This window comes from Lycorma delicatula, chromosome 3 (genome assembly GCF_047948215.1).
Source record: "Lycorma delicatula isolate Av1 chromosome 3, ASM4794821v1, whole genome shotgun sequence".
NCBI classification, from domain to species: Eukaryota; Metazoa; Arthropoda; class Insecta; order Hemiptera; family Fulgoridae; genus Lycorma; species Lycorma delicatula.
Genome location: NC_134457.1, coordinates 170,248,018 through 170,309,723, shown reverse-complemented (window position 1 = coordinate 170,309,723; position 61,706 = coordinate 170,248,018). Strand labels below are relative to the sequence as shown.

At 30.0% G+C, this 61,706-nt stretch overlaps 2 protein-coding genes across 4 annotated transcripts; one reads left to right on the top strand and one right to left on the bottom strand.

Annotated features, from left to right (window-relative positions):
• Positions 1–9,397: 9,397 nt before the first annotated feature.
• RpS11 (ribosomal protein S11) lies at positions 9,398–27,045 on the bottom strand. Of its 2 annotated transcripts, none has more exons than XM_075360999.1 (4): positions 26,909–27,045; positions 19,346–19,462; positions 12,618–12,823; positions 9,398–9,562 (listed from the first exon to the last, which is right to left on the bottom strand). In XM_075360999.1, the coding sequence occupies exons 1-4, from the start codon at positions 26,918–26,920 to the stop codon at positions 9,439–9,441; spliced, it is 459 nt and encodes a 152-aa protein (XP_075217114.1). In that variant the 5' UTR covers positions 26,921–27,045; the 3' UTR covers positions 9,398–9,438. The 2 variants fall into 2 exon arrangements, with proteins under 2 accessions (XP_075217114.1, XP_075217113.1); XM_075360998.1 differs by lacking the exon at positions 19,346–19,462 and adding an exon at positions 19,541–19,666 and having other exon boundaries at positions 26,909–27,022.
• Positions 27,046–32,452: 5,407 nt separating this feature from the next.
• On the top strand, positions 32,453–60,047 carry LOC142322199 (coiled-coil domain-containing protein 124-like). Of its 2 annotated transcripts, XM_075360997.1 has the most exons (6): positions 32,453–32,592; positions 37,021–37,100; positions 40,032–40,194; positions 46,396–46,530; positions 51,929–52,074; positions 59,304–60,047. In XM_075360997.1, the coding sequence occupies exons 3-6, from the start codon at positions 40,036–40,038 to the stop codon at positions 59,488–59,490; spliced, it is 627 nt and encodes a 208-aa protein (XP_075217112.1). In that variant the 5' UTR covers positions 32,453–32,592; positions 37,021–37,100; positions 40,032–40,035; the 3' UTR covers positions 59,491–60,047. The 2 variants fall into 2 exon arrangements, with proteins under 2 accessions (XP_075217112.1, XP_075217110.1); XM_075360995.1 differs by lacking the exon at positions 37,021–37,100.
• The last annotated feature ends 1,659 nt before the right edge of the window (positions 60,048–61,706 follow it).

Here is a 61,706-nt window from a genome sequence, read left to right as displayed (position 1 = left end):
AAATTTATTTTTCTATTGTTTTTCATAATAAATCAGTATTTTTTTTCTTGAACTGCAACTCATTCTATACATACACCTGAGTCATAATTAAATTACATGTATATTTGATTTATATTTTTACAATTGATTTTATTCAATGGGTACAATCAAGTTGAAATAATAATATTAGTACATAGTGTATTATTATATTAATAGAGTATATTAGTATACTATTAGTACATAGTATATTATTTTAGTAATAGTATTAGTAAATAATAATATTAGTACATTTGATGATTTTGTTGCATGCATGCATAAAAGTCATGAATATCTTCATGCACTTATTTAATTTTAAAATTATTAGATAACAAGATTTATCTGATTCACAATTCAATATTTTCTAGTTACCTTCAATTTATGTTTATTTTTTTGAAAATATTTGTTTTAACTGCTGTACATTAGTTCTAAACAAAGTAAAAGTTATTATTAATGAGATATATGCACTTCTGGCTAAAAAAATATAGAGTATATAAACATCCAAAGTACAGGTGAGTTATGCAAGTTTACATTGCTACACATTTACAATATGTAACTCACATGTGTGTAAACAAGTAAAAATCTCCTACACTGATTGGGTAAGAATTTTTGTGTACCATACTATTTCTCCATCTCTGTTCACAATGTAAAATGTGTCAATAATCTATCTACAAAGTAGATAGATTATTTATGTACAAAGTAGATAGATTATTGTTATTATATATATTTGTACAAATATAGATAAATAGATGGATAAAATGTAGTACCTTTCTACTGCTTCATTTCTCTCAACACCTGTAAAATGTTTTCAAGTTATCAAAATTAAAATAAAAACCAGTCCTCCAGTGTTAGAGATATCTATTGCAAGTGAACAGGTATTACACACAGAGGAAAATAATTTTTTTTTTTTTCTTAGAGAAATTGTTCTACTTATGATCATAAATTTGACTACACTTCCATAATAATTCTGTAAAAATAAATCAAACTACAATAATTTTAATTTACTATATGAAATACACTGGGTAAAAATTTTATCAAAGCCTTTAATGAACTAAATGAAATCATTTGATATATTTAAGAAAGCAGTTTTTTACACCCAAAGAGAACATAATGTGCCAAAGCACAAAGCCCAGGCAGGAAATCAGGACTGAAGGAATGGGCATTGATATTCACCTTTATAACTGATAATTTTTTTTTAACTATCATTACATTTAATTACTAGCTGGTTGGGGTTCTGCCCCTGGGACCAGGTCATCTCAGGAGTCATGGGGCTGAACCCAGGGCCGCAGAGTTCACTTAACTTACCATTCTTGTTACCTTCGTGGTTGTGAGAATAATTCTGGTAAATAACAGTTAAGATAATCACGCTTTATAGAACCTGAAAAAGAAACTAAATTACAAAAAACAGAACATCTTGCTTTCATGCAACCACAATAACACAACTCAGTAGTGTTAAATATCATACATGTGCAAATTATACACAGGTATATAGAGACATATTTTATGTCAAGTTCTATGGAAAATGTGAGCTCAAGTTGAAGTCCGTGAAGTTCAATTACTTGTTTTAAAACTAACATTTGTCTCAAATTGCAGAATATCATTTTGAGATTTCAATATTATTCCTGATAAGCTGGTTGTAATGGCAAGGAAAGGGCCAAATTACAACATTTTAATTCATATTAAAAAATACATAAATTAATAACTAAATGAGACAAAAATTAGTCAAGCAATTACTTAAAATTACATTCTAAATGTAGATATGCTTTTCTTGTAAATGAATATTCCAAATTATATACTAGGGGTATTGTAAGCCCATGCAAGTTATGAGATGACACTCGTTAATTGTTTAATGAATAAGTTTCCCACATCTCCACTAACAGCATACACCAAATTTCAGTGAGATGTATTCATGATTCTGTCGTTATTATGATTTGGAGAAAAGATGATTTTGGGTGATCTAACATTACTTTTTGAAATGCAAAATCACACAGTAAACAAGCTAGATAATTATGGTGAAGCAACTACATCAATTACAACATTGTAAGTTGTTTGGTTATTTTCAGACAATCACATGGGCAAAAATGTTGCTAAACATTCTAGTTATAATTGTAGAGAATACTGAAAAAATTCCATGACATGTGATGGAGGATGGAATATTGAAAGTGTAAGATTCCTAAGACAATAAATAAGCATCTCAAATGCTTATTTTACATAGTTATATTAGAAAAAACTTTCTCCAAGATGTACGCTGCATTTTCTCGCGATTGATCAAATCAATTTTGATGAACTAGTAAAAATATCTTGGTACAGCCTAGGGCTTTTTCAGTGTAATCAAGATAAATTTTTTGTATCATTTCATAGAAGTTAATGAAACTTTGATACATCACTGCTTACCTTAAATCAAGTGAGTCAAACCAATGGGTTTTGGGGAACTTGCTCCAAAGAAGATAAAACGAAAACTGTTCCATCAGCAGAGACAGTATGGCCACTGTCTTTTGGGATGCTTGATCACAAGCATCCCAAAATCAATGAAGATTATATCAATAATCTTCATTGATTTTGTAATTTTATTATTGATAACCTTTTCACCAATTTTAACATTTTTTACAAATGTATAATACTACATATGTGCTTACAACTTTATGCAATGATTTTAATTTTTGTTTAAGTTCAGGCAAATTTTTTATACAATGTTGATTATTAGTCAATTATTTTGTGCTTAGAGGTAAGATTTGTTTCTAATATGAATAGGCTCACTTATTTATAATGAGCATATATTGCCAGTCCCATAAATCTGGTTATAACAGACTTTCACTGTATATTTTGGATGAATGTGAAATTAATGATCAACAATAATCAGTATTATAAGCGATGTCATATAGCACCACCTAATTTCATTTTAATGTTAAAAGAAAGTTCTTTTTAATGAGTCTAAGGAAAAAGGAAGATTGTTAGGGATAAATTGGATGTTTGAAATTCAGTTCTTGGTTAACGTCTATTAGTTCCAATTAATTTACTTACAGTCAATTTTAGTTACAGCTTTACTTCTAAAATAAAGAGAAATTAATTAGAAGGGTTCATTACATCTTTCTACTTTTTGAATCAGAAAAATATTTAAATGTTATAGTAAAATATTCATAATTCCTAGTAAGTTTTATTATTGTTTTTATGAATATTGTACTAGCGTTTTGAACAAAATATGTTTTGTTAAAAATGTTTGTTTTTTATATATAGAATTAACTTTACTCACTAGCAGTATATAAACTCAGAATACATTAGCAGCTATTTTTTTTGTCATTGTTTTACTAACTGATGTATATAAATGGATTGCACACTGTAATGTTGAAGTGTGCAAGTTTGTATGCATGTGAGAAATTTGTTTTCTCCTTGGTTGTGTATTCATTGTATATTTTTTTTGTCTATCCAAAGAGATACAAATATTTAATAAGTTTTAAGTATTTGATTACCAAACCCTTATACTTTAAATGGACGTATTTTAATTGTTCTCAAAGTTTTTTACAAAAATTGTTTTCGTCTATACGTAATATTGTTAATGCACTAGTTTTTCCAAATTGTGTTACTGACAGGAAATTTCATATGTGTTACGGGTTATTTCTTTATGATTAAAATAACTGCAATAACCTTAACACCGAAAATTGATATGAGAATCAAGTTCAAAATTTAATTTTTGATAGAGCTATTTCAAACATGTGCAATGGAAAATTTTGGATCCATGTTTCCAGACAAACCATTCATCAAATGAATATAATAAAAAATGTTGTATTACATTAGACCCTCCTTACATGTAAAAATTAAAACTGCAATGCTCTGCCAGGTATGAAGGTTATTAAATCAAGAATGGCATTATTTATTTTAAATGTATAGAAACACTTATCAATTTCAAAAGGACAAAGGCTACAACTAGCTAATAAGTTATCTGACAAGTACATATTCAATTAGAATATATATTAATTTTTTTTTAATTTAAAAGGAAATGTAGCTGCACAGACATTAACATCCTTGGCTATTTAAATAATAATCCCCAAAGGCTACTACATTTTAATTTTTTAGTTTATTTTAGTATTATGATTTAACACCTGCAATAAATATATTTTAAGAAGAAAGATAAGATGGTTGAAATTATAGGTGAAAAAGTATCTACCTACTTGACAAGTTTACACACCTAATTCTTGATAGTGCGAATGAATTCATCCTTTTAACATCTGGAAAGCCAAGGCAGCTGGCTGCTCCTTCTCCGATGAAGACTGCAGGCGTGCACTAAGGGTTTGACGCAGGCTTTACATAATATCAATCAAAGACCTACAATTGAATTACTCTGCGCATTCCGCAATGCGACGGCTGTTTGCCATCAATCATTGTGATTGGTCGCTGTGTTTTGCCGTGGCTAATTGCCTTGTCTTGATTGGCTTTTGCTTTATGTGTGCTCTGATTGGATGTTTGTTTATTGGTATGGACAACTACTATGCTATTCACTTGTTTTTTATTGTTTATATTTTCTTTATTAGGTGATTTGCGAGTATTATTTAAGGAAAGGAGAAGCAGGGTAGGCACAGGCGGGGTAAACAACCCACTCCTGTTGGTGATATATTGAATGAGGTTCAAATTAATGATTCATCTGCCTCTTCAGGAGAGGAGAAACTGAGGGCTGGTGAGTTGGGTGTTTCTACCCCAGGCAAAAGGGATGAACCTATTTGTGAGTTTAGGCAAACCTAAACTCGGGATGAAACTATTTGCTGTAAGGTTCTTGAATGTGCAGAAAGTTCAGCTCCACTTTTGCCGACAGTTCACTATCACAAACCTTCTTCCTGAAACTAGTTTTACACCCTCCTGTGAAAACTCGACTGTGGTATTGAATGTACATTGACATCACTCAATAATGTTGATGTGCCTGCTGAAATCATTTAAAAGTGAAAAGTGTGTTGTTTTGGTTCTGGAAGCTTCAACATCTTCAAGTTCCAGTTAACTACAAGTTTATAATATTGGTGTTGAAAAGACTTATCTAATGAACAAAAACTGGATGTCTTGGACAATATCTGTTGACCAAATCCAGGGTTTGTTTTTCCGACAAAAGGAAAGAGAAATCTTCGACTTCAGTTTAAATGGCTTTATTGCTGGAAGTGCCATGCATATTCCGAATTTAAGGAAGAGAGTTTTTGTAAATTTTGTGCACTTTTTGCTCCAAGTAATGGTGTTGAATTTGGCAAGCAACCCTTAGGTCAACTTTGTAGTCAGAAATTTACAACTGGAAAGATGCCGTTGAGCAATTTTCATATGAAAAAATGAATGGAGGTCGAGGTCGACTAAGAAGCAGAAGAAAATGATGGCACTTCTTCACTTTCGAAGTAAGGCTGATACTGTATTAAAAAAATGTTGACATGTAGTGTTGGAAATGTGCAGTACACCAGTCCTAGAATAAAGAATGAAATAATTGAAGTGTGCAACGACCCGATTGTTCGAAATCTCATGAGAAAATGTAAGCCTCCAGTTGCTTCTCTATTCATGCCAATGAGACGTCAGACATATCAGGCTTAGAACAATTATCATTGTGTGTTCCATTATGACAGAAAAAACTTCACTGTGAAGGAAAACTTTCTACAATTAGTACCATTATATGATATGACTGGAAAAGGAATCGCAACGGCGATATTGGACAAGTTGCATTCATTAAATGTAAACATAAATAAGATTCATGGTCAAAGGTATGACAGCGCTATGTCCATATCAGGAGAAGTAAATGGGGTCCAGGCACACGTAAAGGAAATAATTCCATCAGTTTTATATGTCCACTGGTCAGCACACAACCTCAACTTAGCTGTATCCAGTGCTTGTGAAGTAACTCCCATTAGAAACTGTATGGATACAATATTGAGTCAGTACGAATTTCTTAATACCCACCAAAGCCGTGTAGAAATCATAAGTGAAATGAAAACAACTACACGCTGTGAAAAACTTGTAACTTTGTGCAACACAGTTGAAAAGGTATAATTCTGTGGCAACAGTGGGTGGAACTGTATGACACCTATTATTGCAACCCTTCAAAGCATATCAGAATGGAATGACAAAGACTCGTCCTCACAAGCCAATTCATTTTTATGTCCTTTGACTGACTGTCAATTTATGATATCATTATTTTGTATTCGGAGACTGCTTTCTTTAAGTCTCACATTGTGTAAATTCCTGCGGAATTCAACTATTGATCTCATGGAAGCAGTAAACCTTGCTGAAGATGTTAACAGTGAAATAAAATGTATATGCATAAATGTTGAAGAAAATTTTCTTGTTTCCTGAAATTTTCATTTGTGCTTCTAAATTCTTGAACAGATTGAGATCCTCCATTCAAATCCCTCAAATGGCAGCGCGAGCTGCCATGTAAACTTGGACTTATCATCCGTGATGCCAGAACTTTACTTTCATATCTCCACTTTAATTCCATTTCTGGATACCTTCATGTCCCAACTAGTTTCGCGTTTCTTGAAACACAAGGAAATATTGAAAGGCTTTCAGTCCCTTTAACCTACAAACCCAGACCTTCTGCCCCTGCTGTCTCAAGTTTCTGCTTTCACTTCGCTCACTGCGAAGTGAAAACAAATCTTATTTGTTTACATTTAATGAATGCAACTTGTCCAATATCACTGTTGCATTTCCTTTTCTGGTCAGATCATACAATGGTACGAATTGTAGAAAGTTTTCTTTTACAGTGAAATTTTCTCTATCAACATAACGAACACACAATGATAGTTGTTCTAAGCCTGATATGTCTGACATCTCAACAGCGAGAATAGAGAAGCAAATGGATGCTTAAGTTCTTTCATCTTATTGTAGCATTAAGAGTAACTACTAAGATGTCCAAACCCCTTATTACAGAATGTGATCAGTGTTTTAATAAGCATAAAAGAAGCAAAAAACTGAAAAAATTCAGCATTCTGATACAACATCAAGGGCAAATTGATGACATGGTGAATGTTTGTGATCAGATCAGCAAGTGAATTTCTTAGTATTCAATCTCTCTTTTTCTGTTTAGCCTCTGGAACCATCATAAGGTGTTACATCAGAGGATTATATGTATGAATGTAAATGAAGTATAGAAAGTGAGATGTGCAACCTATTCAGGTATGAAGAAAAGTGAGGTGTATGACCTTTTGTTAGAGCAATGGTAGGTCCGTTGGAGTGAAGAGTCCACCGGTGTGTGGACTACACTTGATAAATGAGGTTAAGCCATGGGTCCTAAGGGGATTTGGTGAGTTTGGTTACAAGCTCATACAGTTCCTGATGGGCCACAGCTGTTTTCACCAATATCTCCACAGGTTCAAGAAAGTGGAGATATTGCACACGTTCATATTGCGGAGACCTGGATGATGTGGGACACATTGTATCCACTGTTTATATATTGGCAACCCTTGAGGCATAATTACAGACATCTGGGTCCTCTCAAACCAGAGAATATAAGAGAAAAGATGCTTTACAATAAGAAAAGATGGGATTCCATCTCTTGTATTATTAGGAGTAAGGAGTCAGATGCGAGGACAGAATAGACTGAGAAAGTCCTAAATATTCCAGCTGCTAGGTGAAGAATTGGACTGGTCAGTAAGGAGGGATGGACAGCCTCCTGCAGAGCCGTAGTTTGTTCGCACTTGCGCAGATGGGCTATGGTGAATATGCACAAGAATTCTCAAACCCCTGAGCCTGAAGGCACCTCCCGGCGGCTGAGAGTGCTTCATTGTAGTCCAACCCTGATGGGGAGAACTGGTGAGAGGAGTTTTAGTCAGTCGGGTGCAGGTATACATACACACTTTAACAACATTTAGCAGAACCTGTGCAAGCACAGCACAGCCCCATTTAAGAGGTGTGCATAGATGGCATTTCTCAGACTCGTCAACAAAACAAAAAAAAAAGCCAACACCCCCACTCATTTCAACATTAAAGATTATCCCAACCCTGTAGGGGAAGACAACTGCCTAGTTACATTCCGGTCGCCACACCAACCCCCCTAACCGCCTGTTACATAAAAGACCAGTATCCATGACCTAGTATTCAAATCCATATAAAAGACTTTACTAGGAATTGAACCTTGGAACTCTCAACTTCAAAATCAGACAATTTGCAATGACAAGTTAACAAGAAGTGGTTATTCAATCTGATGAATCAACAGATGTGGCAAATATTTCTCAGTTCTCTGTTTTGTGAGATATGAATGCAACAGTGACAGATCAGTCAAAGAAAATATGTTGTTTTGCAAATCATACGTGGTCATGCAACAGGACGTCTTTTTAATGGTTTTTATAAAGCTACTAAAAACCTTAACACAGACTGGACAAATTTATTTGCAGAATGTAGTGATTGTGCAAAGGCAGCAACAAGAACAGTGAACTTCTGAAAAAATTAATGATCATCTTACACCAAGGGCGGAATGGACACACTGCTTCCTTCACAGACATACTATTGCTACAAAAATATATTTATTATATTGATATATATATTAATAAATATATTTCAAAGATGTGATAAAAACATTTTATTCATAACAAAGTTCATGTTTTCAATAAGAAGCTTGATATCTAGATCTATCTATCTATTAGCCTTCAAAGCAAAAATTTTGATGCTTCCACTCACTTCCGATAACATTGAAAAAAATTTGAATCTAGACACTATTATTCACCACAGTTTGGATAACATGAAGAAGCATTTGCATCAACTAAAACTTCAGTTGGCAGAATATTTCCCAGAAGATAAAAATTGATTCTCAAAGAGATGGGTACTGAATCCATTTAATAAAAACGTTGCAGCTGCTACGTTACCAGTTGAGATTCATAACCAGCTCATCAAAATGTCTCCCATTAAAACATTACAACCACAATTCACATCTGATGATTTAGATACGTTTTGGCTGGCTCATCAAAGTGAATATGGAAATTTAGTCACAGAAGCAATGAAAATATAAATTCCTTTTGCCATCTTGTACCTCTGTGAAAAGGTTTTTTGTCTGATTGCACTAAAAACCAAACATAGAAATCGTCTTTTATCACTTGAAAACAATTTGCTTTTGTGTGTTTATAACATAGATCCATGTATGGGAAACCTTTAAATGAAAAACTAGGGCAAGCATCTCCATTAATTTATTTTCTTTACATGCATACTTAATAAAAATGTAAGTAAAATGTTTATAATAAATGATTTTTTTCTCAGTAAACTATTTCATTATTGTTTACATGTAAATTTTTAGGCTAATTTCACAAATCCCCTTTCACATCATCGCAACTATCACGTTACAAAAGGCTGCTTTATAGGTTTACAAATCAAATTTGTCTAGATATATAGCAAGATATTAAAAACAAGCTATGTACAAAAAATAAATTAAATTACAAACAGTTTTCAAACATTTATTAAATTTTATGAAAAATACAATCAAAACTTCTTAAAACTTTTTTTTGAGCCTTGACCCTTTGTTACTTTAAGAACATTGAATCTAACTGTCTTACTCAAAGGTCTGCATTCACCAACTGTGACCACATCTCCTATCTCCACATCCCTAAAACAAAATGAAAGTCTTAACAAAAAAAAAAAACATTTTCAGTTCAACTTAGCAACTGTATATTTCTTCATAATATTTGAAGTATATGTAATGTTTATCAGACAATAAATATTAAGTTATATCAATAATTACACAAAATATAATAAATATTTCAGAAAAGCTTTCCTCTAAGAAAATATTTACACAAAACAAGTCAGCTATAAAAATTTCTGTGATAGACAATTTTTTTAACTGATTTAACTTACTGAAGTTAAATTCTCCCTTCTTCACTCTTATAGTAAAAAAAACCCGAAACATGTTGAAGTGCATGCTCAGTGTCAATGCTTCAGTCATTTTAAAATATCAGAAGACCGTCATGACAAAATCATCCCAGCAAACAATTACAAAGGTCATAATATTTGAAGTACATGTAATGTTTATCAGACAATAAAGATTAAGTTATATCAATAATTACACAAAATATAATAAATATTTCAGAAAAGCTTTCCTCTAATAATATTTACACAAAACAAGTCCGCTATAAAAATTTCTGCGATAGACAATTTTTCTAACTGATTTAACTAACTGAAGTTAAATTCTCCCTCCTCTCACTCTTATAGTAAAAAAACCCGAAACATGTTGAAGTGCTTGCTCAGTGTCAATGCTTCAGTCATTTTAAAATATCAGAAGACCGTCATGACAAAATCATCCCAGCAAACAATTACAAAGGTCATAATATTTGAAGTACATGTATTGTTTATCAGACAATAAAGATTAAGTTATATCAATAATTACACAAAATATAATAAATATTTCAGAAAAGCTTTCCTCTAATAATATTTACACAAAACAAGTCCGCTATAAAAATTTCTGCGATAGACAATTTTTCTAACTGATTTAACTAACTGAAGTTAAATTCTCCCTCCTCTCACTCTTATAGTAAAAAAACCCGAAACATGTTGAAGTGCTTGCTCAGTGTCAATGCTTCAGTCATTTTAAAATATCAGAAGACCGTCATGACAAAATCATCCCAGCAAACAATTACAAAAGTTTCTGATGATTCAATTTTAATTTCTCATCCTAAATCCATGTGAAAGACAAATATTATTCAATTAATAAATGGCACATATGCCCAAACATAAAATTCAAAATATAGTTTAAACAAAAACATTCAAGAATCTTGTTTAATAAACACATTTAGTCTAATCCAACTTGCTACTTAAAACTAAAAAAATTAACATTTTCTATTTTCCTAAACATGTGAAATGCAGTTAAATGAATAAAACATTAGCACTATATAACTTAAAAAAATACCCTGCTAGTTTTTTTGCATTTCGAAGTTTTGTACACAAATCTGTGTTTATCTTGAACCTGTTTTCAATAATGTACATTTACTAGTAGTCTTAACATTTTGTTTACTCTCAAATTTTTCCACTACTGTAATAGATTTCAATAATTTTATTTAAAAGCAAAAATGAACGTACTGAAGTTGCTGTTTACTTAGTGCAGTAAATTTTCATGTATGCTACAAGAGTATTTTTTACACAGCATTAAACTATAAATGTATCCTGCATTAAAAAAAAAAAAAAACCATTTTTGAATTCCGACTAATGAATACTATTTTTTCAAAGAGCAGTCCCTAGTAAAATTGTAAGGGACATTAATTTTTACCAGACAACAGGATTTTTTTAGACAATAAATACATCAGAGCTTACATTAATTATAAGAAAATAATATGGAATAATTGTAAATAAATTGCCACAAAGTTCAGTTGGGGAATTTAAATTTAGAACCATCCAGATAAAACGCAAATACGTTTATCACTCCATCACAGAACACACATAATGTCCATCACATGAATATTATATTCATATCAAAAAAATTAGTACATCGGAAACTTAATATAAATTGGCTTAGACAAAAACATAAAATTAAAATCTGCAAGAGCCTACATATACATTTTAATAGTCAAATGCTGATGTATGTATGGATGTATGTATGTGTGTGTGTGTGTGTGTGTGTGTGTATATATATATATATATATACAGACCAAATAGCACAGCTATTAATCTCAGAGATGACTATAGCCAAAAACATGAAAAAAAATTTATATAAACATAGGTCAGAAAACTACTTGTTAAATGAGTTTTGGCTCATGAAACATTTAGCCTTGCTTCTGCTCCCTCTGTAAAATTAACTGTATTAAAATTGGGGGTAAATCTTAAGGTAGAAATAAACAGGTAATTTTGGTTCTTCTTAAAGGTTTTTGATCTAAGAAACTGAATAAAAGCAGTCCCAGACCTCTATCTCAATTAGGTTTTAAGAAAATTAAAGTGAAACACGAAGTTTTATCTGAATACACTTTCAGATATAGTGTTTAATGTATAGATAAAGAAATAAAAACTTTACAGAAAATTTAATTTTGAGGAAAATTTTCAACTGCTTGCTCAGTGTCACAATTTCAGTCATTTAAATTATTTCAGAAGACCGTCATGACAAAATCATCATAGCAAACAATAATAGTGAAATAACAAAATTAAAAACAGCCAATTTTCCCAACCACATTACATTAAACTACACATTACAAACACTAACTATTCTTAAGGCACTACAGTAACTACATGGTTTAGCCCTTGTAACTGAATGTCATTTCTTTTCAGCGTATAAATATCGTATTTTTTAATCGTCCAGTACTCATCTTGCCTCAGTTAAAACACTGTTTTAATGCATAATGATTAACTCTTAAAAGACAGTTTACTTCACAATAACAATTCAACTAACTTTCACACTTGTTATTTTTTTAAGCAAGTGATTCAAACTGTATAAATGAACTGGCATGTTAGCAGCCACAATAATATTTTACATATGTCCCAACTTATTTTTTTTTGCTTTTGTTGATAATAGGGAGAACTAATAGCATTTTTATCTTATGAAAATTGTACACTTGAGAGAAGATTAACTTAAACTAAGTTTGGCAACAAATGAAGCTAATGACTAACTCACAGGGCATTTAAAGTCATAATCACATACCACAAATCTGAAGTAACAAACATTTAAATTAAACAGAATTTACCTGAAACAAGGTGATAGATGCACAGACATATTTTTGTGCCTTTTTTCAAACCGATTATATTTTCTTATATAATGAAGATAGTCTCTTCTTATAACAATAGTGCGTTGCATTTTCATTTTTTGTACTACTCCTGTTAAGATACGCCCTCTGATCGATACATTCCCAGTGAACGGGCACTTCTTATCTATGTAAGTACCATCTATTGCCTGTATAAATTAAATCATAAATCTATTACCCAAGTAAAATTTAATTTAACATCACAATGAATATAAAAGTAATATTTTAAAAACATTAAAACAAATCATTTTTTTTTCATCATAAGAAACATGACAATTATAAAAAACCCAATCAACCTAATTTGTCCTAATAATAACCTTCCCAATCAACAGTGACTTGCTCAACATCATACTCACAGATCAATTTACATTATCTATAAAATAAGTTCATCCTCATTTGCTAGCTTCAGTAACTCTTGACAGATACGTCTTCTTGTTTTTCTTTCAGTATTGTTTATAATATATCAAACATGGGGGATGAACTTGGCAACATTATCTCACACTTTCTTGCCAAGAAACCATGAAAAATGAAATATTTTATCTACAGAAATGGCAAGAAAGCAAACTGAAAAAAGATTTTCTCGTTGGAACATTAGTTAATACAAAATTAATGATCTTAATGCTAATTGCAGCTGAAGATAAGCAATTTATGTTCAGCTGCTGTTTTATCAGTGTATTGTGATTTTTTACTAGCATGCTTAAATGCAATATTTTTTTCCAGTTTCACTTTTTTTTCATAACCAACCATTACTACATAGTTCTCCTGGGACTTTCATAGCCTTTTCTTTTTGTGAAAATAATGGAAAAAGTTCATGTAAACATCTGTTCTAAAATGCTTCATTTGCGAGTTATGGCTAGTGAAAAATTTTGCTTGGATTCAGCTACCCTGGTGAAATGAGGTTATACTGAAATTTTTAGCTTGTTAATTAAGGGACACAATTAGTGATTTCTTATGGTTTTTCACCTGACAAATCAAATAAATTAGGTCCCAGAGCCATATCTGCAGTAATTTTTGAGAAATCTGGGGTGAAAACCATTAAATTCGAGTAAATGAAACCCAGTTTTTTGTACATACAATAACTACGTTAAATTGGTTATAAACATATAAAACTTTCAAACAAACCTTGTAGAGAATTTAATTTTGAACACTATGGTGTAAGATAAGTTGAATAAAACAAAGTAAAGTTATAAAAATTTGATTTTATTTAAAAACAGTCCTCTGAGACCTAAGTGCATTCATTATACATACCAGTTTATAATAAATATTCAAAAATGAACCTACCATTTTCACCAGACTTTTTGGCATGCTTAACTGCTTTTGTTGCTGTTTCTTCAGAGCTGTCCATAATGTTCCATCCATAATGCAAGTAATTAATTCCCCACAAGAATTTTTTTTGTATACAATATTTTTCATCCACCCCCAGACACAAAAGATGTTAGATCCGATAAGCTTGATGGCCAGGAATGTAATCCTCCACGACCATTTCTCAAGGAAATGATGATTTAAATGAGTGGAAAGGCCACAAGAAAAGTAGGGAGACACGCAACCATGCAGAAAGTATACTTTGCACCTCGGCGCTAAAGGTACATCTTCTAGAAGCTGCAGCAATTCTTGAACTGCAAGTAGACCTCAGAATTTAAGCGGCCAGATATAAATGGTCCAAACAGCTGATTGTGAAGGCTGCACCATACGCTTAAAAATTACCTTCCACTGTTTTATGAGGATTTGCATCTGCCTGTCCTTGTGTGCTCATTGGGTAAGTTGATGCCATCTCAATTGAAATGTGCCTCATCAGAAAACAAAATATATTTGTAGAATTTTCAGTTTGTATTCCACCAGCTGCAGAACTCCAAGCTAAGCGGACAATCTCCTGCGTTTAGATGTTGAACTAGTTGTCTATGATACGGATAAAACTTGTTTTTAGTGCGCTCGAAACCATTGAATGTAGAACTCCAATCCACTTAGAAAGATGTCATGTACTGATGCCATCGATAATAATTTCATCAATAATAGTGTCATGTTGGGTCGATCATTCATAGCTCATACAAATAATAAGTAGTAGTGAACCTGTTTCCCAAAGACTGTGAAAAGTCGCAATAATTGTTTTAGCATCTGAAATCTTGCAATTCAGAAAACATATTTCATATTCTACTACAGCAGCCGAAGTATTATTATTACTACATTACACACAACCTTATCTGCATTTTTCTCTATTGTAAACAGGTATGGCATTACATCAATGGAAAAACAATCACAAACTAAAAATTCACTACAGAAAACCTTTGCTAATGACAGCGCAATTCACAGTTCCTGATATACTTAATGTACCTTACAGAATGATTTAAACATAGTATTTACATTGTTGATCAACTGTTATTACTGTGTTGCCAACTTTGAAATAATTTATTATATTTCTAGTCATTAAAAAAATTAAACTTATTTATTTTTATTTTACAATTGTTGTGTAACTCCCAGTTTTTTTAAATTTTAAAGCATTTTTCAGAACTTTTAAAGAGACCCAGAGCTAAGTAACATCAACATCTACCAATTACAGAAATAGAATTAATAAAAAATTCCTTGATAAAATCAAATTTTTTTTGTAGCAGTTACAACACACAATTAATGCTCCAAGCAAAACATTGTCATTCAAATATTCAAGCAGGGTTGGGCAAAAGAAAAATCCTACTTCATTAAATTACTTATTTCCTAGATGCAATTTGACATGACATTAATGACTTACACAAAATTTCACAACTAAGAGTACACACACACACATATATATATATATATATATATATATATATATATATACACACACATACATACTTGAAAATACATACACCTGTGTGTGTGTGTGTGTGTGTGTGTACACGCCTCTAAAAATTGATGAACACAATATAAACCCAAAATCTGTTCATAGCCTCTATTAGATAATTTAGAACATTTCAAGGACCAATAATAGAAGACACTGTTGTTTACAACCAATTAGTTTTGGTTCTTGAGGTAACAAATTCTCAACTAATGAGAATGAAATTCTCACAATTTTACAATAAAATTGTCAGTAGATTTTCATTAATGCAGTTAAGAATTTCCTAATTATAATAGTTCTTGGAAGACAATATTTGGTGCTGGAAATTTTCTCACAACAGATGACAAGAAAATTTTGAAGTATTTCTTAAACAAAGGGTGGAGTTTCATTGTAAATGTTTCAACTTAAAAATTTGTTAAAAAGTTTTTAAAATGTTAAGCTTCTATATGTCTTAAAATATAACCGTATCAAAACACAACTTTTCATCAAATTAATAATAATAGTATTCTAGTATCCACAGAATTAAAATAAAGTACCAGCAAGCTGTTATATTTTCTAAAAGTAAAAATAAATAGAGAAATGAAGACAAATTTTTTGAAGTTCATTTAAAAGTTATACAATTTTTTTCACATCATGATCAACACTTATGAAACAAGATTAAAAAAAATGTTAAGGTAGAAAAAAAATAGATAATTACATCTGCATTGATTCTACTACAGTGATAGTACAGCTCAGTAGACTGATAATTATGGAATCAGCATAAAAAAAATTCTCACTCAATCATTTGAACTCATACAAAATATTTACCTACATGTCAGTGACAATATTAGAAATAGCTTTTATTACAGTAAATAGAAACCATTAACATATTTAAAAAATAACATGCATAACAAATAAAAAAATGTATTAGTATTGATATATATATACATATATATTAATTACACCCAAATATGCATTAACAGAGAAAAAAGTGTATTCTTAGATACATGTGTAAGCAAGAAAGCATAGTATATTAGTTGGCATGTGCTCACAGATAAAAATGATTACTCTTGAGTGTTTTAAACAATTTTAAATTAGTTGGTATTAAATTATTTTTTTAGAAGGAACTTAGTAATACAAATTAACAATAAAAGATACAATCTTAAAGTCTAACTAAAAGCACTGTGATAATATAAAAGATTTAAATCCTACTTTTAAATATTATATACTTTGCTTCCCTCTCCCCAAAATATATTCCAAACTAACCGCAGCTCAAATGGCTTATCAAAACCAATATTTACATCAATTATACAATCCTTTATGGATGTAATTATGTTTATAAATGTATATGTACTTATCACACAAGTCCAAGATCGAATTATTTTTTCTTTTCAAATCTACTAAGAGTGATGTGATGTTCCCATTTCACTATTTTTAGTAAAATGTTGATGCCTAGGATTTCATTTTGAACAAGAGGTCTCTATTATTATTTCCCATGTCTATGTTCTTCAAATCTATGAAAGTTGTAAGAATTTTTTTAATGCTTACAAATTTCTTAGTGAAAAACTTACTTGTGAAGTTGTAAGATAAAAAACAATAAAATAAAATGTATTTGACAAGTTTGCACAAGGGATATACAGTTTTATTTCTGGTAGCTCTTAGTAAATAAATTTATTTTCTTCATTAACGAAAACAATTGGATTGGGTTCAACTTCAGACTTGCAAAAAGAGCTAGTTTCATGGTCAATAGCAGGCCACATTTTACAAAGTTAGCTCCTACATCTAGAAGAAGGGGTAAAAACCCAGTATAATTAGAAGTGATTCTCCACTTCGGACAAATCACTTAAATACACTGTGCAGTATGCTTTAGAACATTGATTCTCAAACTATTTCACCCACCACCCACACTGAGAACAAAAAATTTTCTACCGCCCCCCAAAATTTTTAAACTTACCATCTGTTAAACATAATAATTGCAATTACTGTTTTTTAAACGTGCTCTTAAAAACAGAAATTGCAATTATTGTTTTTAAATCTGGCATATCCTATTTCTGAGTTGAAACTTTCATTTTAAATGAGAGCAATTAAAACGCATATTTAATCATATTTTGAAGAAATTTTATTAAAAATGCTTTCAAAAAAATTACAATTGTATTTATACAGTTATATAATAGTGATAGCATACTCAATGTAACAATACAATAATTAAAACAAAGCTTTCAATTGAAAAATTACACTTACATTAATTTACATATTTATTTGTATCAATAGGTTGCTTAGATTGAGAGATAAGCAACATTAAAGATAAAAGTGGCATTTTCTCTTTAAAGTGGAATATTTCGGTTCAGAAAAATCATAGACATACAAAAAAGAAATTAAAACTTAAGTCTTAAGCTTTAAACGATTTTAATGCAGTTTACTGCAAAAAATTTTGTTTTTCCCATGCACTGTATGAAACACACAGAAAAACTTTAAAATTTTTCTTTCTGCTGATTTTTTTTAATCTGATTTTTTATGAAATCTGAAGTATACTGTCAAAAAGTAGAGTATTCAAGCTTTAATTTTCTTTTATTCGTTTCTCTAAGCCACTTGGTTGCAAAATTAAAGTAATCTAGTACAATAATTTTTTTATCATAAAATGTAGGTGTACTCTTTAATTTTGTGTACTAGTATATTAGGTAATTTTAATTTGAAAAATCAAATATAATTTTTTCCAAATTTTTTTAATCAGCCATCGCCACCCTAGACCGCCTCAACACGCAAATTTTGTGTGGCCCTACTACCACCCCTGAAGGCCACCAGCGCCCACAGAGGCATTATCCACTTTGGGAATGAATGCTTTAGAATTATCTGATACATTCTGCTCTTTCAGTATTAGGTTGGCTACTCTGCGGGTTCATTAGGCACTGCTCAGTAACAAACCACGATGTCAGTTGTTGACTTGTGATTGAACATGCTTCATTTCGTTTTCTGTTGTTTCGCTGATTCCAGCTGATGTACTGGAATGTGTCGTCACATTAAGTGCTGATTAAGTGGTTGAAAACAAACTGAAATGTGTGCAGTGTTGTATTGATGTTGGAGGTCTCTTTCAACACCTAAACTATTACAGATGTTGTAATATCCATTACTACAAAATAATGAAATAAAAATACAAAATAATATTTGAGAAAGTTTTCTCATTACACTTTCATAATTCCAGTGCACAGCAACTTTCCGTACATACTGTAAGAACAGTCCTCTTACCATAATGCTCCCACTACATTTTCGGTAACTAGTGACCATAATCCTTCATTTTTACAAGTCATTTGAAGAGTGACTTTTAGTCACAGAGCACATAACCAAAGTAGCATATGCAATAACAACAACTGACACAAATTAAGAATTTATTACAAACATTCCTAACCATTGTTGCATAAGCTAAATATAACTCTTCTAATAAACATTGGAGAACAATTCAATAAATATAGTCTTTACAAAATTTTAAGTGAAAACTACAATTACCCCTAAGCCATTTATGAAAATAATTACCAAAAAAAATAACAGTAATTATTTTATAAATAATTTCCTTGACATTCAGTTACACAATGTTAGCTTTCAAACATACTACCCTCACCTGCAAAAGTGAACATATTTCAGAACATTTACTGCTAACTTTATAAATTAGTGCCAGCATTTATATGCTGGCACTAAATAACACTAAATGAATAGATATTAACTAAAAACACAATTACGTTAGCCTATAAGCACATGCATGTTAATACCACCTTACTTTGTACACAGCAGTTATAATATGGTGCAGAGACCAACCCATATCCCGCTGAATCACCACCAAGTCACCAATGCCACCTTTCCCACTGAAATAGTATTAAAAAAAATAACAAACCTCTCTAGGCGTTTTGAAACCAAGACCAATATTTCTGTGTCTCCGCAAAGATTTCTTTTTAGCATTTGGCTTACGAGCCAAGAACAATCCTGGTTGTTTCTGAAATGCCTTCTCAGTCTACAGTATTTTAGAACAGAAAAAAAATTACAATTAATGCCTCAAATCAGAATATACAACACATTTAATACCACATACCTCACGTGGAGTTTTAAAACCCAAACCAACATTGCGAATATAACGAAGAGATTTTCTCTTCTTTGCTCCCAAACCCTTCTTGCGGTTCAGAAATACTGTTGGTTGTCTTTGAAATGAACGTTCAGTCTGAAAGTAAAAATTACATTAAAGTTTAAAATACAACAGCACTCAATGCAATTTTTTACACGCCTTTGAATTTAATTACAGATCAGCTAAAATAAAAATCATGTTTAAATAGCCCACAGTCAAAAGTAAAATACACCTTGGCACTATAGCACATAAAGCTTCTAAAAATCATGTATGTGTGATAATTTATCAGAAACAATATCTAACTAATCTCTGCGACATCATTAGTGATTACAATAACTAGGTATGCTGTAGATGTTCTATATATTCTTCCAAAAGGTTACTTCTTCATAGTTCTGTAACAAATAATTAATTTCAACTGCCAATTCAGTTGATTTACAAGGTGATCCATGCAATGATACGGTTGCTGTCTGAGCTCTTTCTACTACCACAAAAAATGATAAAATTTCATAAAATCATGGTTCCAGAAACAAACATGTTAACAAGTTATAGCTAGTCAATCATTCTGCCCTAATTTCAGAACAAAGAGCTAAATAAAACCATACTGAAATTCTAGGAACCCAAATTAAAGGGGTAAACTTATGACAAATTGAATAAAACGGCTTCCAGAACCACATCTCCAACAGCAGTTTTCTTAATATCAGATACAAAACAGAAAAATTTATCAAATAAAAACAATTTTTTTTACATTTGTTAAATGACAAATATGTAAAATTTATAATCAAGACTTAAGAGGTTAATTTTGATAAAATTGATAAAAACAGCCCAATAAAAAACAAATACAAGTTCAAGAAATTCGATTTTACCAATACTTACCACATGAAAACAAGGGGATTACACATACAAAGCATGTTTATGTTTACTTTCTAAACAAAATACAATGATACAAAAAATAGTTTATATTAAAGATAAAAATAAATTTTAAAAAACCAGTACGAATTCAGACAATAAAAAATTTATCTATTTTCTTGAATTCACTGCCAAATTGAAAATTTAAGAATTATGCTTTTGAAAATCAGTAACAAAAATCAGCTGGCCAATAATGCATATTAATTACTTAATTAGTGAGCAAGTGAGAGTGAGTGTGATTGAATGAGTTAGTGAGTGTGTGTCAGACTGCAGCAATACCTTGTTATTTACAAGTAACAAGTACAAATATTTACAAGTTGTCTGTATGCCAACAGAGTATATATCTTGGAGGTGTGTGATGAAAATGCAACTGCTACTGCTGCTGCTGCAGAATATCAGACATTTTCTTAACTACAGAGTTCCAAATCCTAAAACAATTAGTGGAACATTCCATTAGCTATGAAAAAAGGTATACATTCCAGCCAGCATTATTACTCACTGCATTTGTTCTGCCCATCATGATGTTAATACTTAAGAAACCATTATCAAAAGCTATTCAATGCAATCTGGGTGTTAGTATACAATGCCTTTCTTAGCAGTTTGGAGTTTACTAGTCTATGGTGTGGAGGACACTTCACAACAGAAAAGAAGCTGTGTTCTTATAGTAATAAATGAGTACAAAAACTTAACCCAAAGATCCTCCTCTTCATTTGCATCATTGCAAATAGTTGAACATGAACCGCCGATTGTACAGGTCCATTTTATTTACTAACAAGGCCCAGTTTGCTCAGGACAGCATCACCTTTGCAACGAATACACTTGGGCAAAAGTCAATCCACAAATAAGAGTAGAATGTAATTTCCAACATAGATTTAGCATCAGTCTGGTATGGTATAATTCCAATCAGTTAATTGGACCATTTAATGTATTCTCCCAGAACATCTAAATTCAGACATTTACTAAGAATTTCTTAAGGAACAGATTTCTTTTTACAGATGCTGCTATACAAATTAAGTAAAGTCTTGCACAAAAAGCAATGCTAGCAATCTGAAAGCATGCAGCAAACGTATTGAAGTAGAACACTTTTTTTTTAAATCTACTGTACTTTATTAAATGTACAAATTAATTTTTATTTTTTTAACACTGTATCAGTTGTATGTTAAATTAGCTTTGTACTTGTTTGTTGTCGCACCGCTGCTTTTTTCACTTTTTTTATGCAACTTTTTCATCAAAAAAAAAAACATATTAAACGTATTATTATAATGTATTAAACAAAAAATATGTCTGTTAATGATCAAAGTGAGAGAAGGTTGTTGTTTTGATTCTATTGACTTCATGTACTGACTAATCATACATATATCAACATAACCTAACCAGACATAACCTACGCTCACTAACCACATATAATTAACATTAAAATACATTTATAGGCTATTTTACATTAATTAGACGAGATTAGCAAGCAAAGCAGGCATAGGTTACGTCCGGGTGGGTTATGTTGATACACGTACAATTCGTTAGTACACAGAGTCAACATACATAATGTAAAGTGTTTTGTAATTTTATTTTTCATAAAAAAATTGTACTTTCTCCACCTTAAACATTTTTATTCATTTTCTCATGAAATCTGTAGAAGTTGCATCAAAAAAGTGGCGGTGAGATTACAAATAAGTACTTTCATTTTCTGTATTAGAACATTTAGAAGTTGTACGGTGTGCATTAGGAAAAAAATCAAATTTCTTGAACTTGTATATTTCTTATTGGGCTATTTTACATCAATTTTCTCAGAATTAAATTCCCTACAAATTTTATGCACTTATTAGTCAATTAACAGTTTTAGAATAGCAAACGTTAAAAAAAGTGTGTGTGTGTGTGTATGTAAATCAAAAGTTTATTACTCATATAAATTCCAAGCTTTGCGGTTTGAAATATTCAACAAGTACAAAAATATAAGTCTGGTGAAAAAATTAACCACTAAAACACTCTTAATTTGGTCTAGAACTAAACCAAACTGCGACTTTAATTCAAATTTATTGATGCTGTACCATACATTCACATTATAGATCTTTACGTCTAGCTACAGCAGTGATTCTACAAATAAAATTAAGTTTTTAAGTGAAGAAACACATTTCAGGGTAAAACTCATTTCAGACATTACATTTGGAATCTTGGAAATGGTTCCAGCATAAATTTGACACCAATCAATGATAAATTAAGCAATAAATGACAATTAGTTTGGAAAACTACTAGCACCCAGAAAAGGATAGTGAAAAAAAATTCAGTATACCATTAGATAAGCTATATTGTCACAGATGATTTAAAGTAAACCTCACGTGCAGTTATTTGCAAGCCACCACATATGTTTGTTATTTGCTCTCTGCTACACAGACAGCAAATCATATTCCTTTAAATTGGAACTGTAGTTTACTTTTAAATTGACAGACAATAGCTATAAAATAATAAATAATTGTATTTTTTTTTTTTTGCATGAGCACAGCATGTGCAAGTTTTCATTAGTTATTTTTCATAAGATGTTGGTTCCATCACGGTACATTCAGCTAATGTGCACATATGCCTCGCTTCTCATTTAACAAATATATTTTAATCTCTTTTTTGACATTTTTTCAAACAAATATCATTTTACTGGGTATGATTTATAAAAATGACAAAAAATGTAGTTTTTTGAGATAGTGAAGACGGTAAGCTACAATACAAGTAAAAAAATAAAAGTGCTGTTAATTAAATGGCAAATTTTTTTGAGTCTAAAAGTTTTGTTTAATCAATATATTATTAAACGTATAAGAGAGACGATAAGAAAGTAAGTTACACCCCCTCTTTAAAACAAATGCATATTTATAAGTCAATATTTTTTTTTACTGACCAATAAACTTTATATTTTTATCTATTTTTCGACACTCAACAGTTTTTCTAAACAATTTTCATACCTTGTCACAGGTTTTTCAATTACACTCTCATAAAAATTTTGTCCAATTTCCTACAACATTTTAAGAACCGCTTCTCATTCAGTTCATTATCACTACCACACTTCCCGTTTCAATTTTTGCAACAAATCCTTTGTTACATGAGCTGAATGAGGATATGCATTGATGTGAAGAAAACCGACACCCCCATCGCTCAATCTTCAGGGTCTTTGATCTTTAATGGCTTTACAAAATTTTTTTAATCTTGCAGAAAGATTTGGCATTGATTGTTGTTCCTCAGAGCATAAATTCACTGTAAAAAATTCCCTCAGAATCGAAAAAAGACTATTTTGCATAAAATGCTTTCAAAACATGGGGGGGATGGTTTTCACTTTTTTTGGCTGTGGCGAATTTTTGTCTCCATTCATGTGATGCTCATTTAGTCTCAGAATGTAATGAAGCACTCAGTTCTCATCCCCTGTGATGATTTGTTTCAAAAACTGTGGACCAGTCCGGGAATAAAGTTAAAGGAAATAAAGAACAGATGCATAACTTGATGATTGTGGTTGTCGGTCAACATAAGTGGTACCCATCGTGCACACATCTTGTGGTAACCAAGCTGATCATGAATTGCAAACACAATACCATAACTGATGTAAAGTTCACTTGCACAATCTCTCTAATTTTACATACCGGTTACTCAAGTTCATTTCATTCACGCATTCCACGTTACCAGTCGTGTTTGCAATGTGAGGACCCCTAGCATGCAGTTCATCACTCACATTTGTTTTTAAGTTCTGAACATTTGGCACCATTTTGTGATTATGGGACACACTTCTCTGCTGGTCAAAAACTCCAGACACGCCATACTGATGACACTTCACACGTACTGAATGTCATACAGAATTGCTGCTGGGGGAGCACAGACAACCAGTGCTGCCACAAGACATTAATACATCCCTTTCAGTTCAAGAACATGGCAACTTATTTTTTTATCCACCTCTTGTATTATTTGCAAATCACAACATTTTTGCTATTTACTCTCTGCTACACAAACCACCAATCATATTCCTTTAAATTGGTATTGTAGTTTACAATACAAATTTAAAGTAATACAATTTGTAAAACAAATAAAAATTTGTAAGTGGGAAATAAAACAATTTATTTTTTGAGACTAGTAATGCATTTAACATGCAATCAGCGTGTGAAAGAACATTGTTTGATTGTTAACTTCGTTAATGACTAGAGAAAAAATCCTAATCCAAAAGATCACAACCTTAATCCTTTGAATTGGTGCACACCAGCAACTCTGTATGAGAAATTCTGAATGCACTTTCGATTTTTAAATCCAGCCAAAAGCAATACTCAAAGAACATGAATTCACTACAAAAAAAAAAAAATGGCTGGGAGAAAATTTAATACCAAACTTTTCACTTTGTTCAATTTTGGTACTAATACTCGACCTGATTGAGCTGAACAGGGCAAAAATTGTAATTCTCCAAAAAAATATGCAATTTATTACACTGGCAAAATTAAAAAAGATTTTCAAAACTGTGAACACAGATATAAAACTGAATTTTCAAGAAAGAATAGACATATTCAAACTGAAAAGGTTTACAATAGTTAACAGTACCAATGAATCATTTTCATCAGACAGTGATGAGATAAACTGATAAATTAAAATTCCCTTCCTATTTTACATTTTTGTTAAAATAAAAAAATTGAAGTACCAAAACCTAATAATAAATAAATCAAAAACATTACAATTACGCAAATAAATACTTTAAAAGTTTGATATGAAAAATAAATATATAAACAAAAATTACTAATAGAGGGAATGGATCAACTATGCATTCAAACACTTGCATTTGTGTTAATTTTCTTACCAATTTGAGCATTCCAGTTCCATCCCCCCCATCAACTAAACTTTGAGAAATAGCTAAATGGATACCAGGTGAGAAATTCTACATATTTTTCAGGGTAAGCAAATATTTACAAAAAATATAACCCATTAAATATTAATGCACTCATTGGTATAGTTTGCACATTTGGCAATTAAACTATACTTTAACTAATATAAAGCAAAAAATGTACTTGCAGATATAAACCCATAATAGTCCTTTTCCATTAACCAGCAGCCACCCAGTTTAATAAACTTTCTACTGGAATAGCAAGAAAAAATACTGCATTCAAATTTGCTTACGAGAGGCCCAAACTGAATAGTAAATTTCCTTATGTAAAAGTATGAATAAATCCACTTTTTTTTAATATAATTATTATATAATTATAATTCTAAATAGATCTTATCTCTGTATGAAATATAAAGTATCTCCAGACTGATATCAAATTAGAAATGACAGAGATTACAGCAATCATTTCCATTTTTATGGCACAATTATTAGAGCAGTCTCTCAAAAATAACTAGATGACAGCTTCTTATTGTATGTCTATAGACCTGAATCACAATTGAAGTCATATTACTACTACCTTATGTGTGTAACAAACAGAAATTACCTGATCAAACATAAAGTGCAAGTTACAATACTGTTATTGAACAATTTCTGGGTTAAAGTGTGAAGACTTCCCACTATTCATAATTATCAAATTAGGATGTAAAGACGTCTACAAGCAATTGCACAGTATCACACATACTTCTCAAATTATAATTCAAACACTGATAATATACAACTAATACTAGAATCATATTACACTAACAATTTAATGTGCTGAAAATAGGGTAAGGTTTAATGAAGTTTTTTGTTTAGAAAAACATCTGCAACAATGCAAAAAAAAACATTTTGAAAGCTTTAATACTGGCTGAAATTTATCAAATTGATTCTCTTTAAACAAGCATCACTTATAGAGATTTACTTTACTGTAAACACACATATATTTACACTTCAATTGAATATTTTTTCTCAGAATGTGGAATACTTCTGTAAAAAACTGAAAGCAACACTAAAACCCAGCTGAAACCTGTTTACAATGTAAATGTGTACTGCAATTATAAGGTGGATAAAACTACAAGACTACCCAAGATAATAGTCAATCATTCACTTTTAAATAGTGAAATTATGGCCTACCTAATGCCAGATACTAATCCTATTAGGTTTATGAAATGTTATTATGAAAGGTTCATATGTAAAATTAGTTTGAATTTTATAACCAGTTAACGAATGAAAACTTATTACTTAAGTGTTAAGACAGAAACTTTCTCACTCTTCTGCTAATTAATGTTACACAAACACAGTTACGAATAGGAGTACCGATTGCAGATATCAATCCCCACTTTGGTGTGAATAACATAAAAAAACTCTAAATTACATATTTATGAATAGTAGGTCGTAATGGGCTTTAACAATGAGCTCTAAGTAGCAGTCTGAAAAACTAAAACATGATAATCGGAGTTCGCCGAATTCTATATACAAGCCACATTTACATTGTTTTTTTTGCATTAACGAATAAAAGATACAATTTCAAAAAAAATTTAACATTTATTAAAATCCGTTACCTGATCAGCCATGCTGTCGTACGAAGAGATATCCTAAACACGGAAGCGAAAGACCTGCAGGCTATGAAACATTCCAGAACGTAAAACTCAAAGCTTTGATATTCACAATCTCCATGTCAAAAAAATTGTTATTAAAAGATTCTACGTACTCCATGAATAAGTAAAGTTCAAATTTTATACGCACAAGAATTATAATTTATCATTTTAAATACTTGAAAAAATAATCTACAGTATATAGTTACAGTAATAAAAATGTATGTATCGTGCATACAAATATATGAGAGAAAATATGATCCTATGACAACCTTTATCTTTAATAATTATAAATCTAAGTACTTAAGATAATTCTATAATTGTTTTGCTTTGAACTCTTTACTTAAAGTCCTTTAAATATATGTATAACTCACTGGTATAACTGCGTTGGTATTGTTGATGGTTCAAATTGTTCAGGTTTTATTTCAGCAAAATAAATTTGCAGGTACTTAAATTTGAAAACTTGAAAAAATTTCAGTGATTGTGTAAAATAGAAACGGAAATTATTTGAGCGTCAATTATGTTGCCGCTACATATGAGGTCTGTAAATAACGTAATGAGACTGATTCATAAAAACCTTTTATTTACAATCCAATCACCTTCAAAATAGTTCCATTAGGAAGCCACGCAATGCTTCAAACAAATTTCCACTCTTCTTGAGTTTCACTCTTTCAGTGTTGAAACTAAGAAACTGGAACATCTTCAGATGGTCGTTATATTTTTATTTTTTTTTATTTTCTACTGTTTCAAAATGGTGTCCTTTGAGGTGTTTTTTTAATATCAGGAACAGGAAAAAGTGCAGGGACAAGTCAGGTAAATAAGGTGGTTGAGGAACTACAAGAATGTTTTTCTTTGCCAAAAACTCATTAATTGAGAGTGCAGTGTGATAAGGTGCATTGTCACGATGCAGCATCCAGTTGTTTTTGATGTCTGGTCTCACGCGGGTAACTCTTTCCCACAGTCTTTCTAGAATTTCTCAATAAACATATTGATTTACAGTCTGTCTTGTAGGCAAAAACTCCGTATGGACAATGCCATTACTATCAAAGAAGCAAATTAGTATGGTTTTGAGTTTTGATTTGCTCATTTTTGCTTTTTTGAAACAAGGTGAGTTTTAAGTGTACCACTCCTTGCTTTGCCATTTTGGTTCTGAGTCGTACTCAATTATCCAAGATTCATCACCAGTAATAACAGTTTTTAGAAAATCAAGATCAGTTTCAACTCGCTCTAGAAGATTGCAGCACACTTCCATCCTGTTGTTTTTCTGTTCAACAGTGAGGTTTTTTGGGACCAGTTTTACACAAAACTTTTTCATCTCCAATTTGTTTGTCAACATTTTATGGACTGTGGTATGATTCAAATTCAATTGTTCTGCAATCATTCTGACAGTTAATCGCCGGTTATACTATAACAAGTCTCTGATTCACTCAACATTGTTATCACTTTTTGACTTTAACAGTCTTCCAGAGCATGAATCATCTGCAACTGATTCCCAGCCATCTGAAAATGCTTTAAACCACTTAGAAACATGAGCTCATGACAGAGTGTCATCTCCATACACCCTTTTCAGTTTTGAAAATGTTTCAGTAGCATTCTCACCAAGTTTAACACAAAACATGAAAATTGCACAACGTTGCTCATAATTAGTATCACTATTTTTTGTGATGCACAACAAAAATTTGTTTCATGAAAAGTTTATTTATGTCTCACGTGGCAACAATAGACTATGTTTACTAGTAACTTTATAGTGTTGTCACTTTGACTACCAAAAAAACTAATCTCATTACTTTATTTACAGACCTCGTATGTTGTATTCATATGTTTTCTGTTTAATGAAAATGCCTTGGGTTTCCTTAACAGACATCAAACAGCAGAAAACTTTAACACCATCATCAGCTCCTAATCAAATAAGGACAGGTTGCCAATATTCGCTTTTTCCATTAAAAGTTATTTTCATAGCCTTTTTTTCATCTATGGGCACCACCTGACTGCAACTGGCAGAATATCCTCATAGCCACGACTTGTAATTAATGTAATTATCACTCATTATAAATGTAGTGCAGACTGCACACCTTGCACTGGGTATTCTCTTCATTCATCTTCATCTAATTCAATTTAAATTACTCTTTGGCGTCATCAAAAAAGTTCTCTATACTGGATAGCAGCTCAGTACTAATTCTATCTCAGTGATTAGCGCCATATTCCTATTAACACAGTAATACATAATCACCACAACTCAAGTCATTGACATAAACAAAAGATACAGGGGCCAAGGATATAGGTTTGAATCACAACCATACTACAAAATAGTTTTCTTTAAACATTGTCTTTTTTATAGAGACAGCAATCTGCTTAGAATTGCCAAAGTAAGACCCAAGAGCTCTCAGAAGTAAAATCAATACTCTTCAATCCAAATCTTTTATCAGCATTCCAGGTGATATAAAATCAAATGTCTTACTAAGGTTACACAATGACAATGCTGTAGAGTTCTCCTAAACGGCTTCCAGTATCAATCAGATTGGTTAACGCTGATCAAAAGCCTCTACAAATCTCTGTTGCATTTCCTCAAAAATAATGGACAAGTTGATTCTCATTAGCATCTCCATAACCACAGCCATAACAGGATATGTCAAATAAGCCTGAATCTTGCAAACTCAATAGAATCACTCTCTTCTTTTACACAGTAGTTGTTCTTGCAAGCTTCAGAAAATAAAAAATACCCCCTATACAGAGACACTCTTTTATCATCATAGGAAGTGGTTCTGTAACCCCTAAAACAATAAACTTTTATATACTGCATGATAGAGAATAAACATCCAGACACACAGATATTGAAGTCACTTACAAGCTTAGCAATCTCATGACATATTACTTTTCTCAAATTTTTCATAATTACGCTACAACTGTATATTTTACTATCGACAAACTCCTGCTCAGAATCAAGCATTATCCTTTCAATATCCTCTCAAGATTATGAATGTAAAATTACTCCTCAGAGCTACCAATATTCAAGAAAGCAGCACATCTCACTCTACATGAATTAATTGGGCACAAAGTATTCTACGCTGTGTGCTTGAAATTGTGTATTCTATATTGTGTGTTGGAAATCCTAACATTACTGTTTTTCTTAGCATTCTTAACCTCCTCTAAATAAACCTTCTTCTTCTTTTATAAATCTGCAAAATGAAATTGTAATCAGTATCCTGAGTATTCTGAATATTCCTGCTCATATTATCAGCATGTTCTCTATGAATGGTAAGAGTAAACAAACTTTGGTTACGTTTGGTTATAATCTCTTCTTAATGGTTGAACCATATTCACTTCATATTTCCAAGCAAATAGTTGGTAACTTCAATGTTAAGAAATGACTTCCTTCTGTTAGCTACAAATTACTAATAATTATTAGATTAATTATTATTTGCTACAAATTATCCATAGGTACTAACTAAACAGATTTTTCTTCAGTGTTCTTGAATATTAAATGCACATTAAAATCACCATAATACCTTTAAAACTGATGTGCAGGATAAATACAAAAATTGAATAATATAATAAAATTATAATCCGATGTGGAGGAAACTCTGGACCATGTCTTTTTCTGTTGTATGAGGTTCCAAGATGCACGAAGGTGGATGCTGGATGTTCTGGGTCGGGTGGACATGTTCAGAGGATTTTCATCAGATAATGCTTCAGGGTGTGAAGCAGTGGACTATTATTGCAAATTATAATAGAAAAGTTTTAGGAGAACTCAGCAAAACAGAAAAACTTGTAGGAGATGGTGAGCATTGGCGCGGCCTGCAAGGGAATGAGGCATCGGAGGATGTCGGGTTGGACAGGTCTGTGGCTGAGTGCCTTGGGGGGGCCTCTTGAACATGAGCGGGGGGGGTCGCTTTGGTGCGAGGCCATGGACACTCCACTCCCGGTGCCTGAGGGTGTTGTTCATGTTTTTAATGATTATGGGTGATGGTCGCGTGGGTAACTGATAAGTGGTAAGTAGTTGAGTTGTGTTAGTTGGTGGATGTGTGTTTTGTGTACTCTGAGTGAGATTGTGGAAATTTAATTAACTTTTGAGTGTATATTGGTGGATAAGTTATGTCTTGTGGCCATGTCTTCTTGATTGTGGTGTACTTGTCTTGTGTTGGCTTGATTGTATGATTGAATAAATGTGTGTGTGGTACGTCTTAGTACCTGCTAGGTGTTCTATTTTTACTGAATGTTTTTCTCTTTAGGTATTCTTGTAGTGGTTTGGTATGGATGATGCTTGCTAGTGGAGACCAAATGTGTGTGTGGGCGCTTACCCCCTCCTGAAGTAATGCTTTATTAGCAATTTCCCAGGCTTTAGTCGGTAGTGCACAGAGATAGATATGCATTTTCTGTAACAGCTTGCAGAACCTGTTAGCGAGTCCGAAACTGCTTCGGCGTCCATAAATGGGGTTCCTCCACCTCAAAAAAAAAAAAGGAGTGATAGAAATAACAATTAAGTCCAACTCAGCAGTTGAAAGCAGCTATAGAATACAAGCAGTGGAGCCAGCTCTTTGTCAAACTCAACATAAACATGATTACTGTAGCCCTACATCATATACTTGCAACAATGGCAACTCAATATGTATAATTTATAATAATCTGTCTTGTTCAATAAAATAAAAAATTCTGAAAACGTCACTTTAAAAAATTTTAAAATGGTGGCCATCTTAATTTTTAATCTTCAATATCTAAATTTTTTTGTTAGATCAAATGTATACTTTAGAGTTTATTAAGCATTTTATTTTGGAAATAAAAACAGGCAAAAAATTATCAGCTTGGTACGACTTCTTCCATGATCGCCGTCATTTCCATCTTTAAGGGCACAGACTTTCTTTTTTCCTGTTTAGCCTCCGGTAACTATCGTTTAGATAATACTTCAGAGGATGAATGAGGGTGATATGTATGAGTGTGAATGAAGTGTCTTGTACATTTAAGGGCACAGACTGGATGGACTCATAGTACGGGTCAGAAGACATAACTGTTTGAACATCTAACCAAGCTCTTTCACCCGAAAGCAAAATTCTGGTAACACATTTCTCTCTTTGCGCGCGCGCATGTGCACGTAACTTGTAAGTGACTGCACAGCACGATATATATTTTTGGGTGATCTTGTTCTTTCTCTCTTATTTATTCTTTTCAAATTACGTACTTGGTAAAAATTGTTCTACATTCATAGTTTTCACAAAGCGGTACACAACAAATTGCTGTTAAAAATTATTGTAAAATTATTCTTTTTTTTTAATGACACTTACTAAACAATAAGTATTCTACAATAAAATATTCCATTTATATTAAATGTATTTTTTACCTTAACATTATTTCATGTGTTAGAATTTAAATAATTAATTTGGACTTTAAACACATCAATTTTTTGTAATAGTTTTTATATTTATAATTTATGTTGTCTTGAGATGATTTATATATCTATTTTTACGTACCGATCAAAATAAAAATTTATCACATCTGAAAATCTAGTAGGCAATGAAACTTGGTGCGTAATCTAAAGTTGACTTTCCAAATTGGTCAGCTGACGTCCATTTCTTGTTTCTCCGGCTGGACTTCGAATTTTCATTTTTAGAAGCAATTTTGTTAAAGTTTATTTTGTAAATTACTTAGTCATCTTTTCGGTAAGTTTAATAGATGCAAATACTTTATATTTTTTATTTATGCTTGATGAACATTAATTGCGTGGTAGATATATATATATATTACTTAGATTATTCACAAAGCTTCATTTGTCAGTTTATCTTCATTCGTGGGTTAAGGAATGTTTAATTAAATATTTAGTGCTAGGGTATTTCATATTAAACAATAAATCGTAGTTTGTTATAAATTATTAATATTTTTGTTTAGAAAATATCTGTTTTCTTGTTGTGGGTGGAAATTTGTGTTTTGTAGAGATAGTGAAAGCGTGATATGGAAATAAACAAATATTTAAATAAATAAGAGAACTGTTATTGCCTGCGATATGTTTGTGCATTCTTAATACAATTTTATTTTAAATATTACTTTAATTTGAAGGTTATGGTTATGTGTTTGGCTAGAGTAGTGAACTCTTTATTTTGTGCGAGTTCTGCATATATTCGTAGATCTTTAAATTACATTTATTTTTATAATTAGGATGATTATTTTTATGCTACTTTAAAATTTTCAAGATGTGTAATTTAAAAACATAAAATAATTTTATATTATCATTTTTAAATTTTATTTTACTATTAAAATTATTTTCTTTAAAAGTAAAATATATTTTTATAATAATGGTTATTGGTAACAGTTTGTTATACTAATTTGTAATAGTTATTGATAAAAAAAATACGACAGTGTGATTTAAACTTTTATAAGAATAAGTTTAAAAAATTAACAATATATTTCCCAATGAAAAAAAATCCCTTTTGGTATGCTGGAAGGTAGAGGTAGATTTCACTGGTACTAAGTAGGGGATAAAAAAGATTTCCACCTTAAAGTTAAGAAAAACTTCAAATTTACTCAATACGACAATAGTTGCATGTGAAAAAATATATATACTAAAATGGTCCATCAGAACTTTGTTTTGTACCAGTAAATTAAAAATTCTGATGTTTCCGTTTATTTTTATTTATGATTGTATAACATTTGCTAAGAAGTAAACGTTATTTATTATTTTAATTAAAAAGCAAAAATCTGGATACAGATTTCTTTCTTTGCGTGCGTGCATGTGCACGTGCGTGTGAATTCTTTGATTACTGATGAACACATGTACACATGGAGTTTTATCAAGATGGAACATTAGATTTGATTAAATAATAGAAAGCTTCATCACCTTGTGTACCGTCTGTATATTGCTTTAGTTTTAAAGGTACAGTTATATTTAATTTATTGTAAATACATCATTTTTGCTATATTTTAAATATTATTTTTAAGTATGTTTAAATGATTACATGTAATTTTTACACATAATTTTTTAACATGTAATTTTCCGTATCTTATAAGTATATCAATGGCAGTCGCGGGACTGGCCAACAGAAGTGAAAATTTCAAATAATGAATGCCGATTAGTGGTTTATAATTATATTTGATTATATTACTATTTTTAAGTGCTAATTTTATTAAAACATATATTTAAATGATTGTATAATAAATTGAAAAATATTATCAACAAAATTTAAATTAATTTTATTTATTTATTATTGGTAACAATAACAAAATATTTACATGTTAATAATGATGTGTATTTATATATATATATATTGTAGTTAACAATGATACATTTTATTCTATTTCTGAAGTGTTTACATTATTTGTATTATCATCATGTTCTAAAAATGAAACAATTGGTTTGTGGTAACTGAAGTATGAAATAAACACTCTCGAATGAAATTTATCCAAATATCTTTAAATACTGTGTCTATTGTTGCCATATCCTGTAGTACTTATATTTTTCTCGTTTGGCATTGATATATATATATATAATACATAATAAATAATATTATGCTGTATATGTTTTTTGAATGTGTCACTTGCACACATTATAATATAATATGTAAACACAAAATACATTTTTGATGTACTCGCTTTTTTATCCAGTATTCTTCACAAATATTATATGTTACACTTCCTCTGAATTTAAACAATTATTTTTTTTTTTTATTATTATGTGTATGTATTGAAATATTTTATATTAACAAACACTTTGGCATATAATAAACAAACAAACATTTCAATGTATATATGTATACAAGTACAACCAAGAAGCAACATGGTATGGCTAACTATAATTCACAGTCTATCTTTACCGTATAGTAATCTATATGTATGGGCAGTATATTGAAAGAGAGAAAGACAGCGATAGAGAGGGAGAATTATTGTGAATCACCTGCAGCTTTTTCTCCCACCTCCCACCTTTGCTACTACATATTATACTATACAGTTATATATGCGTATATATATATATATATATATATATATATATATATATTGCTCTATGCATTTTTCTCTTTCTTATATATATATATGCTTAGCAACTTGCGTTACGTTACAGATTTTGATTATGATTCAGCAATTTTTTTTCCATGTTTCCATGTAATTCTTATGTACAAAAAATTCTGACAATGCGCCTAAAAAAGTTTTCACTTCAAAAATGTTCATATGTTTAGCATATGACAGCCCCATCTTCTCACAATTCCAGCAACATTTTGGTCATCCCTTGCTGTAAGGGTTGTCATATAAAAATTGTTTCAGACATGGTTTAGGTAATGTTTAGAGGACTAATGACCACTTTACACTGATTTGATACTGTGCCTATTAAGGGAGGTATTATTTTATCTGTCTTCGAAATCCCATTTTTTTCACTCTCTGGGTTGGTGATATTAAAAAACTTTACATAGATAAGTTTTAGGCCCTTCTCCAAAGAGTAGAAGAGTAGTAGGAACTTTAAACAAATTTGATATTTTACTGAATATGAAAGTTATAGCAATATTTTGTTTTTTGAAAAAGCTCCTCAATTTCCACCCCCGTGGTCTGAGTTTGCCCATTAATGAACTCGATTGAGATTTTGGGTTGTTATATTTTATGTATAGAATTGAAAGTGATTGATGTAAAATTACAGCAGTTATCATGTCTACAAGAAAGTGAAATATATATATAAATATATTTATAAACTTTTGAACTGATGGTGGTTTTAGAGTCTGGGGGATGTGAAACATGAAGATATGTTTCACATCCCCCATCTGGAAAATTAATTTTCCAGAAGTCAAATCTTGGTACCCATTACAATAAGTAGCTTTCTTATGAAATCTACCTAAAAATTATATAAAATGTATTAAGAGCCTTGTCCGAGTGTTGTAGATAGCTATGATGAACATCATTATAGAATTGTACTCATTTAAATTGTTAGGAAATCCATTCATTATGATTGCACGATTAGATTTGTGTTATTTTTTGCATGTTTAATTTTTTATTTTGTTGAAATTTTATCTCTGGCACTTGAGCATCACATTGATGAAGACTGGGACAAATATTGTAAAGCTACGAATTAATATGCTCTTCTCTATATTAAGCTTTCTTGATTTTAAAACCACACACAAATAAATTCATATGACTTAAAATTATTCATCAACAAACGTAGATATCCACCGGTGTACAAATTAAACTTCTGCAATCACACTAAATAGCTTTTGGCTATATAGCCTGAGTAAGCTACATCACTGTTTTTTTGGAGGTAGCAGATTTCATCTTTTAGTAATATAATATTGTTATCACTTGTTAAAGCTTCAAAGCCTAGTGTCCAGTTTAATGCTCTTAATTAACCTTTTAAATATTTGATTGTGCAAAGGCATTTTTCACTTAATGACTTGACACAAATTAATTACTATACAGGTGCCATCATTAAATTTTCTAATTTTCGCTTCAAAGTATTATTAATGAACATGTATGTGTACTGTTTTTTAATACTGCTACTGTCTGTTAATGAAAATAATAAAATTATTTTTGTTTTAATAATATTAACCTTTGTCGCATTGTACTTTTTCATATAACAACAAAAGTGTGTTCAAATCCTTGTTTACATGTTAGTGTTCAAATTACAGAGTTTTAAAATGGCTATTCTTAGAGGTAATTGTGTTATTGAAGAGGAAAATATATAATTTATTATAAATCTTAGTTTGAATATTGAAAATAAAGATGAGGTGATAATGAAAGCTTTTTAAGTATGGATGAGATGCAAGTGGTTATTTTGGAATTAGAAACTAAAGCAGATAATGTTTGCTGCATTCTAGAACTAGAGAAATTAATGCTGTAAAAAGTTAACTTAGTGAAATTATTCAATATAAATGGCCAAACAAACAAAATTTCCAACCTAAATTCCAAAATTTCAGAATAACTGACTAAAATCCAAATATAGTTGTCACAAAATTCTCCTGAAATTGAATTATGTTTTGATATATCGCCAATTCTGTTTATAATAAGCCAGACAAGTATTTACTTAAAAATCTTGTTGATAATAATCATATTTCTTCATAAAATGTAATAAAAATTGAAGAACATTACTCTACGTGTTATTTATATGTTTTTGCACTTAGCTGTTTGATGGCACAGCAAAAAAAATTGGATCAAATACTATTGGTCAACCAACCTAATGGAGTGATAGAAACTTCATTTTGTGAGTACAGTTGTTAATAAATACAATAGATTTATGTTAATACCTTGAACATTTTAAATGTTTGTTGTAGTTGACCATGACCACTGTCAAATATTCAGGTATATATTTACTTTATTTGAAGGCATATGTATTGAGGAACTTTTTTTCCTTAATATCCTTTGATATAAAGGAAAGCTTCCGTCGAACCTTATTGATCAAACAATATATCCTATTAAATGACATTTTGATAACAGCATATTTTGTCCTTATTGCCCTTATAGACTTACAAAAAGGCATTTGATAATAACATAGACTGGAATAAAATTTTCAGCATTTTAAGAAGTTTAAGGTTCAAGTATAGACGTATAAGAACAATTGGTAACATTTACAGGAACCAAACTACAACAGTAATAATCGAAGAGCATAAGAAAGAAGCAGTAATAAAAAAGGGAGTCCGGCAAGGATATGTCCCTTATCCACATTACTTTTTAATCTTTACAAAGAACTAGTTGTTAATGATGTTAAAGAAAAATTTAGATCCAGAGTAACTGCAAGGTAAAAAGATAAAGATGACACGATTTGCTGATGATGTAGTAATTCTAGCTAAGAGTAAGAAAGATTTAGAAGAAGCAATTAATGGCATGGATGAAGTCCTTCGCAAGATCTACCAGATGAACATAAACAAGAACAAAACGAAAGTAATGAAATGTAATAGAATTTAAAAAACTGAATTTAAAAATAGGATGAGAAAAGACTATGGAGGTAGAAGAATTTTATTGTTTGGGAAGTAGAATTACTAAAGATGAATGAAGTAGAAGCAATATAAATTGCCAAATAGCACAGGTGAAACGAGATTTCAGGCAGAAATATAGTTTGCTTACATTAGGAATTAATTTAAGCATCAGGAAAGCATTTTTGAAAGTATATGTTTGAAGCATAGCTTTATATGGAAATGAAACTTGGACAATTGGAGTACCTGAAAAAAAGATTAGAAGCTTTTGAAATGTAGTGCTACAGGAGAATGTTAAAAATCTGGTGGGTGGATAAAGTGAGAAATGAAAAGGTATTGCGGCAAATTGATGAAGAAAGAAGCATTAGGAGAAATATAGCTAAAAGAAGAGATAGATAGACCTGGAATAGTCCCTTTGATATTGGAGGGACAGATAGATTGTGCTGGTAGGCAACATTTGGAATATGTAAAACAAATTGTTAGGGATGTAGGATGTACAGGGTATACCAAAATGAAACAACTGGCACTAAATAGGGAATCTTGAAGAGCTGCATCAAACCAGTCAAATGACTGAAGACAAAAAAAAAATTGTCCTTAGTTGTACTGATTATAAATATCATCATCAAATCAAATATCAATTAGTTGTAATTAAATATCTTGTTCTGTTGTGTCAAGTTTATTGGAACATATTGAATAAGTTGTATAATTTATTTTGGAACAGTTCGTTAAGCCGACATTTTTACCCCAGTTTTTTTGTATGAAAATGAAACTGGTGCTTGTACTGTTCAGCCACACAGAATTGGAATGGCAAGACATTTTCCTAGTAGAATGGATAGAGATGGTAAGATCATACAACACCTCATTAAGCAAAAATTGTTTGTTAAAATGCCAGTTCATTTGTCTCTATGCTAGAATTCAAATAACTTGTTGAAACAAATAGTGTGTAGCCAGTTTAAAAACTCAGTACTTATGAATGGCAACACTCTTAACAAGAGAATTTTTTTCTTGCTCAATGCAATAGAGCATTGAAGCAAGAAATGCTCCTAGAATCAATCTCATAAACATCAGCTAAAGGATTAAGAAGTTGATGCTAGTGCTGTGTTGTAAACACACAAAAAGAAAGGACATTAAATTTATATGTCTTGAGTGTGATGTTTGCTTATAATAAGTTTTCACTCATGTTTCAAAAAGTTTCATACAATCCAATAGTTGTTTTTAAAAAAATTGTTATGTATTATAAAATAGACTAAAAAGTATAGATAGTGTCTTGTGGACAGTTTCATGTAAAATAGTTTTTTTTTTTTTATTATACTTCAATTTTGCTTGGAAGTTGCAGTTATTTCTTGCAAAGCAGTTGTTAGGATAGATTTTCAATATTTTCACTCGTATTGTAATTTTTATGCAAATATAAGAAACTATTCATTGTTGAACTGAACTTACTAATGATTTTATGAAAAGGTTTTCACTCAACTCCCCCTACATAAAAAGTGTTACTTATTGATCTTCAGGTTTCAGAGTTCATAAATTATTTGGTGATACGATAGTGTTAAACATGTTTTGACTACATGAGTTAGTATAAAGTACTTTTATATGTTCATCATATAGACCGCTTCCAGTTTTACTTGTGTAGAAAACAGTGGAATTTGAGGAGAATAGTATTTATATTAGCCCAGGAGTATTGTTCTTTATTTGTTCTTTTTCAGCTTTTTCAGCTTTATTTGTTCTTTGTGATTTGAATGCTACATTGATTCAAACTATTCATAATTTATTAACAATAACAAATATAACAATATTTCCTGAATTTAAAAAATATTATGTTACTTAGATGTATTCTTTTTTGTATTATTTTTTTGTTAAAGATAAAAGCATTCATTTTAAGTTTAAATATTTTTATCTTAAAAGTGCAGCAATGGTCTATGCTGTTGCGTCCTGAATTATTTTAAGCTATACTTGCACATTATACATGTAAAAACTTTCAGGGGTTTGAAGCACAGTCATCAAGAGGGAGCTTAGTTTTTTCTTTTTCCTTTTTATATTACATAATATTTCATGTATTACATATTCATATTTTATTTTGACATTTTCCTGAAAAGTGTACGTATTATCAACAATATATAATGTATAGTTTACAATTACCGTCACAGTTCATTGAAATTATATAGCCAATAATTCTAAAAAATGTTATCAAATATATTGTTAACATGTCCTTTATTCTTTCGCAGTATAATGCCAAAGAAGTTTACTGGGGAAAACAGCAAAGCTGCTGTTACTAGAGCAAGAAGAGCTGCAGCAAAAGAAGAAGAAAATTTAAAAAAACAAAAACAAATAGAAGATGAATACTGGAAAGATGATGATAAAAATATGGCAAAAAAACAGCAAAGAAAGGTTAATTTTTCATATTTCTGTGATATTTATTTCTCATATTTTTCTTTTATTTTCTATTAGACTTGATAATTTTGCTCATAAATGTATGTAGCATTATTAAATAATGCTAATATGTATCAAAAGATTTTATTATAAAATTATTAAAATTTGTATCGCTTAGTAATAATGCTAAAAACCATTAATAATAACCTTTAAATCTATGAGGCATATCTGGAAAGTAAGTACTGTTTTATAAAAAAGTGCACAGCATTAAACATAGTAGTTTTATTATTACATTAGCATACCTTTAACTACTTTTCTACATAATCCTCTGCCATTATTAAGGCACTTTTCATATTGTACAGTTTCTCATTCCTTAAAAGAACTGTGCTGTCTATGGAGATAAGCTCTGCTAAACAGCATTTTCATATTGGTATTGTTGTAGTGCTTACCAGCAAGGAATCACTTGTGATGGAGAAACGAATGGTAGTCATTTTTCACCAAGTCAGGACTATAAGGTAGGTGTTTCAATTGCTCTCAGCCAAATTTTTTCAATTAGATTGAGGACTACGTGTAGACAAGCATTGCCATGAAACAAAAAACCTCGCAACTGAGCATGCCTTTCCTCTTGTTTTATATTAGATGGCACAGTTTTTTGAGACTTATCACAGTAAAGTGGAGCATATTGTGAGAAAACTGTTGTGAAAGTATCACAATATTCTTACCTCTTTGTAAGATTTCAATCAACGAAACTCTTTTCTTATCCCAGAAGACAGTGTACATGATTTTCAATGTTGAAATGATGATTTTGAGCTTCCGTGTTTTCACAGATGTTGTGTGTCATAATTCCATAAACTGCTGTATGAATCCTGGAATATTGTGAGAGACCAAATTCTTGACACCAGTCACTAAAGAAAAGACTCACTTGTGAACCTCAGTCATCAGCATTTTTGGCACCCAATGAGATAAAAGTTTGCGATAGCCTTGGTTTTGTGTTATAATTTTATGCAATACCGTTTGTGAAACTTCAGGGAACTCTGTACATAATGAGAAATTGTAAACTGTTGATTTTCTTTCATTTTTCACACATCATGTAACAAAGTCGTTATTCACAATGTAAGGCACCCACTCCTTTGCGCTTCATGCACATTACTGTGCCTGTTTTCTAATTTACTGCACATTAATGCACCCACTTTCTAATCATTCCGTTATTCATAGTTTTTTCACCCAAAATTTCTCAAATTTGTTGAATTGTTATTCATTGACAGATAAGATAGTTTTGGACAAATTAGCTTGTTTGACATTTCTTACATTAAAAAATTGGATAACTGCCCTAATTTCACAATTGGTGGGATTCTTAATTGACTTAAACATTTTAAATGATGTTTAATCAGCTTTAAGCAAATGTTGCTGCAATTTAATGATGTCAGTTGAAAGCTAATAAATGAGAGAATGTGTTGCGCAGTTCTACTTTCCAGATACGCCTGAAGAATTGTGACCAGAGGACTTAGGGTGCTCACAAAAAATGATTTTGAAAAATGCTTTCAGCATTGGAAACATTGCTGGAAAAAGTGTGTTACATCAGAAGAGATCAATTCATTGAACTAAATAAGTTAAATATTTTTGTTTAGTATATGAATGTTACATACATAGTTGATTTACTGGAATGTCTCGTACATATGCTGTTGTTATGGTTTTTAGTTCGTCAATCATGCATGGTTTGTTGCAGTATACTGCTTGTTTTGTTGCCCCCCCCCAAGTAGAAAATAATCTGGGGCTGTCAGATTGGGCGATCATGCAGGCTCCAAACCCCTCAAAATGATTTGTTCACTAAAGACAGTTTATAAAGAAGTTATTGACCTGTTAGCTGTGGTTTCATCTTGTTAGAACCAACTATGATTGATTTCCACTTCTGTTAATAAACTAATGAAGCTTGTTAAAACAGCACAATAACAATCACTATTAACTGTATTTTTAACAAAAATTGGAACCACAGTGCACATTACTTGATGACCCAGATTCCAATTTTCGCTTTGTGTAATTCATTGGCATTAGTTGTCAACCACAGTTATTTATTTTGTGAATATACCTTTCCAGATAAAACCACACTTTAAACTATCCAGAAAATTTGCCTTATCCTAGGCAATGACAAGATAGACTGCAATGACTGTACAAGACTTACACTTCATGTACATTCTTACATATCATCCTCATTCATCCTCTGAAGTAATACCTTGTGGTGGTTCTGGATGATAAACAGAAAAAAATAGAGAAGCAATGACAAGAAAGGGTTATATCAGGTGCTGTTATTCCTATGGAGTATAAATATGTTTCACAAAATGTAATATTTACCTAATTATAGTATTTGTGTTGTAGTTTTATTCTTAAATAAACATTTTTTTTTATTTTAATGATCATAATTTAAAACTTCGAACTTTAAATTTTGTTATCCGTGAAAGGGCTCTTTACACCCCTCATGGATTTTGTTAAATTTTATTTATGTTTATTTAAATTTTATACATTTGTTTTTTGTATTTTTAAATAAATTTATTTTATTGTTAAGATTCTGATTGTAATATTATAGTTGTAAGCATTTAGTGATATTAGTTTTAAGTTTTTAGTGATATCTTATCTGTTTAGCTTTAAGTTTTAGGTGTTTTCTTATTTTTTAATACTTTAATTTTAATCTAGCTTTAGTTTTTTTTTTCTCCCATGTGTTATGTTAGCTGTAAGTTTTTAGTGGTATTAGTTTTTTAATACATTTTAGTGATATTTTATACATATTATTACTTTAAAATTTTAGTTATTTTTTGGTTCTTTTTATATTTTAACTTTAATCTAGCTTTAGTTTTTTAATTTTTTTCCTGTTATAATATGTTTGTTCTGGGCATTAGTAACGTGAAAGTTTTTCATCCTCCAAAAAAAAAAATGCAAGTTGTTATCTTGCTGCTGTGCTAACTTATGTATTGGCTTTGATGGACTTTTGGCTATAACTTCAGAAATATCAAGGAGCTTGATTGCACTTATGTATAAGAAGTCATCTGTTCAGATAGTTCTTAAAGTATAAAATTTAAGGAATTTCACTTTGTGTTTATTATGCTTGTCAATTGTGAAATTCTTTTCTTACGTTGAATATTAATGGTATGCTGCAATGTTGTATGAATTTCTTTTAGCATGGCTACAGTATTTTTTTTTTTTTTTTAATATAAATAATTTTCTTGCATTAAAAGACTGCATCCAATATTTGCATTTCCACTGGTGCATTATAGAACACCTCCATGTTGTATAGCTTTGCCTTGTCTAGCACTATTTGTCAGTCACTGATAGAAATGCTTATGAATTTATATTCAAATGGTACAGTATTACACTAGTCACTCAGATCCGTATGAATTTAATACTTCTAACATCAGAATTTTAACTGTAGAATTACTCAGTATGACAAAAAATTAAATGAGGATAGATTAAAAAATTACACCTGCCGCACAGAAGGGTAATTGAGAGGAGAATAGAATACCTCACTATAAGTATTCATAAGAACATATGTAACTGGAACCGCAGCCAACATGTTGATAAAACGTTCTATAGATATCAACACTATACATTTTATTTTTAATCTTGTTCTATTGTGTCATAATCCACTGAAGATATATCATTTTCATAACGTAAAATGTCTAGTAGATGTTATCCCATCATAGAAAGTAACAAAAACTTACTATGAAGTTTTACTGAGAAACATTTTAAAGTATATATATCCTGCATTAGGTAGGATTTTTGTTCTGTCATTCTGAAATTTTGGGAATTGTTTACTTTAGTTAGGTTTAAAATAAATGTTTACTTTTGCAGATTTTAGCAATTATAGTAAAAGTTTGATCAAGCAACCAAAAGGCCCCTGTTGGAAAAAGTAGGGAAAGGGTAAGATTGTTATGTCATACTAATCTTCCTGCTTGTCATCAGATGATAGTGGGTAAACCTCTTACATACTGGTGTTTTACTGAGTTACCAAATTGGAGTTTCTTTAATTAAATTTACTATTTGTCAGCCATTTATGATCTAAATAATTTTTAAAGATTTTTATTTCATTTATAATCTTTTATATATTTATTATTCAACTCTCAAATGTCTTAAGTTTTTAACAAAACTTGATATTTTTAATGTAATAGCATTTTAATTTTTACTGAATATCTTTCTATAAGAATTACATATCTCTTCTCTCTATTATATAAACAGGAAATGTTTGTATATTAGCAAAAATCTCAAGAACCGCTTTACTAATTGTTGACAAATTTTTACAGTAGCTTCAATATGTAGTCTGGAGTGTCATCAAATAAATCAAGATGAAAAATTATTTATCATGATGTGTAAATAATAAATATCCATCTTCCTGCTACACTTCTCATTCTGGCCATACATTAAATAATTGGTTAACGTATATATGATATAAAACATATATATATGATATATAAACCGTTCATATTTTTATGATGACATAAATTAATTCGCTTAATAATTTTATCACAACATAACCAAATGTGTAGTAGTGGAGATTTGCTGGTTGAAGTACAAACTTTAATGAATTGAACTAAATGAACTGTGAGCATGGTTTAACTGAATGATTCAAAGCAGTCAAATCAATATTATTACAAAAATAGTAGAATTAGATTTACGTTAAATAAATTAAAAATTTCTGTTTTTTAATAATAATAATGGGCTTCCCATGGGGACTGCATATAAGGCTAGAGTGGAGAGATGATGTGAGCACCTCATCTGAGGCTAGATCACCATCACCATCAACTGGTAACAAACAGGGTGACCCTGGGACAGCGTTTTGGGATCTGTAATGGGGTGCTATATTTCCATCTGATTTTCAAAATTCAAACGGGGTATTTGCTAATATAGTTATATACCTGTATAGATTTTATACCATATCATTTTGAATGCATTGTAGACCTGCTGTTTTGCCTCTTAATTAATTAATTGCGTTTGTTTACAGAATACAGTAACTGATAAGGATGATATAGATAAAATTTGTCATTTAATGGAACTGCTGTAAAATGTTTTCCTCAGGTTCTTTTAACTATGAAAATCACTGAAAAATAAACATTTATTTCTCAGTAGTTTACTGTTGGAGGTTTCATTGCATATGTTTGCGTAAAAATTTATGTACATATATAGAGATTATGGTTTTTATTTTGACCATTTCAAATAACATATATATTCAGTTTTATTAATATAATATGCACTTGTTGATCTACCAACCATAAATGCATCTAGCAATAGATTCAAACAGTTTAGATGAAAATTTGGTTTATATCCCATAATTTAATTTTGCCAGATGAATCTCATTTTCATTTTATCTGGTTAGAAGAATAAGCAAAATTGTTATTTTGAGCTGTGGACAATAGCTCACTGTATTTGGCTGGTAAATCAAGAGGTTTTATGCCAACCAAGGTTGTAATGTTAACTGCTATCATGACTTATATTGAATGCTAATTAATTGTCTGTATTCAACATCGGTTTTGTCCCCAGTTTAATATCAGAACAAATGGTAATGTTCTTTGCTTTTGTAATATTGGGGTGGTACTACAGTTTTGAAAAAGAAACTGGTATCATGAATAATGCTTACATTGTTCAAGAAAGAAGTAATCTGTGTATTGAAAGTCTGAAAGTTTCACAGCAAGATGACATGTGAGGTCAGGCTGTTAAATATGTTGAATGTTGCATATATTGGAAATTATTCAGCAATTCCTTCCTTATCATTTACATACCATTCAGCAATAGATTGAAACATGTAAATGAAAATTTGAGCATTATTCCATAATTTGGTAGGTGAATCTCGTTTTCATTTGTCTGATTACAAGAATAAGCAGAATAATTTTTTTTTGTGTGATGTCAAAAAATATGTTATGATGAAATTATTCTTTCATGACGAAGTTCACAGGCATTAAAATGCAGTTTAAAAATAGTGTGATTGAACTGCTATAAAATATAAGTTTCATCAATTTTTTAATTGAAATTAATTGAGGACTGTTACTATTCCCTCATTATATCTAGTATGCCTTTATTTTTATTAAATTAATTTTGTAAACATTTCTTTTATATTTTTTGTCTCCTGTGTAAAAAATTAGTTTCAATTACTTATTTATTTTATGTATTTTTGATGTCCACTATTAAAGTTTATAGTTACGTTTATTATTAATATATATATAATTTTTTTTTAATCAGGAAGAACAAGAAAGAAAACGTCAGGATCAGTTAGCAAAGAAAGCTATGGCAAAAGCACTTATAGAAGAAGAGATGAACTCTATAAAACCATCCAGTAAACAACCAGCTGCAAAGACAACAAGGGCCCAAATTATTGTCAGTATTTTGATAAGAGTTTATAAGTAATATTTTTTAATATTTATTAATAATTGTTAATCATTTTATCATTAGAAGAGCTTATATTCTTTATTTAATTCTGTTTTTTTAACATTGTGAGTATTCTCTGACAGTGAAAGACAGTTCTCTTTATAGTTTACAAATTTACCACTCTTCCATAGCTTAATAGGATGTAGGAGTCACATTTATTCTCTTTACAATCTCGTGCATGGTGTTTTTAATCATCTTGCATTTTTGGTTGGTAAATCAGCTGGTGTCATGTCTACTACTTTCATTGTTGTATCCAGTTTAATATCAGAAAAAATGGTTCTAGATAGTGCAACAGTTTTGAAAAAAAAAGTTGTATCATGAATAATGTTTACATTGGAAGAAAGAAGTAATTTGTGTATTGAAAGTCTGAAAGTTGCATGGCTTAGTAAAATGATATGTGAGGTCAGACTGTTTGTTGTATGTTGAATTTTGTATATGTTGGAAATTGTCTAACAATACCTTCCTAATGATTTACATACACAACTAGCATTTAACAATAGATTCAAACAATTTAGATTAAAAATTTGGGCATTATCCTGTAATTTAAATATGTCAGATGAATCTCATTTTCATTTATCTGATTACAGGAATAAGAGAAATTCTTATTTTTTTGTTATTAATCAACCTTACCAGACTTCATAAACATTACTAAAGTGAAAAAGTAGTTTGTTGTGGTGTTTTCATTATTTAGAATCCTAGATGTAGTTATGCCGCCCACCATTTTAAATCACATACTAACTTTAGGGAATGGAACAGTCTGTAATATTCAGATATTTATTCTTTAATATCTGAAGTTTTAGTTTGGTTTTAATATATATATATATTCTTTATTATTCATCATTGAAATTTAATATTAAATCAATTAATACTATTTATATTTAATTAATACCAACATATTTTTTTAAACTAACTCAATTAGAATCACATTTTAAAAATATTGTGTGTTTTTATCAATAGCTTTCATTATGTCAAATTAAATGTATTTTGTACAGATAGAATATTAATTGCTCACAAAAAAAAATATCACCTGTATCAGTGAAAAGTTAAGATCTTGAATTTAAAAAGTTTGTTATAACAAACAAAATACAATTCTTTTTTCTGAGTATTGCAAAAGAAATAGAAGTATAAAACTGCTGTAAAAACATTTGCAGAGGATCTTTTTTCCTTTTTATTTTAAGATAATATTATTTAATTATAGTGTAGATCAGTTGCTGATAGATTTTTCTATCAGTTTATGATTTTTTAACAATTTTTTAGAAACTGAAACTGGGTTTTTTCCTTAACATGCATATTTTTTTAGTTTTTCTGATTAAATTTATAAAATTAAAATTATTCTATTTATTTTTATTGCACAAACATTCCTATTAAACTTCGTAGTCATATTCATTTAAAATAGTGAAAAAGTTCATTTTAACACGACCCCCCAGAAACATTTTGTTTTTAAGTTGTGAATAGTCTGATATTTCCATTCTTTTTTTGGCTTCAAAGGTAAATGATATATTACTATATTTACACAATTGCAATTTATGATTTTAAATTTAATTTTGCATTAAACATTTTTTAAATTAGTCCCAATTGCCATGCATAAAATACTTTTTACAGAATTCCTGTGAAAAATTATAGCCAATAACAAAAAAAAAATAATCTTTTTGTATTTCTCTGAACAAAATTATATACACAAGCCCTTGGATAATCCAAACTAATAAAAATCCATGGCTGTTCAGGTTTTGAAAAATTTGAATTATTGAAGGTTCAACTTAAAGGTACAGATAGGATATCAAGGTGAGTTTTGAAAGTCAAAATAAGTGCTGAAGCTCTTCCTTTTACTTTACTTTAACACTTTTATTACTGTATTGATATTTACATTCTAAAAATGAATTTTATCATTGTTTCTTTAAAAAGTCGTGATTTTTGTCTGTTTTATTGAAGTTAGTGATTTTTCTAGTGCGTCTTTTCATATTTGAGCCAATACAATTAGTTTTTGTGGTAGAATGTTCTCTGTTCCCACTGAATACAAGTGTTAAAACATTTTACTGCTTCTTCATGCTTTACGCTCTTCGCTTGTACTTCATTTTCAATATCTTTTATTATTGTTAATTGTCTCTGGATGTTTGATTTATGGTGTAATGATTTTACTGATAAATATTTACTATGTAGAATTTGAGATTGTTTTCTTGTATTGTAGAAATATTTATAAAATATTGATTTCTTTTTAATGCTTTTATTTATGAATTTGTCTGTATTTTTTTCTTATTATTTTGGTTAATATGGTTAAGAACATAATAATATAAATGTGTAAAAAGTGTTAAAGTTCATGTAATGTATTTTTATATATTTATATGTGTATTTCAACTATCACACAGTAACTACATTTTTCATTTTTTAAATGTTAGGAATACTTGCTGTTAGGCATAGTATTCTAGAAATAAATCTGTAGCAAGTTTTAAGTTCTGTGATTGTCTTTACTCTTCAATTTTTATTTTTTTTGCTGCAACTCATTGTTTATATTTAGTTTTAAGCAGTATTATTGTTGTTATTATTTTTATTTTTTGAGTTTTGGCTTTCTAGGTGTTAAATAATGATTTCTAATACTTCACATTATGAAAATTCAGAGCGCTATCAGTTGGATACAGAAACATAGATAGATGAAAATAATCAAAGAAATTATATATATTGGTCAAGTGTACTATTTCTCGTCAAAAATGTTTATTAAGAAAAAAATTGGATAGCAATGAGTTATCTTTTGAACTAGAGAACATTGTCTTTTTTAAATGTATATTACCAAACATTGGTTTGTGATCCCAAACATGTTTTTCAGCAACTTTCTAATTGTTTACAAATGTTCTTTAAAGATAATACTGTATTTTTAATGGTAATAGATTTATCACAATCAAATATTTGTCTTTACTTTATGAATTTAAAGTATATGCTTGCTTTTCCAAAGTTTGGTCCTACCTGTATGAGTTCATATATCCATAAAAAAGTATAATCTAGTAGTATACGAGGTCAGTTCAAAAAATAACTGAATTTTTTTAATTACGCGCCAGTAGAGGTATTTAGTGATATGTGGTTGGCAGCATTGTGTTCTGCATAACCTACTTTGTAACTACATGTTCTTGGATTGTAGATATCGCGTTTAGTTTTCGTGGTATTGTTATTTGAGTGCAGTGTTTTTTAAGTGTTTATAGCAATTTTTATAATGTGCATTTTTCAGAGCAACGATATAACATAATTTTTTGCGTGAAACTGGGGAAAACTTTCACAGAAACTTTCCAAGTTTTGAAACAAGCTTATGGAGATGATGCTCTGGCTCATACGCAATGCTGTGAATGCATGCTGTGGGTCATACGCAATCTGCTGCATGCAATTCGCCTATTGACTGTCAAAGAACTTGCAGAAGGGGTTAGCATCTCAATTGGATCATGCCATGACATTTTGACTGAAAAACTGAACATGCATTGAGTTACAGCAAAGTTTGTTCCTCCATTTGATGACCGAACAGCAGAAAGAACATAGAGTGGACAATTGCCGGCAACTCCTTGAACAAGCAGATGACAACGAAATATTAATTCAAAGGATTATAACAGGAAACAAAAGCTGGGTTTACGGCTACGATATTGAGACAAAATATTCATCAAAAAATCGCTACTAACACTTAAACTTGTTGTACTCAAACAACAATAACAAAAATTAAACGAAATATCAAAAATCGAAGAACATGTAGTTACAGAGGAGGTTATGCAAAACACAATACTGCCAATCGCATAAGTAAAAAAGTTTGGTTATTTTTTGAACAGACCTTGGGTGCGTGTTTGCAAGCTAAAGTTACAGATCACTATCTAATTATTTTAAGTTTTTAAATAAATTATAAAATTAAAGAAGTAGAATTCCTAACTAAAAAAAAAAAATAGATAATAGAGGTCTCAATTATAAAACTGGTAGGATGTCATACTTTTAGATGCTAATTTGAGCTTTTAAACCTTTTAAAAGTATTTAAAATTAGATAAAAAGTTGTTGTATATCCTGTGTAGTTGTAATAAAATTAAAAAGATGTTTAGGAATATTTATTTTTAAGAATCTTAAATCCGAGTACTAAATTGATCACATTACAAAGAGCAATAGGTTGTAAATATATTACTTTGCTTGAATGGAAAAACTCTGTCTCACTATTATACTAAGTATTTTTCATTGTTTCAGTCAATTCAGTATGAGATAGGCTAAGAAAAATTTTTCTTTCATCCTTAGTTCCTTAATTTAAAAAAAATCAGTAGGTTACAAAATAAAAAATTAACTTGAGCATTCTTATACACAAATCCTGAAAAGATAGGTACTAAAGATCATAAAAGAAGTTCTGATAAAGTGTTTGCTCACTGGTAAACGTTTTAAGTAAAAAAAATAGTTGGCCACTAAGATTTCAATTACATAAATTGGTATTTAGTTTAATTAAAATGTGGAGTCAGAAAGATTGGTTAAATATGTTCATATATAATCCTCTTCAGATAACAAGTCAAGGTAATCGGCATAAATCAAAATAAAATGCATATTAGCAGTTAACAGATAAAGAAAAGCTTTACCAGTGCTGCATTGCACAGTATATTGTTAGTAATAAAAATTGATAGTAATTTCACTTGACTATCCATTTAAATTGTGGCCCAATAAAACTTTCTATTAATCACTGATATTTCAAAAATAGTTTATCCAGTTCTATTAAATGAAATAACAAATTATCTTTTTTATTTATTTATTTTTTTAATTTGATTTGTCGTAACCATGAGCTAAATTTTACACTGTTAGTTACATCAAAATATTACTGCATTAAACAATACTGAAAAATTTAATACTCTTATCTGTTTAAGCTTTATTGTTCATCCAACATTGGAATTGTTTGAATAAATTTATTTTAACTGTACTCAAATTTTAATTAAAAAGAAAATATTTCACAATTTCATTCAATTCAATAAATAATAAGCATTTTTTTTCATATTGGTCTAGCAGTTCTGTTATTTTTAGAGAATATCAGTATGTGCATACATTCATACAGACATTCTTAATTGAAAAGGTTATATAAACTGTAATTTCAGTTAATTGTAAATCTGTTGAAATTTTATTCAGTTCTACTTTTAATTGTCAGATCATTTATTCAGAACATATAGTTACAATATAAATTAGTATTTTAAAAATTCTTTGATAGTTTTATTATAAAATATCAATTTTCTGGTATTTATATTACTTTTTATTATGAATTATTCTATTAAAAGTAATGAAACCATGTATGTAATTTTTCTTGTCGCATCTTGTATCTTTTGTTTAAATTGAATTTATTTCATTTATGTATTTATATGTATAGGCTGAAACAGAGAAGAGGAATGAAGGTACAAAAACAAAACCACAGATTGAAACTCATCTGGATAAACCACTTGTTGAGAATATTAACAGACTTAGAATTGAAGGTGAAGAAGCTCGCACTGTTGATGAAGCAATTACTATACTTAAGTATGTTCTTAGCTTTTATTTATTCTTGTGATATACATAGCTGGTTTTATATCAGTCTTCATTTGTTTTTTTGTTTTGAATGATAATATATATATATATATATATATTTTAATATATATAATTACAGTATAATACAATTTTCCATCAACAGTACCAAATTCAATAATGCCTCGTACCGTATGTTTACTGTTTTTCTATTTTAAAACTGTTTTCGAGGGTTTCCTTCATCAGTTAATAAAAACTTTTTAAAATCGCACCTTAAACTCAAAAACATTATAATTGTCTCATTAAATCAAAAACAACATTTTAAATTTAATTTTGTGTGATTTTAAAAAGTTTTTATTAACTGACAATGAGGGAAACCCTTGAAAGCGCTCATAAAATGGAAAAACTAAGAAGCATAAGGTTAGAGACGTTATTGAATTTTTACTTTTGGTGGAAAACTGTGTTACACTTTTGTATTTGACATAATTAGTACAGAGTATACAATAATATATAGTACTTTGCGTAATTGATTCAGAGTACAATTATGTACCATAATGGTACATAATCTGTAATATGGGCACATACATTAACAAAAAAGAATTGATTTTGCTAAGTTAATAACTATTAGATTTTTATTACTTAGATTTTGCTAAGTTATATATATATATATATATATTAATCCAATCAACCCAAGTACAGAATTAATAAAATAAAATTGGATGACACACCTACCTTATTCCATCCAAGCAAGAGCGCTTCGCGAGTATCTCACATCATCAGTTGCTCTGTATAATTTTTCAAATCATTTGTTGCAAATTACAAATTAAAATTAAAAACGCTATACTAAACACGATATTTAAAATTGTTAAAATATCCCTTTTCAAATTAAAACAAACAGAAATAAGACTTTTTTTTAAAATTGAGAAATTTTAAATTAAAATAAAAAATTGCATATATATATATATATATATATATATATATATATATGTATATATATATATAATATGACGTCATTAATAAAATAAAATTAAAATCAATAATAAAAATAAACTAGAAATCCATGTAGACAAGCTAGCCAAAGTTATGTGACTACAGAGTTGAAATATTATGAATTATCAATGTCTAAAGAAGTGCTGCTATCTATAACAACTTTTATGATTGTGTTATCCTCATACTCTGTACGTAGGTTGATCAAATTAAATTTACGTTTATATTTATATATGTAAAATCTGTCTAAAATGTCAAAACCCCTGTAATTTAATCTGCTATTTTTATCAATTTCAAAAGTAAATTTCAATTCGTTATGGTAAGAGTTTAACTTGTTCAAATTATTAAATGTTCATTATATATAACGGGAATATAGACCACAAAAATATCATCATACCTAGTCCAAAGTAAAATAAATAATGCTATAAACAATTATACTTTCAACATTTTTTTTACTTATAGCATTATTTATGTTCATGATTACAGTATTACTTATGTTATGTTTGAACTGGTATGTTGATGATATTTTTTGTGGTCTAAAATCCTAATATATATAATGAACATTAATAATTTTGAACAAGTTAAATTCTTACCATATTGAATTGAAATTGGATGACACCATCGATCAACTGTCCACGTTGCTGATTTTGAATGGCGTACCGTAACTTCAGTAGAGTTTTGCGGTAAGTTTTGCATTTATAGTCATTCCATGTGGCATGAAATCAATCAACAGTATGCCAAACTGATCCCAAAAGACTGTGGCCATCAGTTTGCATCCAAATGGCTGTGGCTTGACCTTTATTGGTCTGGTAGGTGATTTGAGGATGACGCCATTCACTTGACTACCGTTTTCTACCTGGCATGTAATACAAGATCCATGTTGCATCGCCAATAACAACTGAATTAAGGAACTCATCACCTTTATCCGTGTAGCACATAGAAAATTCCAAAGCAGATCCCATTTAGATTTTTTTGACGCTCCATTAAGGCGAACAGCACCTGACATGCACAAACCTTTCTGAAGCTTAAATGGTCATGAACAATGCAACCAATAACAGCTCTTGAAACATCAGGAAAAAGAAGGCCCAGGTTGAAAATTGAGCAACAATCTTTTCTGATTTCATCATCCAAGTGTTTCAACTAGTCCTCAGTGATTATAGAAAGCCTCCTTGAACATCCTTCATCAGGCACATTAATTCTGTTATTTCTAAACCTTTCACACCATTTTCAGACGTTTCTTTCATTCATTACATTATCACTGTACACAGCAACCAACCACCTATGAACTTAAGCCGGCTTAATGTTTTGCTGGTTTAAAAAAGTATGACTACCTATTTCACAGTCAGCAGCAACATTAATTTTCCTTTTTGTTTTATAATGTAATGACTTACACGTAATCAAGGATACTACAATGCGACAACCTTTTTATAGTTTTGCTTTCTGGGCGATGATAATGTAAAAAGGTTCTTAACCCCAAAAAAAAATGTTTATAGGATAGAGGAATAAGGTAGCATTTTGTAAAAAGAAAGACTGCCCAAAGAGAACTTCTTTTCAACCAGATAATCAAAACGACTTCCACACACCCTCCTTAAACTTAGAGTTTTTCCATCTTCATATCAAGTTAGGGTTTATGAAACATTTTGTAAAGGTCATGGATAAAAAATAAAGGTTTCAGACATTTAGAGAACTTTTCCAGAATTAAGTGAAGTCAAATTTAAACAGAGTATATTTATCGAGCCTGGTGTTAGGAAAGAAATTCATGACCCTTCGTTTAAAGGAAAACGTAAAACAAAAGGAATTGGCAGCATGAAGATCGTTTGTGAAGGTGGTAAAAAGATTTTTAGACAATAAAAAAGAAGAGAACTACAAAATCTTAACATAAGAGCTGCTTAAGCTTTACCAAGCTTAGGGATGTCAGATATTGCTAAAAATATACTTTTAGTGACATTACACAATATGCTAGAAAGCAATTTCTTTCTGGAAATCCTTGGTATAGTTAGTGATGACTAGAAGAGAGTCTAATATTTTCAATGCATCTGTGAATAAATTTCCATATTCATTTTGATGAGCAAGCCAAAACTTATCTGCTTACAATGTTTTCAGTAAATGAATTCAGTACCCATCTGTTCAAAAATCATTTTTTTCTTCTGAAAAGTACTAAATATAATAGTGTCTTCTTCATCCAAATTTATTTCATTGTAATCGGAAGTGAGTCAAAACATCAAAATTTTTGCTTTGAAGGCGAATAATCCAGACATCAAGCTTCTTTATGAAAACATGAACTTTTGTCTGTCATTATATTTTTTTGTGTCAAGAATATGTCTATGAAGGAAGCTGTGCATCCATTCTGCCCTTGGTATAAGACAATCTTTTAATTTTTACAGATATCTACTCTTCTTTTCTATTGTTTTGCACAATCACTACATACTGCAATATATTTTGATCAATCTATGTTGTAGTTTTTAGTCATAATTATAATCATCAAAAAGACTTATCCTGTTGCATGACCAGATATGATTTGCAAAACATAGAACTTAGAAATGTTTGCCACATCTATGGATTCTTAAAATTGTGAATTCATGTTGAATTATCTGATCGCTAACATCAGTGGCCATATCAATTGGTACTATATCATTGAAACCATAATTTTTTCAATATTTTTTACTTCTTCCACGCCTATTAAATCACTGACCATATCAATTGCAGCAGGCAATATGAATTTTTCTGCGATTGTATGGGGTTAGGACATCTTAGTTACTCTTAATGCTATAAGATGCTTCAAGTGTACTTTTTATCAGTATGACTTGATTTACAAATAAAAGTTATTGTCAAACTTTTATGTAATTTTCTTTTGAAAAATTCAAGCGATTTGCTTTTATGATCCGTATGTTTAGTTATCAAATGTCTAATTAATTTTGATAGCTTCATGCTTTTATTGAAAAGGACTTGAAAGTAAACAACATACTATGGCTTTCCACACTTTTTTTCACACATTTATCCATTTTGTATAAGAATCTTATTGAAAAAAAAGTGAACAGTTATACAGTTTGACTGCACGCCAAAAAACTGAGACTTCAGAATAAATTACAAGGAGCATACACACATTAAATTGGAACCTGTAAATTGCTCATGTTTGTACACTTCATACATGAATGTTTGTACCCATTGCTATTAATGTAGCTAACTATTTTAACTACGTTTCATTGGGTTGGGTTTGGGGGATTGAAAAATATTCATTATATATTTGTTTTTACTTTTTGGGTGTTGTGGAACTAAAGAGGTTCAGAATCGCTGATGTAGACTAACATATGCTTATGTAGTTGATTATATTATTTCATAATAAATAAATAAATATTCTAAGGAAAATGAGTGTTCTATTTATTTACTAATTTTATAACGTGTACTGTATTACTCGTAACAACAGTGTGTGTTCTTGCAACAACAAAAAATTGTACTGCTTGTTGCAAAAGTTTTTTTTTATATCTAATTTTATATACACATATTATTATCTAAAAGTTAATATTTAGTTGTTTACAAACAAATAGAGGATTCTTCTTCAGTATATTTATAAATATTTTGGTGGGAATTTTAAAGTGAAATTGAATTTTTCTTTTCATTCAAGTTCAGATAACAACTTTAAACAGTTTTAATTTTTTTTTACTTTTTTCTTGTTTTGATAGACCCATGTCACACCTGTTATGAAAATAATTTGACATTTGGTTTATAAAAACTGGCCTTGTATAGGTAAAGCATATTATGAGATATAATCATTTGTGCCTTGTGCCAGATCATCTGATTTATTTGATAGAAATCTAATGAGAGCTTTTGGAAGAAAACTGGTTCTCAGAAAAATAAATGTATAGGTGATCTGATGAACAAATTGTAAAGATTCTTTAAAAGAATTTTTTTCACTTAACTGCTAAAAATTTTTAATAAAAAAGAGGCATATTCCATTAAAGTTTATAAATTATAATTTAAACCTTTTTATTATTGTGTGTACCTCTTATATATATAAGGTGTACCCCTATATATATATATATATATATATATATATATATATATATATATACCAGCGGACCAGAGACATTGTCCTATTCAAACGTAAATCCAAAAATTAAAAAGTTTTTCAAATAAACTATAAATTGTTTGGACTGTTTTGATGAAAAAATATATAAAAAAAAATTATTTTTAAAATACCTGATGCCACCACGCGTACAGTTATCACAACTCGACCTATGTGCTCTTTCAGCGTTCTATCGAGAGCTTCAAGTGAGCAAATGCTTGTGAGCCATAGTGCATTCATCCCAGATAATAATTTTGCATTTACTCAAAACTTCAGCCATGCCAGAATGCTTCTTTATGTTACACATTGTGTCTGGATTTGTGTGAATGTTCAATGGCAACTTGAGTGCTGAATGCGCAGACCGCCCACCATCAAGCAAGGTCGCTGCAATGCCTGATGAAGCAATTGCTAATGCAAAAACGTTTCCAAAGTTGCCACTACTTCTTGCTCCTCAATCTGCTCGATGTGGTTTTATTGGCAGCACGTGTTAATTTGTTGCTCCTCGTTGCCCATGAAATATAATTGCAAAAATTTTGGTTCGGCATCAGGCATTGAGAACATAGAACCAGTTTGATGATATACGTGGCCCTGAATCTTAAATGTTGATTCAAAATTACGCCTCATTCTGAACGATTTTTGTCATTTGGAAGCAAGAATTGAATTTACGAATTTTACGCAAAAATAATTTCAATTGAGATGTGGCTTTAGCAGTAGTGTTTTCAATGGTTCTGGCGGTAAATTCAATGGTGTAAGTGAAACTTTTCCTGATGCGCAGCAAACACCGGCCGATTCACCTTTGTATTTAAATACATGACTGTTGGCATTCTTTGTCCATATTGCAGATTACAATTAGTGCATGTGATGAATAGTCTATTTCTGGTTCATATTCGAATGCAAGGCGGTGAAGTGATGCACATATCAATGTGTGACGTTCTTGCTCGCACTGTCGACCATGTGCTCTGTGTGTGTCCATGACTTGTTGACATGCCTTTCTTTGTCTCAATGCATTAGCTCGAAGACGTTCATTGTGATGCTCTCAACTTTCATTTGCACGTGTGTTTGCAACCTGGTCTCTTAAATCTACATTGTCTGTCAATTGATCTTCTGTCATTCTATTTACCTGACGGTTATGGACTATTTGTGTATGCCGTGTACATCATAAAATTAATAATTAGTGTAATTAATAAATTTTCATCCACATTACTGCTAATTTTCATTTAAGATCATTTTTTTTTAATTTAATAATTTTGAAATTTCATAACCATGTGATAGCTTAATCAATTAAAAAAATTAAAGCACTGCAAAAAAAAGCAACGTAGTTAAAATTTTAGTTGAAATTTTTATCATTATTTTCATTCTTTATTTTAACATCTACTTTACCAAATTTTAGATAATTGTAAATTAAAAAAAAATTTTGAAATTTTATAATCAGCTACAGCAATTGTAATTTCAATTTGTTAAATATACTTTAAACTATAATTATTATAAGTAACTTATATTTTTATTTTATAAATGTTATAATTTATTTTACAAACTTACATTTTTATTTTCAATAGCCGTTCAGTACTTCGTAAGTTGCATAGAATCAAATGAGAACTGACAATGTAAATTTGTAGGTTAAGTTGATTGTTATTGAATGCACGTGTACACATCATTAAAATTCATGAAAAATCATGTAAAATACTCACTTCAACACTGTATCTTACAAATTTGGAAAATGTATATTTTTTAACTACACTTTAAAACGTTATTTCAATAAATAATAATATAATATTCTAAATGCGATCTCAGCGCTGCCTACTAGAGCCAATTGTGAACCTTAACCATCCAAAGATCAACAATAACACATAAATAAATAAATTAATTTAAAAAATATTTTTTATCGGATCAGATTGTGAATCTAAAACATTCTCGAATCAACTTAATCACACACACAAAATTTCATCTAAATCAGTCCAGCCGTTTAGGAGTTTAGTCGCATATACTCGGACAGAAGAAATATAAAAATATTTTTTTTTTTTTTTCGTAAATGTTTAAAGATTTTATGATATGTAACATTCATATATATTTGTTTGAATTATAAACATCCTTAAGTTATTGCCATTTGAGATATGTAGTTTTAAATGAAATATAATTTTTTGTACATTGACTTGTTCTATTGAAACAATTTAGTTTATGTATGTTTTTATTATAGTTCAAAAGAAGCTGATGTTGATATGCATCCTGAAAAGCGACTTAAAGCAGCATTTGCCACTTTTGAAGAAACTAATATGCCACGAATTAAACAAGAAAATCCTACTCTACGTTTATCACAACTAAAACAAGTATTAAAGAAAGAATGGATGAAATCACCAGAAAACCCTTTAAATCAGAGATATTGATGTTTATATGTACACAACATTATAAAAATATTTTATTATATAATGATATGAATGATGATGAGCGTATGTATAAATGAGAATATTGTTTCATACAGAGAATTATTTATTATTTTTTTATCTTGTAATTATAATATTAATGCTATTTTTTTTTATTTTATTATAGGCCTAAGAATTATGAGTGTTTATAGTAAAAAAAAGATATATTACTATTTAGTTGTATTTTTAATACTTTTATCTCCCAATAGTGTATTAATAAATTTTGTTGTCAATAGTAAAATATTAATTTAATTTTTTTATAACTTTTTTATTACATACTGATCACTATTCCCCAGGTACTACTGTTTCAAAAGTCAATTATATGTTATATTTAAAAACAAAAAATATATATTTAATGTTGCTGTTAAGTTTCTATGTGTAACATTTCAATGAACACTACTTTTTTCTTTAAGGAAAGATTTACTCAAGTTACTATTTTATGATATTAGTAATTATTTTTTGGTCTGATTTTAGTTTATGTAAATAATTAAAATAAATTGTTTTGTTTATTTTGGTTGATAGTTTACTGTTTTAATTTTTCATTGTTATTTATACAACATTTTTATTCATTGTTATCCCGGAATTTATACAACCCAGTGTCCTGGTTCAAGTACCAATGCAAATTAAAATGAAGCATGTTATATAAATAAGTTAAGGCTGTGTATATTAATTTGTTATATTAATCTTTGGATATGATATATAAAGTACCTAATGGAACGTCCAGCAGGACCATTCTGTGAGAGTCCCCTTTGGAGCTAAACATCTTCATTCCTGGGCTTAGTATATTGATATGTGACAGTGCATTTAGGTCAGTGAAGGAAGTGAAAATCACTAAACACCTCGCTTTCCATTTATAAGCCATTTGACTGAAATTATGACATGATATGCATATTTTAATAATATTGTTAAGTAGTTATTTTAATGGTTGTCATATTGAAAATGGTCTTAATCGGTTGTGAAAAACTGAAACTGCACTATAAAAACAGAAAATGGGCATTTTTTTAAGTGCATAATTTACTATAATTTCCAAATATTTTCTTCAAATGCATTGAAACTCCGAAGCATAACGTAGAAAAGGATAAACTACAACATGGTGTAAAACAATCTTGTTTTTAAAATTGGTTTTGAAAATCAGAAGATTGGTTGTGAAGATATAATATTTCCAAATAACCATTATCTGTTAGATCGAGAGTGTAACTGATGTTTGCAACCTACTAACAAGTACCCCATTTGAATTTTTAAAATTTGACAATTGTAAAGATACAAGAACACCCCATTGCACCTCACAAAACAGCGCCCCAGGCATACTCCATTTCTTACCAATTGATGGTGATGATGGTGATGATTGGTCTAGCCTTGCACAAGGTGTTTGCAACACCTCACCTCTATCCTCACTCACAGTCTCATGGTAAGCCCTTTATTATTAAAATGAGACCTTTATTAAACAAAATTTATTTAATATTAGTTTATTTTACACAGCTTCACACACAATGGGTCAAGACCAGCTGATCTGACTTGTTTTGCTAGCGCTGTATGAAATTTCATAGCTGTACTGGGACCCAGTGTGAGTTATAATTAATAAAAAATTGAAAATCCTGCTGACTATGAGGTCATATGTTTTTTTGAATGCACAAGATGTTTGTACTGTGGAAATTCATACTCAAATTACTGCAACATATGGTGACAGTATAATGAATGAAGGGATTGGAGTTACTAGTTAACGGCAGGGAGAACATCTGTTGATGAACAACATTCAGAACGCCCTATTCTCATTATTGAACAGCTGAAAAAGCAGATTGACAGACACATTAAAGAGAAGTTTCACTTTTGAAAAACTTAGTAATAAATTCCCTCCTTTATGTTCACAGTCTGTTACATGAAAGAGAGAACATCAAGACAACTGTTTGTGAGTGGCTTAATGGACTGGCAGCAGACAATGGCATGTGAAAACTACTGCCATGATTTGACAAATGCTTGAACTTAAAAGAGGTGTTGAGGTGGAAAAATAGCTTAGAAAATATCATTATAATGCATATATTAAAGTTAAAATAGATACAATGAATTTGTTATAAAACAAAAACTGTTTTTACTTTCTGGAAGCTCTATGTATAATACCTTAGTGATATTCTATAGGTTTTTGCATTTTTGTTTTTAATCATTTTTATGAAGGAAAGCTGATT

Bases quoted from the DNA above. Each gene is read 5' to 3' on its own strand.
- RpS11 (XM_075360998.1), bottom strand. The intron at 12,824-19,540 runs GTATGTGGTATT...TAATTTATACAG, and splicing joins GTTTTAAAACTCCACGTGAG to GCAATAGATGGTACTTACAT. The intron at 9,563-12,617 runs GTAAATTCTGTT...ATTTTGTTTTAG, and splicing joins CATCTATCACCTTGTTTCAG to GGATGTGGAGATAGGAGATG.
- LOC142322199 (XM_075360995.1), top strand. From the start codon at position 40,036: ATGCCAAAGAAGTTTACTGGGGAAAACAGCAAAGCTGCTGTTACTAGA. The intron at 40,195-46,395 runs GTTAATTTTTCA...TTTTTTAATCAG, and splicing joins CAAAAAAACAGCAAAGAAAG to GAAGAACAAGAAAGAAAACG. The intron at 46,531-51,928 runs GTCAGTATTTTG...TTATATGTATAG, and splicing joins CAACAAGGGCCCAAATTATT to GCTGAAACAGAGAAGAGGAA.